Genomic DNA, 72,089 nt, shown 5'->3' with positions numbered 1-72,089 from the left:
ATCTCATGTGGATTTAATTGTCATGTACTGTCATTTCCCCTGATCTGCCAGAGTTCTTCAGCCTTGTCTTTCATGACATTTTTTTAAGCTTTCACTTTAAATTTTCCATGTCACTTTTGAAGGGTCAGTTAGTATGTAGAATGCTTTTCAGCTTGAGGTTGTCTATTGTGTCTCATTAGAATGAGACTGCATATTCATGGGAAGAATACAACAGTCAGTGTGTCCTCAGTGCATCATTGCACAGGGTACATGATGTTGATATGTTTTACTGGTGATGTTATCCTCAGGCACTTGACTGAGCTAATGTCTGACAGGTGTCTGCATTGTAAATTTCCTTTTTTTTTTTTTTTTTAGATTTACATCCAAATTAGTTAGCATATAGTGCAACAATGATTTCAGTAGATTCCTTAGTTCCCCTTACCCATTTAGCCCAGTTTTTACCTTTGCAATCACTAAATATTGGAGGAAACATGCTTTGAGATTTTGCAAATATTATGTTTCTGCTTAAATTTTCACTTACTCGTTTCAGCATTCACCAATGAATCTTGCCCAGGAAATCAGTAAATGATGACTTATTGTTTTGCTTATTATTTATATGCTTATTAATTTGGATTATTTTGCAAGGGAGACTTGCCACAACTCGGCATCCCCTCATTTGCTTAATATTTTCTTTGTATAAGTACAAACTCATGGATATTTGTTATTACTATTTTTTTTTTTAGTATTTCCTTACATGCTGGCATTGTAAGATGCCCCAGACTTGGCTTTATTTCCCTTGCAGAGCCCTGCAATCAGCCTGTTCGCTATGGAGCTATGTTGTGTAAGGAGTGTATTTGCCACTTGTACTAAAGAATGGTATTAGAAAAAAGATGTGCAGGGGTGCTCATTGCTGTATTAATGCTTCTGTATTAGGAGACACACACACACACACACACACACTCACACATACACACACAAATAATGCCTATACAAATTTGCATTTGGTTCTATATCTGAGTGTGTATGAGTGATTTTAATGAGCCTATTGATAACTTTTGACTGTTGTCTAACATCACAGGCATTATTCTGGCTTCCAGACTTTCCTTAATTATAACTTGTTTCTCCAGCATTAAAAAACCATATCTCATTCTTTATAAATTTATTTTATTTTATTTTATTTTATTTTATTTTAATCTATCTACCTACCCTTAGAATGCATATAAAGTAGTTTCAGAATTCATAGCTATAAACCTATGAGAAACAAATGTGCCAATGAGGATACACTGTTGGTGATCAGTTCTTTTTTGCCTTTAGCCTTACATTATCCTTCCTTAATCATATTTCTAACTTAAATGGCACATTCTCTGTGAGGGCTTCTCCCAGGCCCATGACCATTGAAAAGCACCACCAATGACTCTTCTGCTTCTGCTCTCAGGGAGATTAGAGCACAATTTCCTAAGTATCCTGCTCACCCTAAGAATGTTGACATGAAGGAAACAGTCTCTGCTCTCAAGAAGCTTATTGCCTCAAAGCTGCTTAGTACCTGTCTGTTTGCTCACAGTACTGGAGATTGTGGCTACAACATGCTGTCTGGCATGAGAATGATTTTAGCAAATGTTCTTTCAGTAAGTGAATGAATGAATGGATATTCTGTGTAAACAGGAAAGAAAAGTCTGGAAGGGCTTATGGGGGCTAAAAACAAGGAGCTGTTTGATGGTTAACCAGGTTAGCACTGGCTTTAGAGTAGCACATGCCCAGAATTAAATCCTATCTCTGCCTTTTACTCCCAGCTATCTACACTTAGGATGCATGAGAGTATTAGAAATAATTGTAGGCAGAAGATAATTGAGAAGACCATGTACATGCAAGCAAATTACACAGTGGTTTTTGGAAAACCAAGAAAATGTTGGTGCTAGCAAAATATCTAGTCAGTATATGGCAGGTGAAGTTGTTGCCATCATTCAGAGATGGAAACACAATGTTAAAAAAAATCTGAGATACAACATATGGATATTTATTTTAGTTCATTTGAAACTATTAGATTTGAGTATTGAATTTGAGATTTTTTTTCTGTACGAGAATAAATAGACTCTTCTTTAAATCTGCTCTACCACACCAACCAACCTGTAACCTCAGAGTCATTTTAGAGTTGCTGGCTATGACTGATGTGAAAATTACATTTGTGAAGTGGCAAGCAGGGCCACTTTGAAAGCACAAATTAGTGTGTTCCCTTTCAATTTAAATTCCTTTCACTCTCACTATACTTGGGCACAAACTTGCAGTCCCTTCTCTGAGTGGATAAGAGAGCTGCTGGTTCAACGGCAGGTATTTTCAAATTTTAATTACTCATTGAGTAGACATCAATAAAATGTTTCTTAAGGTGTTCTTGTGACCAGTAAGAGGGCTGAAATCACCAGATCCATTTTGAAAATACCATATGCTCCCTTATATTTATAGCGTTTTGTGAGAATGCATTTTGTTGAATAAACATCCAAAGGCTGTGGGTCATTTTCTCAATATAGATCTATTTCCACAGCTCTGTTTTCTCCATCAATCCTCATCATGGTGTCATAAACCTTGAAGTGATAAACACACTCCAGAAAGACCAGAGGACATGGCTTCTTCAGCAGTGTCTATTCCAAAGCATAAATGTGGTAAGGACATATTGGAAGCATATGAATCTTCTAATGCCCTACAAAACCAATCACTCTTCTCACCATGAAGCAAGGGTCAGCCTTGTATCTATTTTATCTAAAGATAACTTTAAGGATTTATAATGAGGTTATAATTTATAATCTCTGATTTTTATCTTTGCATAATACCCTGAACAATTCAAGAATGAATTGCAGAGAGTGTATGTGCAAAGGTGTGGACAAGTTTAAGAGGACCTGTTGGGATAGTGCAGACTCATGGTTAGCAGCAGCAAAGCTGTTATCAAGCTTGTGCCCAGAAGGTTGAGGGCAGTGGTTCTCAAAGCGTGAACCTTGGAACAGCAGAATTAGCATCACCTGGGAACTTCATAGACATGCAAAATTTCAGGCTCCACCCCTGAATCAGAAACTCTGAGGTTGGAGTCCAGCAACCTGTGTTTTAACAGGTGATTCTGATGCATGCCAATATTTGAAAAATAGTGGACTAGAGTAAACAGAGGTACCTGGTGCTCAGAAATGGAGAGAATCATGTCAAAAAACATGCCTTGAGAGGCATAGTGACTTTTAACTGAGGAATTTAACTCAGAGTAAGCTGAACAGAAGTACAGGTTTGCCCGGGCCAGCTGAGGCTTATACAAACTCTTGTACAAGTATACTCTTTGGTAGTGTCTCTTTCACTCTCAAATATGTCCCAATTTGGAAGAAAAATTATGTGGTCTTCCCAATCTAAGTTATGTTGCAACAAGAACCAGGGGAACAAATATCTAAACTTTCTGCATTCTCTCTCTCTCTCTCATGTTTTGGCAGGATCCTCAGTACCCAAACCCTTTTGAAGTCCCAGTGGCAAATGAACTGTGTAGATATAATTCATGCAGGTCAACTAGAATGGACAAAAAGCAAAGTAGCAAAGGATAGAAAATGGAATTGGAATGGCAAGTAGAAGCTATTTATCACATTTGGTGCTTGTTTTCTTTATTGATTTCAGAGAAAACTAAAGAGATGATGTAGTCATTTTATTTTTTTACTTAACTTCTTTCTTTATTCTTTTAGTGAGCCCTCAACAGATGCCACTCCTTTTCCCCAGCAGATTATACACTTCTATAGTTTCTACTGAATTTCTTTTGTCCTTCCACTAATGAAATTGAGAAGCCAAGACAGGAGCTAAATAATAGAATGTTCCCCCAAGTGCACTTCTTTTACATTAAATTTGTCCCGCTTTAACTCTGATATCCTCAAAATCCAGCTGTTAAATTCCTTTCTTATTGTTTAATGAAAGAAGGTATAAGATTGTAACCTCCTTACTATAGATGCCCACATCTTGTCATGGACTTGAGTTAGGAGCTGCAATGTTTTGATTTGGTTAAGTTCTTTTAGATAATTTAGATAACATTTATTCATTCAAATGTAGATTTGATATTAGCTATGGCTTCCTCCTCCCTCTTAAATATGAGAGTGAACTTGGTTTAAATTCCATTTTCTAACCCTATAACAATCCAAAAGTTTGTCCATTGTTTCTATCCATTCCCCAGATTGGCTTTCTTCTCTTTATCTTATCCATCTTTCTTTTGTGTTGTCTCAGTTCAACCGACAATAACCTTAGGTGCAGAATTCTGTTTTCATGCTGTTATTATTGATTTTTATTTTTAAATTGTTTTTAATGTTTATTGATTTATTTTGAGACAGAAAGAGAGCACATGGGGGAGGGGGAGCGGGGGAGAGAGAGAATTCAAAGCAGGCTCTGTGCTGTCAGCACCGAGCACCATGCGGGGTTCCATCTCACAGATCATGAGATCATGACCTGAACCAAAATCAAGAGTTGGAAGCTCAACTGACTGAGCCACCCAGGTGCCCCTACTTTTGATTTTTTGAAGACTCTTACTTAATATTGAGAGGTGAGGGCATCATACATCCCTCCCCCACAATGTATGTAGCCTTATCACAGTAATTCTGTTTTATTCTATAGTGCACAGCACTGTCTAAATTGGTATTGTTCACTCAATTATTTTGTAATATTCACATCACTGTGTTATAAGCTATGAGGACATTCTTCTTCTGTTTTGTTTGTTGCTATTGTCCTGTACCTAGCACATGGTAAATGTGCAACAAATGGTAGCTGCATGAGTAGCCAACTGAGTAAGTGGATAGATGAGTAATTGAATGACAGCACATGCATTTCACCTCTTTACTTTTCCCCACTAATCTTCCTATCACTTCCTATCACTTTAGATTCTTCTTTCTCTTCCTGCACCTCATCTTTGCCCTCTTCCTCTCTCTCCCCTCACCTCTTTCTTCCCCTCTCATAGTCCTCCATCTTTTCCTCCTCCAAAGAAATATCCTCTATCTATATTCAGGAACCTGTAGAATATTCACTTCCACAAATAGACACTTATAAAATTTGTATATTTTTTTCTTTAAAAAGTTAGGCTTCCTCTCAATAGAATTCTTGTGAATACAGTTTTATCCCTTATGCAGAAAATATGCATTGAGCACCCATTCTGTGTCAATACTGTACTAGGTAATGGGAGCACCAAGAGGGGCAGGGCAGACATACTTGTTATTCATGTGGGACCTTAACATGGTGGGGAGGAGAGATATTAATCAAATGATCAATTAGTCATTTGAATCATTATTACAATCTCAAATTAGTGCTATGAAGAAACACGATAAGGAACCATGAAAACATATTATAGGGGAACCAGATATACTCTGGAGATTTAAAAAAGGCTTCCCAAGGCAGTGAATTTGAACTCAGAAAAGAAGTAATAGAAGTTTATGAAGAAAGGGGCCCCTGGGTGGCTCAGTAGTTTAAGTGTCTGACTCTTGGTTTCAGCTCAGGTCATGATCTCACGGTTTGTGAGTTTGAGTCCTGCTGTCAGCCCAGAGCCTGCTTGGGACTGATTCTCTGTCTTCCCTTCTGCCCCTCCCCTGCTCTCTCTCTCCCTCTCTCAATAAATAAATAAATAAGCAAACAAACAAACAAACAAAAAAGCAAACTTCAGAAAGAAGTTTACTACACCAAGAGAGGGTGAAAGTATTCTTAGAGGGAACAGCACTTGCAAAGACTCTCATGTAGGAGGGAATATGGCTGATCCTAAAAATTAAAAGACTGGTGGCAGTAGGAGTACAGTGAGCAATAGAGTTAGAAAAAAACAAGTTCACGCAAAATTTTGAGATCAAATTTCATATTTTAACCTATCTTTACAGCAAAAGAACATTCTATAAGAGTCAAAATATGGGCTCTTACACTCAAGTACTTCTTCGGCTACAGTGCAATGTAAGGAACAGATTTGAAGGGATCATAAATAGGTGCATAGAAACTACTTAAGAAACTTCTGCAGTTGTCAGGTGAAATGTGATGGCTGCAATGATTTACAGAGATAAAGAGAGGTGGACAGATTCCAGCAATATTTCCAAAGGAAAATAAACATGACCAAATGAGGATTTTACCTCTAATGTGGGTTACTTCCTGTAAATTGTGGGATCCAGAGAACATAGAGTTGTTTAGAACAGCCACTCTAAAAGCAGCAGTGACCTTAAGCTGAAGGACATTCCATCTCAAGGGTAACATCACAAGCCCTAGTTTTCCATTAATGGTGCTAGTTTTTACCTATTTTCCCAGGATAATATAATACAGCATTTAAAACATGAAAAGGTATAAAAATAATACAGTTATTGCCTAAAATTATCATTCAGATTAAGACATAAAATGTTGCAAAAATAAAATCATGCTAGAGCATTTCATTACAAGAATAAACAGCAATTTTTTTGATGTTCCTCATGCAAAGATTTTAGGTTTGGAGTGGGGGAGGGTTAGTTTTTTTGTTTTGTTTTGGTTTGGTTTGATTTTTAAACATGTGTATGAAGGTTTTAGGTTTTATACCTTGGAACAGAATTGGTGGTCATAGGGTATATACATATATCTTCAGTGTTACTAGATATTGCCAATTTGTTCCTTAAAAAAATGTATCAACTTTCACTTTAGCAGTATATAAAAGGGCATGTTGCTTTATATATTCCCTTACACTTAGAATAGATACATGTTTTAAACCTGTGAACCCAATTATAATGAAATTATATTCCATTAACACTCATTTTATTTTCATGAATAATTTGATTATTTTGCATTTCCAAAATTACTACTTAAGTTCTAAATCTTGACAAATAATTTTGGCCACATATGTCTTCTATGAATTGCTTGTGTTTTATTGATGTGTGTGTGTGTGTGTGTGTGTGTGTGTGTGATTCTTATTGATTTTTAGATTCTCAATATATTCTGGATTGGTATCTTTCTTATATCTGTGATAAATAATTTCTCCCCATTAAGAGTTATCTTTTCATTTCTTCTGTTATCTTTTGATTAATGTTTTTTTTTCCATTAAAGTTGCAAGTGTTCTTGGCTCTTTTTATTTTCTTGAGAAAGCTTTCCTTGCCTCAAATATATAAAGATATTCTTTTATGATTTGAAGTTCATTTTTACATTTATGATTTAATTCTCTTGGATTTTCTTTTTATTGCATGGTGAGTGTGTCTTAATTTAGTATTTCTTTGTATGGGCCCCAATTATGCTGGGACTGCTAGTTGAACAGTCTTTCTCTAATTCTCTACATTGTCAGCTGATTTACTCATTGTTTCCAGATGTGCAAAATAATGTCTGGACTTTATTTTTTTATACTGATTTGTATCTATCATTTCCCTCTACCATACTATTTTAATTTCTGTCATTCAGTAATAAATCTTGATGTCTGGTAAAATAGGACACACACTCCTTTTTTATTCAAAATCACATTATTAACCTTTGTCATTTGGAACTAGTTTTTCAGTTTCCTTTGGTTGCAATAACAATGAATTATAGAGAATTAGGAAGAATTGACATTTCTAAAAAATTTTTTTAACATTTATTTATTTTTGAAGGAGCCAAGAGAGAGAGAGAGAGCGTGAGCGGTGGGGAAGGGCAGAGAGAGAGGGAGACACAGAATCCAAAGCAGGCTCCAGGCTCTGAGCTGTCAGCACAGAGCCCGATGCAGGGCTTAAACTCCCGAACCTTGAGATCATGACCTGAGCTGAAGTCAGACACTTAACTGACTGAGCCAGTCAGGTGCCCCAAGAATTGACATTTCTAAAATACAAGCATCCTGTTCATGTATGTGGTGTATGTGTCCTTTTATCTCCATCCCCTTTCGTAGTGTTTATTTTCTGCATAAGAGTATTGACATTTGTGTTAGATAATTTTGTGATTAGTTTAATTTTGGTTTTAATAGCATACTTTCAATTATTGAAAAATATAATTTTATTTTTTTATGTTTATTTATTTATTTTGAGAAAGAGAGAGAGAGTGATAAAGAGAGAGAGAGAGAGAGAGAGAGAGAGAGGACAAGCATGAAGGGAGGGACAGGGAGACAGGGAGAGATAGAATCCCAAGCAGGCTCCACACTGTCAGTGCAGAGCCTGATGTGGGGCTCAAATGCATGAACTGTGAGATCAAGAACTAAGCCAAAATCAAGAGTTGGTCACCCAATTGACTGAGCCATCCAGGCACCCAAATTTTATTTTCTAGTTATATCCTCCATAATACTGCTACATTATCTAATGAATGTGTATTTCTAGGGAAGATAATCATTGTGTCTACAGATAATAATGTTGGACTCTCTGTCTTTCCAATCTTCATATATTTTATTTTTCTTGCCTTAGCTCACTAAGGGAATGTCTAGTATAATAGACATAGTATAATTTTCTTTAAAATTTTTTTAATGTTTTTTTTTTATTTTTGAGACAGAGGGAGACAGAGCGTGAGTGGGGGAGGGGCAGAGAGAGAGGGAGACGCAGAATCCGAAGCAGGCTCCAGGCTCCGAGCTGTCGGCACAGAGCCTGATGTGGGGCTCGAACTCATGAACCGTGAGATCATGACCTGAGCCGAAGTCAGATGCTTAACCGACTGAACTACCCAGGTGCCCCTGCATGTCCTATTTTTAAAAACATATTGTGATAAAAGTTAAAAGAAAAACCGTAAGTCTATTTGGGAGTATCGTATTCTAGAATAACTAAAATATGAAGTTTGTCATTCTGGTCCTCAAAACTTCTATTTATCCTTATTTCTTATATCCTTATTTCCTTATATCTTTCGGTCTATTCAATCAGCCTAATTTTCTTTTTGAGAAAACTCTTTCCTGTTGTGATGGTGGATGTGATGATTTTTTTCCTTCAAATTTCTCCTTACAATTACATATATTTTTGCTTTATAGGTTTTGAAGTTACATAATTTGATATGTAACAGTTTAGCAGGCTTGTGTTTTCTTAGTGATTTGGTTTTTTATCATTATGTATTGATCATTTTTATCCTTATTAGATCTTTATTGTCAAAAAGTCTGTTCATCTATTATCACTATATCAACACTAATTTTTTGTTGTTGTTGTTTAACATGCCTGTGGCATTCCTTCTATATTTTTATTTTTGACTTGCCTATACGTTTGAAGTTTAGCTATTTTAAAAAGTATAAAATAAAATGAGAATGCAAAGTCTTGGTATTTTGATTTTAAGCTTAAAAATATTTCTTAGTATATTTACAAAAATAAAAGCAGAATTTGTTAGTTCCCCAGGACATAACTGAAGGGTTTATCTTGGATAAAACTCTCTGCATAGGTAATATAGATTTGAGTCCAAAGTCTATAGTAGAGAAACTTTTAAATTCAAAGTTTTATAAGAGACTCATTTAATTTTCTCCAGTATTTTGTTTTTTGTTTTGTTTTGTTCTGTTTTAGTGAGAGACAGAGAAAGATTTTCCAGTTTGATACAGATTAATTTACTTGTTACCTCCTTCTTCCATCTTTATTGAGGGTATACATCCTTCATGGATTCTTGCTTCATGCCTAAGTCTCATTTCCCACTTTCCAAAACATGCTTTCCTTAAATGCTGACATTGTATAAGTTTTACTTCAATGCACAGAATTCCCACTCCACCCCCAGTGCCCTTCCTGCCTCAGATCTCACTCCTGTTCTTATTTCATCTTCCTCTTCTTTTCTGGTCATTGTGAAGTTCCTTACAACTGCTTTGAGGTACCTCTTTCAGCATATTTCAATATTCGAACTAGAGAACTTTCCAGAATGTCCATTTCAGCACATTCACAAATAAATTATAAGATGCATACTTTTAAAAGTAGCTCTGTCTGTCTGTAATCTATCTAACTATCTATCTAACTTATCTTCTAAGTATCTTATAAATAATGTATAAAATATATAGTGTGCATATATATATAAATATATATATATTAACTTATATAGAACATATATTTACTTATCTTCTAACTATGAGCTATGTTGACAAATATGGGTATTTAAACAATGAAATATATTCTCTATCTTTGAGGACCTTATAATCTATTTGTCTAGGCAGTTCATGCATGTAAGTATATATATAACAATACAAGTATTTCTAGGCTTCTGTATACTAATATACCAAATGAAAGGTCCACCAACTAAGTACTAAGAGAGTTCATTATCAGCCTTTTCTTCAAGCAGACATTAAATTTTTCCAAATTGTCCTGAATCCCTTAGGGTTTAGTGTTTGTAATTTCCCCCTATCCTATACTTAGCACAACTAAGGGCAGCTGGAGTATTGTTTAATTTGAAAAAAAGTAAAAATGAAAACATATTATTAATGTCATCCTGCCAACAGTTGGATCATCTGTTGGAAGTGTACAGAATTTCAATTTTATGGAGGTGTGGGTGTATTAAATTGCAAACAAGTTCAAGACAAAGCATTCACCTAGGTAGAAAAGTAAATTAAAATTTCATCATCTAGAAAAGAGTATTACTTGGCCATAAAAAGAATAAAATCTTCTCATTTGCAACAATGTGGAAGGAACTAGAGTGTATTATGCTAAGTGAAGTAAGTCAGAGAAAGATAAATACCTTATGATTTCACTCATGTAGAATTTAAGAAACAAAATAGATGAACATAGGGGAAGGGAAGGAAAAATAAGATAAAAACAAGAGAGGGAAACACACCTTAAGAGACTCTTAAATACAGAGAACAAACTGAGGGTTGCTGGAGGAGTGTTGGGTAGGGAGATGGGCTACATAGGCATTAAGGAGGGCGCTTGTTGGGATGAGCATTGGGTGTTATATGTAAGTGGTGAATCACTAAAGTCTACTCCTGAAACCATTATTACACTATATGTTAAATAGCTTGGATTTAAATAAAATTTATGGATAGATAGATATATAGATAAATAAATAATAATAAATCTCTTTATACAGACGTATGCACACACACAGACACACACACCACACACAAATAAATCTCTTAAACACACACACGCATCTTATTTGTTCTGTTTTTGTGGAGAACCCTGACTACATATAGATATACAATTTAATATTAAATACATTACTCCCCATCCCATATATATAGGCTAAAAGAGAATTTACTATATAACTGACTTTTTAGGATCTACCAAATCATTCAACTTCCTGTGCAAATTATAGATGTATAGCCATACCTTTGGTAAGTACTTTGTGTTTACTCTGCCATATAATTTTCTTACAAGTTATGAGCACTCTGGCAATTTTCTTTGGCTTTCACTTTCTTATCTTGCTCATTTAAAATTTTCTCTAATATCTTTGCAAAATAGGGCTTTAGCTTAGTTGTAGAAATTTTCTTGTGCTTTTCATCCTGGCATTTATTCATCCTCAGCTGTGGGCTTTACATAGTTAATTCAGTGCATGGAATTTATTTACTTTCTTTTCTCAACTTACCCCTTTCTGTCACTCAGTTCCATACTAGGGGCATCTGATCCCTCCCTCTAGAACCTGAGAGATCATCTTCCTTTCCATTTCAGTGTCCAGTAATATTTCCCACATCCTGAATACTGAGAGGTAGTTTGGGTGTATCTCTTTGTTGCTTCTGATATATTTGACATTGGACCATTCTCTTCTACTCAGTGTTGGATTGCTGAAAGGAAAAGTAAACACCTTGGTCTCCTGCTCTTTAAATAAGAGAAAATATTTTAATTTAAGCCCTAAAGAAGCTATGTTTCTGCTAGTGTGTTAATCCTTACAGGCTACTATAATACAACGGTACAGAGTTGATAGTTCATAAACAGTAGAAACTTTTTGTTGACAGTTCTGGAAGCTGGAAGTCAAGATCAGGGTGCCAGCACTAACTGAAGGCCCTTTTCTGGCTTGAAGACTTCTTCTGGTGTCCTCCCATGGTGGAAGGGGCTGGGGAGCTCTGTGGGGTCTCTTTTAGAAGAGCACTAATTCCATCCATGACCACTCTCATGGTCTAATTCCACCTTCATGACCTAATCACCTCCCAAAGGCCTACTCTACTTGTACCATTACCTTTGGGGGTTAGGACTTCAACATACGAATTTGCAGACAAAATCTCTGACATAAATGTTCAGGCCATGCTTCTAGCTTCAGAAAAAAGCTGTTTCATTTTGTAATCCCTCTTTTCATTGCTCTACGATCAGTGAATTCATAGCCATGTGCTCTTGTTCTGCCCATGAGAGGAAACAGGATGGTCATATGGTGGAAAACATGTGGTTCCCTATCACTGATCTGGCCTTCTTTCTCTGCTCAAAATTTTAAAATACCCGAAGAACAGGAAAGCTCTGACTCAAATTAGCAACTGGCTACTGACCTCAGCACAGGATACAATTGCTGCTTTAAATTCCATAAGTGATAGGAAGGAATTCAGGAAAGAGCATGTCTATGATTTAACTGTTGTCAGAAGTGGACACAGAAACTGAAACAGGTGAGATTCCTCAAAAGCAAAACCAAAAGCAAGAACTAGTTCAGAATGTGTGCTGTTATATAGAAATGGTGAAAAGGATCCCAGCGTTCTGTGTAATAAAAGACGGATGCTGTATTTTTATGCTGAAAAAAGGTTAAATTTTTAAAAATACTTTTATAAAAATTACTGAAACTTTTTTCTGATTTTAGGCTTCCCTCATTAGACTTCCCATTATTGTAGATATCAAAAATGAATGTTTTATTTCCTAAATCTTACTTTTATACCCTGAATAAAATGGTCTACAGGAACATGTGTCTGCATGACACATATACACACACAGACACACACAAATCCAAAAGAGTTTTTGAATCCTTAGCTAATACTTACATTCTTGTTCTTTGTTGTTACTGAATTATTTGCTCAATTAAGTGTCATTTTTCTTAGCAAGGGCCACTTCTCTGGTACAAAACCCATTCTATTACATTAAAGATCATATCCACAAAAATACATTTTACTCAAATATATAATGGCAATGTTAATGTATGTTTTTGTCTGTGCACATGTGTGTGTCTTTACATTTATTATAAGCATTTTAAGGTTTTTTTTAGTGTTTTTATTTATTTTTGAAGGAGAGACAGAGACAGAGCATGAGTGGGGAAGGAGCAGAGAGAGAGGAAGACACAGAATTGAAAGCAGGCTCCAGGCTCTGAGCTGTCAGCACAGAGCCTGACATGGGGCTCCAACTCACAAACTGTGAGATCATAACCTGAGCCAAAGCCGGACACTCAACCGACTGAGCCACCCAGGTGCCCCTATTCTAAGCATTTTAATCATACTTACTATATGAGATTGCAAGGTTGCATATTATTTATATGCATACATTCATACATAATGACCCGTATTATTTATATTTTATACATATATGTATATAATATATGTATCTGTGTATAAATTATATACATATATATCCAAAATATTATATACATATATGTGGATGTATATACATTAAATGCCAATACTTGATCAAAAAAACATAGGCAACTGAGTTCCAAAAATAAAATGTCCAGAGGGTGTATGATTAATTAAATGACATCAAGAAATTGAAAAGAAGATACAGCATAAGCTTGATCACAAAAATCCCAAGATACTGGAATGATTTTTAAAATAGGTCAAATAAATCAAGGATTTTATACAATAAGAAGCAAAATTAGGATGGTTGCTACCCTCTTAAGGTTGAAAAGCCTAGGAGGAAAAATGTTTTTAAAGAAGACTTAGACAAAATTATGGATAGGAAATTTCAATGAGTTTTAATTTGAAAGCACTTTAAGTTTTCAATACAGTTTTCCATATAGCTTCATAAAATATAGGACTTAGTTTATAGTCTTATTTATATCAAAGATTATAATGGTCTTTATTAATTGAATTATTTTCCACAAATTTAGATTATGTGAGCATCAAATAGCTGATAACTGCAAAATTAGTAATTAATTGATTAGATAAATAATTTGGTTCATTGGAAAGTTAGCTTGATAATTGGTAGGCTATTTGGAAGATAGCTCATTTGGTTGGAATGGGAACAAACCATAAATAATGAAAGGTATGCATTGGTCAGAAGATGGGCTTTGGAGTGAGACTGTGCATTGTGTAGCCTGCTAGTACAACTTATTTGCTATGATTGATATTAAATGTGAGAATATTTCTTATCCTCTATGAGTTCAGTTTCCTCATCCATAAAATATGATGATAAGAATATCCCTCATTCATTTATTGCTTAGCACAGTAATTCACAACATTTGTGCACTCAATATTATCATACCCTAGAAACTGGTCTTTTTAAGTGAAAGTATTTACATTCCTCTAGCTTAATTTCTCTGTTGGTTAAGTTTCAAGTCAAAAAGGAAGGAAATCCTGGTTGTGGCCTCTAATTAGATTTTGTTGAATAAATATAATATAATATAATATAATATAATATAATATAATATAATATAAATGTACCCACAAAGTCCTTCCTATGACAGTTGCTTTAACCTTTCTTCACCTACTTTATACACTGAATATATACACAGAACAATAAATAAATTTATTTTGTTGTAAATCACTATGCATATATAATTACTGTAACCAAAAGTTTGGGAAGAAGTGTGACCCAGGGTTGTAACACATAGCTTGGCAGACAGACTATCTTAGTCCTTACATAAGCAATTTCTTTGCTGCCAGAACCTGCTAGGCTCCTAAGAGAGAAACCTGAATTATAGTAAAAGCCAGGCAACACAGTCAACAGAATTAGGTGAATTAGATCTGGGACTGTTGAGCTCTGCCTTGCTCCAGTTATCATTTCCAATATTCTTCTGTCTTTGACTCACTTTGGTTTGCCACTGCTGACATTTTAACTGTGCAGTCGAGTCTCAAATTATGTTACATACCTGATCAATACCTTCACATGGCTTTCCAACTCACTAAGCATAAAGGCCCAAATCCTCATTGTAGCCTGCAAAAAAGGCCCTTTATGATCTCCTCCCACCTACTCTTCCTTTATCTTTCTGACTTTATCTCTTACCACTCCCCTTTTGCTCATTTCACCCACATGGGCCTTCTTGCTGAGCCATGAACATATTCCCAACACAGAGAATGTTTATGTGTTGCTCCTTTCTCTATAATGTCTTTGATCCAAATCAATGCCTAGCTGAATCCCAGCAATAGAGATTATGTTTTTCTTATATCAAGTGTGGAAGACAGAATAATGTCACTCCCCCAAGGCATCCACAATGTAGTCCCCAGAACTTATATATATCTTACCTATAATGACAAAAGAGACTTTGTTAGAATGAGCAAATTAAAGATTTGAGATGAAAAGAGTATTCTGGATTATACATAAAGGCACATTTATAATCATAAGGATCTTTATAAAAGGGAGGCAAGAGGGTCAAATTTGGAGAAAAGGCAATAGGATGAGGAAAACAGAGGAAGAGAATACTATGTGATAGTGAGCCATAAGCAGAGGAATGAGGAGAGCCTATAGAAACTGGAAAAGTCAAGGAAATGAATTCTCCCCCAGAGGCTCAAGAAAAAGTACAGCTACCAACATCCATTTTAGGACTTCTGACATCGAAACTGTAATACAATAAATTTGTGTTGCTTTAAGCCAATAAGTTTGTGGTAATTTGTTACAAGAGTCATAGGAAATGAATATATCAAGTTCTCCCTGATAGCCTTTTTAGTGTAGGATTGAGCCATGTGATTAGTTCTGCCCAGTAGGCTGTGAGCAGGAGATAGGAATGACCCTTGGGCAAAAACATTTAAAAGCTGATGTATGGCTTTCTCACCTGTCTTCCCACAGCAAGGAGACATCTAAGGTTGTGTGCTCCTGTGTAGCCCAAACTAGATGGAGCCACCATCAGCCTCCAGGCCAGTGTGGAACAGAGCACCTTACCCACGCTGGCTGAATGTGCCATGAAAGCAAGGAATAATCTCTGGTTCACTTATCCAATTGAGATGTCATAATGTTTTGTTTGTTTGTTTGTTTTTGTTTTTGTTTTTTAATGAGGCATAAACTATCACTACTCTGAATAAAATACCTCTCCTTCAGTTCTTTAGCCAAGTGTCCCCTTCTAAGAAATTCCCTGACCATATTAAAAAAAAATCACCCATTGCTCTGGCAATACATTCCCCTCTGACCTTGGTTTTTACTTTGTTTCTTTTCATTCAGTTTCTTCTGCAACTAACTTTTTCTTTCTTTCTTTCTTTCTTTCTTTCTTTCTTTCTTTCTTTCTTTCTTCTTTCCCTCTCTTTCTTCTTTTTACTTTACCCTGTGACACTCTACATTCTTTACTTATTTATTTATTTTTGTCATCAATCTCCCCCAGGCCTCTCCACACTATTATTGCCCTTGTATAGCCTAGTGGTTTAAGGGATTAGTAGAAGCTTGTGAATATCAGCTTCAACATGGCAGAGATTTTTATCTGCCTCTCACAGCTGTTTCCTAGCACTTGGAATAACACCTACCATGTTTCACAGACACATGCATAAGCTTTTGCAGGTAACTATCCGCTCTTTGACCCTTTGATTCCTGATCAGACTTTTTTCAGCACATTTCCTGACTTTAATTTCTGCCCCAGGCTTCTCTAACACTTCCAGTACTAACCATTTCTCCAGTTCTTCTTGTCTGTCAAGTCTACTTTGTAAAGTATAGCTAAAACTCTTCTCTTTTTCTCTGAACTTTGATAGGACTAGAAACATGAAATACAAAACAAGGAACAAGAACGTTTGGACCAACAAGTCACATGCTAGAAATTGGGGTATGGAAATAATCTTCAAGGAGCTCATGATCTAGAGGACTGGAATGCAATCAAGTCAAAATTATAATCAGTAAGTAAAGATATTTGGTAATTTTTATGAAAATACTGAGTTTAAAGTACATAGCGTAAAAGGGATGCCTGGGGGGCTCAGTCGGTTAAACGTCCGACTTCAACTCAGGTCATGATCTCACAGTTGGGGTTCGAGCCCCGCGTCGGGCTCTGTGCTGACAGCTCAGCGCCTGGAGCCTGCTTTGGATTCTGTGTCTCCCTCTCTTTCTGCCCCTCCCCCGCTTGTGCTCTGTCTCTCTCTGTCTCTCAAAAATAATAAACATTAAAAAATATTAAAGTAAATAGCATAAGGAAAATTTCCTGGAGTATGTTATGTTTAAACTGAGTAATTTATCATTTATTCAGGAAAAAAAAAAGTAAGTATTGATTACTTACTATACAGCAGTTATTATAATAAGTGCTGGAAATATAAAAGTAAGCTCAACCCACACTGTCACTGCCCTCATCTAGCCTAGTGGTCTAAGGAATTAGTAGAGGCTTGTGAAGAAAGGAAGAGTGACATTTGGTTAAGAGTAAATAGCAAGTCGGGGCGCCTGGGTGGCGCAGTCGGTTAAGCGTCTGACTTCAGCCAGGTCACGATCTAGCGGTCCGTGAGTTTGAGCCCCGCGTCAGGCTCTGGGCTGATGGCTCAGAGCCTGGAGCCTGTTTCTGATTCTGTGTCTCCCTCTCTCTCTGCCCCTCCCCCGTTCATGCTCTGTCTCTCTCTGTCCCAAAAATAAATAAACGTTGAAAAAAAATTAAAAAAAAAAAAAGAGTAAATAGCAAGAGCATTGCATGTTGGCTGTGATGAACAACAGATAATCCGGAATGTCTGGCTTACAGGAGCATGTGAGAAAGGGGCAGGACATAAAGAACATCAATGAAGGCCTTATATTAACATTTCAAAAGGCTTAGAAATGTTTTATGAATAAAATTTTGGGTTATCCGGTCATGTAAAGAAGGACTAACATGATCATGTATGCAATTTAGAAAGATTGCTCTGTAAAGAATATGGTAGATAGATGAGAAGGAACAAGATGTAGGCAGATGTCCTATTAGAATCCTATTATACCAATCCTATAGAGAAATTACCAGATTCTTTGAAATTAGGGATGGTGTGAATTTAGAGATTAATTGAATGACATGGAGAAACTTAAGGTTTTGAGTCTCAAAGGAAAAGATCAGTTCAGAAATAAAGTCAATCAAGACATTGGACACAAACCTTTCATTCTGATATATCCTGATTGAAACTAGGCAGGTGGTAACCTTAATTTAATTGGTGTTTTCTGTGTGCCCTGATAATGATTTTCTTCCTCCTGGATCTCAAACCATATGCTAAGCTTTAAGTGCTCCTTCTTCTTCTTCTTTTTTTTTCTTTTTCTAAGACCTTCTTAGATAATGTCTATTTATTTCCCCAGAAGAGATTCAGTATAAACAAAATCCAAATGTTTTAACCTAATAGGATCTTATAAAAAAAAAAAAAAAGACTCCCCTAAAAAACAACCACAACTGTGAAAATCATAGTTTGTGACAATGATAGATGTCTGCTTTGATTTTTGATTTAGAATGTATTAACTTCCAATGGTGAAGTAACTTGCAAAATTCTTAACCCACTATCATTTAGTTTGCTCAGTGACAACTTTTCATTGTTGATCATGGACAGTTGTAATTATATCTGGACATGTTTCCAAACCCCTGAATTTTTGTTGAAACACATTCAATGACCTCACCCAATCCCAAGAGGGTCCCACGAGAGAACACAAAAGCAACCCTCTGGTAACCATTGTGCTAAGACATTTGGTTTAAAATGACAATTGTGTGACCTAGTGCAAGCTCAGTGTAGTTTAGTAAGCTATATAAAACTTTATGGTTCTTATAAATCTTTCTGAAGCACCAGAAAGAGATTTGCCTGAAAACCAGGATGAGCAATTCTCTGGTCTTTCCATCTATGCTATCACCTGTTCATGGTCCTTCTAGTCTTTTTCTTCTATGGAAAGAATAGACAGTGAAAGAAGAACCTGGGTGAATATCCCACCAGGAGGGAAATAAAAAGACTGTCTCTCATGGGTAAACAAGAGCTCAATTACCCCCAAACCTAGTGACCCTCCAGGTAGGAGAAAGCCTCACCAGTCAGACTACACTGACCATGAGGAGAAACCACCATTCAAAGAAGGTATTTGCAGAAGGAGAGCAAACATTCATAGAGACACCATGACCTGAAAAGTGATGCTTTTAACTCTTAATCTTTGTCATAATAATGGCTTTGAGTTAAGGAGTGCTTACCTGTGCCAGGCCTGCACTCAGCACTTTAATTGCATTGTTATAAGCAGTCTTCACAATAGCCCTAATACATGCATGTGCTTCTGTAAATACAAAGAGGAAAATGAAGTTCACATAACCCCAACCAAAGTCACATTACTCTGTGAGGAAGTAGAGGAGCAGACTTTGAATTCAAATCTTTCTGATTTCTTCAATCATCTTCAGTCTTCAGTGTTGTTATGGCTTACATTGGGTTTTAACCCAATAATGATCCAGGGTATTATTTCTTCTCCTGCTCCTGGGAGAGGCTTTGGGCTTTCCCAAGTAGTTAGAGTGTATCATTACTTGAAGTTACTGGCATAACAAAGGATTAACATGCAAGCGCACACAGCCCAGCTCGTTTGTCAGGTAGGATTCTGAGTAGAGAAAATGCGGAACTAAGTTTGCCGGAAGTGGAAATGAGTCTGAAAGTGGTGGACATAGTGGACATTTTCAGTAGAGGTTGGACAGAAGCAAGGAGGTGCATGTCACTGACAATCAACCCTGTTTTGTTAGGTCATGTCTGCTGTCGCTCGTGTCCCTACCAACTCAGGACAGGAGAGAAACAACCAGAATCACAGACAGGTGTACATGGCGTTGCATCCAAGAAGGATGGACGAGGACAGGTAGGCCCATATTACCTCTGTGGCCTGGGATCATGCCTTCTCTATGACATGGTAAGAAAACCACTGCTAGGGAATAATCATTGAATAGTTATAATCTGGATGACACTGGACTCTGACTGCAGCTGTGCACATGCAAAAAATTAATAATAAATAAAGTGACAGTATATTAATGAACTAATTTGGGGGTGCCAGGCAAGATCTAGCCCACAGTCATAACAAAAGATAAGGCAAATTGAAAAAAAAAAAACCTAGAAAGGAAAACTATCAGAAGGAACAGCAGGAAAAAGGAGGAGGAAAAGTAGGCAGGGAGCTTGAGGCAATCTCAGAGCTTTGTTTTTTCCAATAGAAGATAAAATGTCATCTTGTGCCTTAATTCAAATCAAAACTCTCCTTCGACTACTACCTCATGCCCACATCAGAGCAATATTATCCTGTGCCTAAAAGTCATCACACACTGGGATCCAGATTTGGTGGGGAAAGCATTGGTCCTTTGCTTTATTTGTTTCCTGCAATCTTTTTTTGTTTGTTTGTTAATGTTTATTTTTGAAAGAGGGAGAGAGATAGAGTGCAAGTGGGGGAAGGGCAGAGAGAGAGACAAAGAATCTGAAGCAGGTTCCAGGCTCTGAGCAATCAGCACAGAACCCCATGCAGGGTTTAAACTCACAAACCAGGAGATCATGACCTGAGCCGAAGTCAGACACTTTGCAGACTGAGCCACCCAGGCGCCCCATCCTGCAATCTTTTTATTTATTAGTGTTTCTCTATCTTTGGCTGGATTCTTTGATGTGATTCTCTTCTAAGCTCTATCTCACCATTATGACACTCATACTGAATAGCTGCCCTTGGAAGAGCCCTTACTTTGACCTTCCCCATAATCAAAATTCTTTCTTAGCAACCTCATTTAAAGGACCGCTTCAGATCTACTAAATCATGTGATTATTTGTGACTGCTAAGGTTACCCACCACTGTGTTACTATAGGATGTGAACGCAGTTACTCATTGAATCAAACAATTATAGTAATGTAGATAGTACCAAGAAATAGCCCAATAACACTGGGTCTATTTCATTGTGGCCACAATGAATATTGAGAGACTCCCAGATGGAATTGACATACTCTCTGAAGGGATGCTGAGAAGTCAGATGATACAATAGGGGCTCTCTGTGCATAAACATTAAATGGGTATTTAAGAAAAAAATTATGAAGAATCATGTCAGGAATGTGGAGTGAGTCTCTGGACAAAGTTTTCTGAAACAGGACTTGGGACACAAATCTCTTTCTAGTCTTTAGAATTAGTGTCCTGACAGTGTATGAAAGGCATCCCAGGAGAAAGAAGAGAAGTACTTCAACATTGGACCAGGATAGGAAGAGTTTGAGACAGTGTATGGTACCAATTGAATGTTCTCAACTATGTTGAGATGTGTTGAAAATTTATCCAGCAAGCTTTACTCATAAGTTAGAGACCAAGCTTCATATGTTATGTGTGGAAAAGAGAAAGAGAAAGTCTGTTTTGAATCTTGATTAAAGGATTCAGGAGAGAGAGGATACTCTCACTTCTGTGAGCATTTCTGCAGCTCGTAAAATGGACATCAGCAGAGACATGTGGAGTGATGGCAACAAAGGTAAGCGTGAGGACAAGTTTGAACTTTGGTGAGGTTTGGGCCAGGAGGCAGGAACAATGTTGGCTGTGACTTGATTGGGGAACATTATGGCCGGGAGTGGTGATAATCAGTGAAGCCACATCATTGATGCAGAACCTAGGTAGTGAAAAACATGGCTGGATCCACCACCGAGGAGAAGAGGTGAACAGGGAATAGGAACAGAAAGGAAGGTAAGGGCCCCCCAGTGCCACACTGACAGCCCAGAGACCTAGCACAAGAGTGCATTCACTGTCTATGGCTATTTAACCCAGACCCTGTCTTTGCTGTCTTTCTGACTAGTATGAGCAAGAAACCATGGGTTGGACTAACAACAACAAAGAAGATCAGCAAACCCCAGTATTTATCTTAAGTATTTAATCAGAGCACCCTAGGATGTCTCTGCAAGAGAACCAGAGGGTTTTTGTTGTTGTTGTTGTTGTTGTTGGGGTTTTTTTTGTTTACTTTTTTTGTTTGTTTGTTTGTTTGTTTTGTAGTTGAACTCTGAGTATTATACAAAGTAGAATCTTGGCTATTTAGTTAACTGTGAAACATTGGATAAAAGTACTTAAACATTCTGATATTGCTTTTTCTAAGATGTAAACGCCTGTGATAGTTATACAAAATTTTCAGGGACATTCCAAGGATTGGGGTATATATATATGTGCCAATATTTAACATAATGTTTTATTCATCACAAATACACACACACACACACACACACACACACACACACACACACACACATCATACTTTGTTTTGTTTTGTTTTTGCCTTCCCCTTCCCTACTTGAAAAGAAATGCTGGGTGGTAAGATTTAGATTAACAGTGGACATAGCATTGAAAGAACATTTGACTTATTTATCTGTTTTGCTACTAAATAGGTCAAGTGTAATTGCAGATTATTCTTAGTTTACAATTAAATTTAGCTCTGTTACATAGGAGGCTAATAATAACATAACCTCTCCAGATTTTAATAACTGTCAACTAGATGAGTCAACTGAGGTCTTTGTTGGCACTATCATTGGGACTCTGGCATGGAGTAATTGTACCACAGGACAGACACAGTACTTCTGCCTAGAAACAAGGTCCACTCTGTTGTAAAGTCAGAGAAAAAGAAGAGATAATTTCCCTCACCAAGCTATAATTGACACACACTTTACAGATTCATAGCAAATTTTAAAAAATATATAAAAGCAAATATCCTGCCAGTGGTATAAAATTCACCATCAGGTATTAGCAGTTTCAAGGTTGTATAGAGAAAATTGGTTGGCTGGTTAAATGAGGCTCAATCATTCCCTAGAATAAGAATAGCACATACAATATAGTCAATAGGACAAAAACCACTGTGGAAGAAATACCTGGCCTTATGCTTCAGAGTTTTAAGAGATTGCTGGCTGGGGTAAGAAAAAAAAAAAGCCTCTTTTTACATCTCACAGTGAAATTAGTCCAGAGCATTCTGGGAAGTCACTCATTTCTTTACAACATCTGGAAAGGAGACTGAATATTGATCTCTTTGGACTGCTATGTTTTACCGAGGGTGACGGTTTCTATATTCAAGGGAAAGGTTATTTGTGAATAATGAAGACATTTCACATAGCAAACCCCAACCCACATCCAGATAAAAAGCTAAATCCCTGTCTTCGGGTTGTGCAATTGAATACAAAAGGTAAAAGTAAAAATGTAGCGATCACTGTTGCTCTGCTGCCAACTCATCACAGAAAATACCTCTTCCTGCTGCCGGCTGGTGTCATCGGCAACAGTGTTGTTTGCTGAGGAGATGCACACAAGTCAGAGCTGACAGAAAAACAGGCTGGGCCTCCTTATGTTGATCTTTCCGTGCCATTTCAACTGCATTGTCCTGGGGTCATGTCTTCGTTTTGTTAACACTGAATATTCATCCCTGAGAAAGCGTGGTTATACGGATGGCAAATACAGTCTTAGGCTGCCATTTTCCCATCAATTAATTGGCATTCAGGACATACCCACATGTGACTGCAGAAACTGTCAACACTTATTATCGATCAGTTAGAATTAGTGTGCTATTATTAATCCATTTAAACCTGTACATATCATCTATTATTGAATGACTGATAAAGCCTGAGCCCTCTGTAAACAGGGTTCCCCTCTTTGTATACGGGAATACTCGAGTACTCTTTGTGTGACCGAATACTTGAACATTATCTTCCCCTATAGTTTATCTTCGCCATCAGAGCTACAATTTCAGAAGTATAATTTTCTATGCTGATTATAAATAATAAACCACATGTATTAGTAATATTTAATATTTATCTAAACATACGATTGAGCATATTATTGAAATTAGAGGGTGAATGAAACCATTTGAAAGAAAATACTTACAAATTCTAAAGGTTCAAATGTATGAACCTCTAAAGGTGAGATGTTAATGATAAAGACAAGTTATTTTAGAGAACCTTGCCTTTGTCTTGATTTTAATAGATGCATGACTTGGGAGCCTCAGAATGGAGGGAATAGGGTAACTTCCTTCTCTGTCTTATATAATCTTGGTCTTTATCATGATTCTGTAATGCATACAAAGAATAAATGGAATTATGCCATAATTATAATACATTACACAATATCCCATTCAACTAAGTAGCAATGGCATTTATTCATTCATTCATTTATTAAACAAAGATATATTTAGCACCGCCTATGAGCATGATTCTCCGTATGTGTAGCCTGGTGTCCTATTAGGATGTAAAATTTCTTAAATAATAAGGGCTTGAGATCTGCCTTTAGGATCCCACGTTCACCCTCACAAATGGATAAATGCAGTAAAACTACTCCTAACACCCAACCTTGCTTCACTTGAGTGGTGATGGGGATTACATGGAATGGACACCATCAGTTCTAACCCAGCCATCCACATCACCGTGTAATTAACCTTCAGATTTGTAAAAATAAACTTCTCAAGTGCCCCAGACCTTACTTAGCTACAAGATACCTTAGCTGCTGGGAATATAAATCATTGTGATAAGGTCAGTGAAGGCCACCAAGAAACTGCAGTATCTTAATTCAAATAGAAGAGAATATTGTTTGTAAACATGTATTTCCTCTAGGTCATGCTCCTTCACCCCATCCTGCACCCTTTCCGTGGTTCATATTAAAGTGAAGAGGGATCAGTAATTTTAACTAGGCAGTACGTATTTTCAGGGCATTCCCCCCTTGATCATCCATCACATCTCTTTTATTTCAGTCCTTACTTCAAGCCATAAGTATACCTTCTGGCCCTAAAAGTTGTGTTTTCTCACAAAAATATTAAATTTGAAGATGCCAAAGTTTTCAGATCTTGATGTTCTGGAAATATTTTCTCCCTCTTGTAATTTTCACTTCTCTTTTTGTGACACCTTTCTAGAAAGTAGTTTTACATCCAGTGACCTTAGAAAGGCCACCATGAGGTGGTATCTTTAAGCTAAATAGTATCCTCTGATTCACTCAATGAAAGTAGCCACTTACTCTGCCTATACAGCCCACTCTGGCAGGGATATTAGGGATCTCGGGTTAGGGGTAATCTCCTCTCTTCGGCTCTAATTGTGTATGCATGTGCTTTCACTGAAAAATCAATCAATAAACAAATACATATATGTGAATATATGCATCATATGCTATATATATGCATTACTTTTTTTTTAACGTTTTTTATTTATTTTTGAGACAGAGAGAGACAGAGCATGAACGGGGGAGGGGCAGAGAGAGAGAGGGAGACACAGAATCGGAAGCAGGCTCCAGGCTCTGAGCCATCAGCCCAGAGCCCGACGCGGGGCTCGAACTCACGGACTGCGAGATCGTGACCTGGCTGAAGTCGGACGCTTAACCGACTGCGCCACCCAGGCGCCCCAATATATGCATTACTTTTTAATATGAAACAGAGTTTGAGGATGAACTAATTATATAATTAAATTGTGTGCAACATAGCTTTCATCAAAAACACAGTGGTAAATAGAAGTAATTCTTTGGTGTTTTATATAATAAAATTGAGAGCTTTATTTTTTTTTAAGCCACTTAAAAAGTTACATGGCTCTTTCCATTTTTAAATGGAAATTTCATCACCTTGGTGTCAGGCTTCATGATTCCAAAGCCAGTAAGGAATGGATAAAGAACTGGGGAAATGAAATAAATCTAAGGTAAACATAATTGCTTTAAAGCGGGTGTGAAAATGGAAATCTATTAACATATCCTTTGACCAAAGTGAAGTAAATTAGCTGGATTTTTCTGACTCATAACCTAGAATACCAAGAAAGTACACTGAAGCCAGTCTGTGGGAAGTAATTAAAATACCAGTAAATGTTTACTCTGTGCAGGATCCTATGCTAAACACTTTAAATACATCATGTATTAAATCCATACAATAATCCTGTTAGGCTACTACTTATAAATGTCCATTTTAGAAACAAACAGAAGGGGCGCCTGGGTGGCTCAGTCGGTTGGGCGACCGACTTCGGCTCAGGTCATGATCTCACAGTTCGTGAGTTCGAGCCCCGCATCAGGCTCTGTGCTGACAGCTCGGAGCCTGGAGCCTGTTTCAGATTCTGTGTCTCCCTCTCTCTCTGCCCCTCCCCCGTTCATGCTCTGTCTCTCTATGTCTTAAAAATAAATAAACGTCAAATTAAAAAAAAAAAAAAGAAAAGAAACAAACAGAAGACTGGTGAAGTTAGAAGTCTGCCCCAGTCACATAGCTAGCAAATAGGTGGAATCTAGAACCTAGATCTCTCTACCTAAAACAGTACAAGGCCCAAAGCAAGCTCTCTATGAATGTTATCAGTGCTACTTAAATACTGCATTCTACTGCCTTACATATGGCTGTGAAAGACCATGTACATAGAACTGGCTACCACATAGCTCTTGTAATGTCTCTTGTAATATTGTGGGTTTTGCAGGTTCTGCTGAAGTGAGTAAAATATCCATCACTCAAACTTAATTTTAAACCTCACTTAGATTTTATTCCTTTAACGCCGTTCTTTGATTCACGGAAAAGTTTAAATTAGTCTTGGGAATATAAACCATAAAGCAGAAACTTTATTTGGACTATGTTGAATTAAGTGAGGGAGGAATAATCATAAGCATCTTAAAAAGTAAGATAACTTACTTTGTATGTAAATTCCAGTGCCATCCCCAGCCTCCGCATTCACCACAATATTTCCACAATTATTCCCAATAGTAATGGGAGAAGAGCAGCAGTAATACCCATAAGAGTGATTTTCTGTGTTAAGAATTACCAGAGAAGGCTTCCTGAGAAATACCAGTGTTTTGGGGACCCCATACAACCTTTTTCATCCAAAAATTAAGACATAAAAAAATGGAGTTGGAAGTTGGAAAAAAAAAAAAAACTGAAGAAATTGGGGACAGGAAAGTTGCTTGAGTGGGAAAAGAAGTGATGTTCTCTTTATCTTAGAAATAAGCTTCTACATAGCTGGACAGTTGTCCAGGATTAAATTAGATCCTGAAAAAGGTGGGGCTATGACTTACTTATTCCCCTTTGCCAGATAATAAATTGTTGCAATACAAAGTGGCAATACATGAAAGGTGTAGAAAAAGAGGGATGTCTAAAGGGTATCTGGGGTAGTGGTTTGGAAACTTGGCTGCCCATAGATATCACCTACAGATACAAACTTCATGGCTTCCTGTTTCCACACTTTCCACAAAGGTGATTGTCATTCTGCATCTCAAGTGTAAATGTGACATCTGTATTTGCAGCTGTTGGGAATTTCTTAAGTAAAGAGATTTAGTTGGAGATGAATAAAAGGAACTATACAAGTTCAGGTCTATCAGTCTATCATTTCACATGAGAAATTCTGCTGACCACTGATGTGTTTTATTCTCTTGTATTTTCTCCTATTTTCCGTGAATTTAATTTAAAAATATTATACTCATGAAAATGTAAGTTTTTGAAATGAAAAAAAAGCAAAAATATATGTCTTCCCATCCTAGTATCTTTCCTGAAAATACAGACATTCTGCATTAAATGTACTCTTACAAATGCATGCAGATATGTAAGTATTTTCTATGAAGGCAGGGATATACTATCCATATTGTTCCCTAACCCTTTTCAAATTAAAAAATATATGAAATTGTGGTAAGATACACATAGTGGCTTCTGGGTTATGGTCCAGCATGTAAGAAACTTGGAAGTCTTATCTCAATCCTAACAACAAATAAAAAGCAGAACAAAGTGAAAAATAAACAACTCTTAGATTTGTAAGGGAAGAAAAGTCACATGACAAACTGCTGCCCAAATTGGAGAGACCAATTGGGATGAAAACAGAGAATTGGAGCTTATTGGGGTAGAAACTCATGAGCAAGAAACTCTACAAGAATCAGTACTAGGGTTGATGAAATATTGGCGACTCAGTGCAAACAAGTCTGAGAGAGAAAAACTCCAGGGGTACCCAATCATTGAGGGGATCCCAAACTTTTCAAGTTTTGCCTCCTGGAACTCAACCAGATTCTCACATTGAATATCAAAGAACAATCCTGTCATCTCTTGGCACGTGGAAAGGCAAAAAGGCAAAAGCCATTTTGAAATATACCAGAATATTCTGTTCTTCTTCTGTTCAGAAGAAACAGTTTAACCAGAGCCTAATTGACTTGGGTAAAGGAATACCCAATTCAGAAGAAACAGTTTAACCAGAGCCTAATCTGCTGGGGAAAGAAACAGTTTAACCAGAGCCTAATTGACCTGGGTAAAGGAATACCCAATTCCAGCTGACTCTAGCCATTTTGTGCCACCTAATGAGTGCAGAGGGACTCTTCATTTTGGCTCAGGTCATATCACAGTAATGAGATTGAGCCCCATATAGTGAAGCTCCACCCAGGGTGGAGCCTTCTTAAGATCTCTCCCTCTCTCTCTCTCTCTCTCTAAAAAAAAAAAAAAAAAAAAAAAAAAAAAAAAAAAAGAAAGAAAGAAAAGAAAAGAAAGAAAAGAAAAAGGAAAGAAAAAGAAAAAATAAATTAAAAAAATTAAAGGTTGAGATATAATCACAGAACTATAAAACACTTCTCCTCCCTCCACATTTTACCACCGCATAACTACTTATTTACAGTAGTTTCTTTTACCCAATACATAATGTCTGATTATCAAAAAAAAAAAAAAAAAAAAAAAGATAAGGCATACTAAAAGGCAACACAGTTTGAAGACACAGAGAAAGCATCAGAACCAGATGCAGATATGGTAGGGATGTTGGAGTTACTAGACTTGAAATTTAAAACAACTATGATTAATATGCTAAGAGCTATATTGAATAATGGAGACAGTCTGCAAGAGCAGATGGGCAGTGTAAGCCAAGAGGTATAAATTCTAAGAAGGAACCAAAAAGAAATGCTAGACATTAAAAACATTGTAACAGAAATGAAGAATACCTTCGAAGGACTTATAGGTAGACTGGACACTCTGAACTTGAGGATATCTCAATAGAATCTTCCAAAACTGAAAAGCAATGAAAAAAATACTGAAACAAACATAGCAAAATATTTGATAACTATGGAAGAACTATAAAAGGTGTAACATATGTGTGATGGGAAAACAAAGAGAAGAAAGAGAAGGAATAAGAAGAAATATTTGAAAAAATAATGACCAAGATTATTATGGGAAATAATGATTTTTCCCAAATTAATGGCAGACAGGGAACGAGGAATCTATAGACTCAAGAAGCTCAAAGAACACTAAGCAAGAAAAATTCCAATGAAAATCTACACCTGGCATATCATTCTCAAACTACAGAAAATCAAAGAAAAAAAATTCTGAAAGAAGCCATAAGAGAAAAATACCTTACCTATGGAGGAGTAAAGAATTTTATCTAACTTCTTTTCAGTACCATGCAAACAAGAAGACAGTGGAATGAAATATTTAAAATATGGAGAGAAAAAAAAACCCACCAATCTAGAATTGTATACCCCCATGAAATCCTTTAAAGTGAAGAAAAGTAGACTTTCACGATGAACAAAAATTGGAATCTGTTGCCAATAGACCTGCTTTTAAATAAATGTTAAGAGAAGTTCATCAAAGAGAAGGAAAATGAGGGGGACCTGGGTGGCTCACTTGGTTGAGCGTCCGACTTCGGCTCAGGTCATGATCTCGCGGTTTGTGACTTTGAGACCCATGTCGGGCTCTGTGCTGGCAGCTCAGAGCCTGGAGCCTGCTTCAGATTCTGTGTCTCCCTCTCTCTCCGCCCCTTCCCCACTCATGCTTTGTCTCTCTCTGTCTCAGAAATAAATAACCATTAAAAATTTTTTAACAAAGAGAAGGAAAATGATATAGGTGAGAAATTCAGATCTACATAATGAAAGAGGGAACATTAAAGAAGGAATAAACATATTTTAAAAAATCCAATTAAAGGTGGGAAGAGGACCTGAATAAACTTTTTTCCTAACAAAGACACACACATGGCCAACAGATGCATGAAAAGATACTCAACATCACTAATAATCAGGGAAATGCAAATCAAACCACAATGAGATATCACTTACACCTGTCAGAATGGCTAGAGTCAAAAAGGAAATAACGAATGTTAGTGAGGATGTGGAGAAAAGGGAAGTCTTGTGCACTTTTGTTGGGAATATAAATTAGTGCAATTACTGTGGAAAACAACATGGAGGTTTCTGAAAAAATTGAAAATAGAAATACCGTATGATCCAATAATTCTACTAGTATTTACCCAAAGAAAACATACTAATTTGAAAAGATACATGCACCCTTATGTTTATAGCAGCATCATTTATAATAACCAAGATATGGAAGCAACCCATGTGTCCATCAATAGATGAATGGATTAAGATATTCATATATATATGAAATGGAATTTTACTCAGCTATAAAAAAGAATGAAATCTTTCCATTCGTGACAACATGGATGGACCTAGAGGATTTATGCTAAGTGAAATAAGTCAGGCAATTACAAATACCATATTATTTCACTTATATGTGGATTCTAAAAAACAAAACAGATGAACAAACAAACAGACCCATAAGTACAGAGAACAAACTGGTGGTTGCCAGAGGGAGGGGGGAGAGAAAGGGCAAAAAAGGAGCAAAGGGGAGTAAGGTACAGGTTTCCAGTTATGGGCGAGTTTTGGGGGTCCAGAGGCAAGGTGTCCCAGAGACTTGTAAGTGAGCCTCCTGATGCAATCTGTGACACAGTTAAGATCAGTGTCCCTTCGATATCTTCCAAGCCCTACCTGCCATTCTTCCAACTGCTTTTCCCCTATCTGCCCCTCCCAGTTTTACAGCTCATGACTCAGTACTCTAGATAGGGGGTATCCCGCAAGGCTGAGGAAGCCAAATGATCACTTACATGCTCTCCCTTTTCCCCACAAGGGAAATTGTGTGTGGAGATAAACTCTCTTGGTGCTGACATGAACCACCTTGAAGGAGGACTCATCCAGGTAAAGTCAAACTGTTCCTCCTACCCTCTCCAGTGTGTCCAATCTTCCAATTTCTTTTTTTTCTCCATCCACATACTGAAACTTTTCTACTGGACTCCTTGACTTCCACAAAGGCTCTCTTGTTCTTAGGTATTGTCAGATCAGTGTTTTCTAGGGGCTCATAAACATGCCCAGCCAAGAGGGCTTGGATCCAGTTCACAGGCCACTGCAGAGTCCACAGTTGAGACTAAGGTCTATATGCCTATTACCTGAGTACCTTGGCCTATGGTGCTATATTTCACAGCTCCTACAAAGGTACTTTTGTCAGTGGATGGATGCCAAATTGTTATTTTTGAGGGGTATATAGGAAGAGGGCTCTTATTTGGCCATCTTGGTGATATCACTGTTCCTCAAAATGTTCTTTGATTTTGCTTGACCCAAGATTTTATATCAAAATGAAGGACTGGGAAAATGCTCAGGATGGCCTGACCACTGCCAGTGAATGTAAGGAAAATCTTTTTGAAGGGATAAATGCTCAACTAAGAAACTTCATAATGGTTATAGTTAAAGCCTTAGCGAAGATGAACTCAAACAGAGGAAAATTCACCATATTAAAGAATAGGCCAAAACAAAGGAAAGAAACATGAACATAATTTAATAAAATTATTAGATATAGACTATACGTATCTATGTGGCCCAAATTTGATAATATAAAATATAAAATGAAAAACAAGAAGTAAATAATAAAATAAGTTGGTTTCATTTAAAAATAAGCTTCTACTACTTCACCCCTGCTAGGGTGGTTATAATTTTTAAAAAAGGAAAACAAGTGTGTTAGTAAGCATATAGGGAAGTTGAATTCCTTATACATTCCTATTGGAAATCTAAAATGGCATAGCTACTGTGGTAAACATTTTAATGGTTTCTGAAAATGTTACACACAGAATTATGCATTTGTGGGTCTGGGAAGTTGAAAACTGACACAGCAGGCCAGCAGGCTGGAAATTTAGACAAGAGTTGATGTTCCAGTTTTGAGCCCAAATTCTGCATGGCAGCATGTGGGGAACTCAGTCAGGATTTCTATGTTGTAATCTGGAGGCAGAATTTCCTCTCCTTCAGGAAACTTCACTATTGATCAAACGACTGGACACCATAGCCTCACCACTTTGACATGTAAAATTGACCTTCACAACCACTTTATAGTAGGCACTTGCAATGCCAGAACACATCGATCAAACCCCTTCCCTTTGTTGAAGGTGATGGCAGAAGCACATTTTGAGACAGAGCTTTTGTCCGTCCAAAATCCTGACCAACCCATTCTGAGCATGCAGCATTAGTTAGAAACAGATATCATTGGTGATTGGTTAGTTAGACATGTTTGTTTCTGCACTATAATCAAGCCTATTCTAGGTGAAACAATGTGTGTGTGTGTGTGTGTGTGTGTGTGTGTGTGTGTGTGTGTGTGACATCTGTAGTCAAAGTAAGAAAATATGTCATAAAATGTAGGCATATTAGGAAATGTGAAAAAAAGACCTGGATCTACTATATTGTAGCAAATCTGTTATACTAATGGCATCTAGTTTGTAGTGCTAGTGAGTCTTAAGTTATCCAACATTGCCAGTATCCTAAAACTCATCATATTTTCATAAATTTAGTTGAGGGAGATCTGAAAAAAAAATTATTAGTTCCAACTATCAGTTTTACTGGTAGGAATGTATGTGTCTAGAAACTATCATTATTATGTAATGTTAAAAGCTTATTGTTGATTTTAAATATTTGGAGATTGTTAACCTACAAAATGAACAAACAGTGTAAGTTGGATATTTAGAGAAGGACTTAATTATTCAGCATTATTACTAGGAAGAAATGTATGTGGAAGGTAAATTGCATGCTCCTTTCCTTCATGAACTCAAAAATTACTACTCAATCAAAACAGTAATGTTAACATCTGTTTCTTTTCTCAAAGCATAATTACTGATTAAAGATATATCATAAAAATGGACTTCTATTTGGGCACTTCTATGTAGCATAATAAAAAGATGTCTATGCCAGGAATAATATGGAGTATATTCCTACTTACATTATTTTGAGAACTTTCTTATCTAGTATCCTACTTACAATATACTTAGAAGTAATGATGAAAATATCTGCACAGTGGCTGAACAAAGCAGGAGATATATTTGGTAGTAAGTCAGTTCAAAATGGCTCAAATACATCTTGTAGGCAGCATCAATAAAGCCAGCCAGGGCTGCGATGTCATTTATTTTATGCCTTGGAACAGGTTCACTACATACTCAGTAATGTGCTTATACTAGCTTTCTTCCTAATATGGGGATATAATTTGTGACAAATTGTAGGTAATACATAAGTTATGTCCTCATTCCAGTATATTTTGACTCCTAAGACTTTGTCTGTGGTATAGCAGAAATAAAAATGTTCAATTAATATTAAAAAAATCAACCTCAACAGCAATAGAACTCAAAAATAATGGATGTATAAATGACTTACTTTTTATATTGGTCAAGATTTTAAAAGTTATAATTGATGGTAAATCTCATACACTGCTGGTAGTGTTGAAAATTGGTAAAATACTTGCTTCCAGACTATTTAATAGAAGTTGATTTAAGAAATATGCTCAAGTGCTGAGTCCCAATTTCCACACATAATAAATTGTCCTTAGGACAACATTATGGAAAATAATGCATACACAGAGATGTATATTACTGTATTGTGTGAAGTTGTGAAAAATTAGGCAAATCTAAATAGCTATTATAGATATTAAAATGTGGTGTAGCATTTTCATAGCTATAGTTGCAGACATAATTGTGATCATATATATGGGAAGTATGTGTATCACCCCATTTTATAAGGCACTCATTTAAATGTATTTATAAACATATATATATGTGGGGAAATAGGTTCTCCTTACATAAATGGGTTAGAAAAAAGCTTAGAGTGGAAGGCTGCCACCACAGGGTGAAAATGAACGAGGTTAGCTCGCAAGATATTGTAATGGGATCACAAGTACTTTCCATCTGACACCAATATACTATTGTACTTTGATCACAAACTCTACTTGCCCCCCGACAAAGCCTTTGCTTCTTACACATACAAGTTAATGATTGTGGTCTGATTGTTTTCTCCACGTCCATGTGTGTAAGGTCTTGTTTTCTTCATTTTCACCATGTGGGTAATACCTTGTGAGCTCAATAAACACGGAGACAAAACCCCTGTTCAGGGCTCTTGTCTTCTCCTGGACATTAGACTTTCTCATATTCAGTTCTGCATCTGCTCTCTTGCTGGACAAGAGAGAACTCCAGACTCATAGTATGTGACATTATATAATATTATACATCATGTCACATTTAATATCTATTAAAATATTAGCATTATATGCAGGCAATGTGATTATATGGTTATATATAACTAAAATGCTTTTCAGTTCATTTGAATTTTTTCGTGAGCATACACTATTTTCATAATAAAATAATGTTCTTGGATTTATTAACTGGGTCTACAGGTGGTCTTTAAGTCAGGCTACTGACTATTTAAACCTAAGCAGCCTATTTTTTATTGCTTTCTTCTGGTAAAAAGATGACTTTATTCAAGAGTGTTAGCTGGCAAGCATAGTGAAACCTAGTTCAGATAATTATGTTATACAAAGGCATATCATTTTACTTAGTACTAAATATGTTTTCATCTCATCCGTGTGTCTCACACAGTATTATTATTCCCATTTATTCCACTGAGGCTGAGTGTGGTGAGGATGGAAGACATGTCAGAAGCAGTGGAAGGGTCATGGTAGCTGCATGACTTTTCATTATTATAGGTAGTTTCTTGATATATAATTCTATGGGTTAAAATAGATGAAAACGCTGAAGTGCACTGTATTCTACAGTGGAATCTCTTTCCAAGTGTGTGGGAAAAAGTGCTAAATACAAGGATGACAGAAGACACGAAAAAATTATTAAATCGAATCTTTTTACCAAGAATTGCTCTGCAATTGAGATAAATGGACTTGGTGAACTAATGGTTTTGTATTGCACTTCTTAATCTTCTTAATTCCACCAGGAAAAATGGCCATGTAGTGCTTTGGGGCTTAAGTATTCCGAGCATAGAAAAATGACTGATAATTAATTTAGCAACTACAGTGATTAATGTATAATCCTTTTATTACATAGTCCCTCATTCTCAGTAATTTTGGGTGTTTCTATGTAATGACAGCTGCTGAAAGATTGGTTAGTATGTTGATGATGGAGGTAGTACAAGTTGTAACCTTAGGACATATTTGGAAAGGTATGATTTTGCCATGCTTAAAATGGATTTCAAGGCCCATTTGAAGGCCTTTCAAGGACATTTCAAGGCCAAGAGAAAGCTAAGAAAATAGATCTCTGGGCCCAGCCTCTACTTCAGTGACAAAAGATCCAATTTTTAACTGCTACTGGTGAGGGGGGGTGGGGAGCAAAAAACAAACCTTTAAAACCACTAGGACTCTAACCTTAACCTTTGTTGGGTAGAGGCTCATGGATTTTTATGTAGTTGTCAATAGAAAAAATATACAGGGACAGATTATCTAAAGAATATCATTAACCATGACAATAAATTTCATCTCAAATTAACACTTTTTTCCTTAACCTACGATTCATTCATAAGTAAATATCATCAATATCTTGTAAGACTTTGTCAAGTTCTACAAGATTGTGATTAGATCATTTTTATGTCTATGAGAGCCTAATTCTAACCTCATATCCTCAAGGCAGTAGGTTTCTAAAATAACTCTCTTCTGAGCTGGATAATACTTATATTTATTTGTGTAAAATCCTATTACTTGTAGCACCATTTATTGTGCACTGGTGTTGGAATAGGAAGAGGAACACTGGCCTTGGAATGAGAATATTAAAGTTTAAAGCTCAGTTGTGTTAATATCTATATAACTTTAAGCAAATTTGCCTAATTTCAATTTCTCAAGGTAAAATATGAATAAAAATATCTATGTCAGTTATATAAAAATTTACTGAGATGGTTTACTAACAAATTCAGTCATCCAATACTATGAACCTAGCATATGGCAAAGCATTAGTTGGCACCAGGGATACAGAGGTGAACCAGTCAGAACAAGGTTAGAGTTATGTAGGGGAGAAATATTAAAGTAAGTCAACAATATGTCATAAAAATAATGGTAAGCATTACTAAGGGTCCCAAAAAGGAATCTTGAGAAGGAATTACATGGGATACTATGGTTAGGGTGAAGACAGTCTTCCATAAAGAAATGACATTTAAGCTTAGACCTACAAATTATTAAGAGACTTGCAGGCAAAAAGTGGGAGGTAAAGCATCTGAGGCAGGTTGATGAAAACTAAGGTGAGAAAAAACTTTAAAGTCAGAAATAAATGGAAGCAATTAGAATGTCCTTCAATAAGTGAATGTATAAGCTGACTATAGTACATCTATACAATGAAAAGTAATGTAGTGATAGAAATGATCTATCAGACCACAAACAGTCATGGACATATCTTAAATACATGTAGCTTAGCTACATAAGTCAGTCTCAAAGGCTACATACAATATAGTTTCAATTATATGACATTCTGGAAAAGATAAAACCATAAGAGCCAATAAAAACCATCAGTGTTTGCCAGAGGTTTGCAGATAGGGAAAGTAAGATTGGCTCAATAAAGCACAGGGAATTGTTTAGGGTGGGGAAAATATCCTATATGATATTATAATTGTGATATATTACATTATATATTTGTACAAAGGCTCTGTGCTTTACATCAAAAAGAGTGAATTTTCATCTATGCAAATTTTAAATATTTAGGAGTTTGGTAGAAAATCCAAGATGGAATGCAGAATGTGAAAAAAATAATCTAATTGTATTTAAATGTATGAAACACGAATTAAATGGGGTGGATACAAAGCTGCTGACCTAAGTAACTTTGGAAAGAGGAGTCTGGAAAACTAAAAAACAAAAGATACTATACATAAGCACTATACTCCAGTTGATAAAGTTGTATCTCATGGCAACATGGGTTAACAATTATGATGTTTTTATATATGAATAATGGAAATGAAAAATTAAGTAAATGAATAACAATGTTGGTAGGCAAGTTTTTGTCTGTTGTAGCATGAGGTTACAGAAAAATAAGGGGACAATGTTGTAAAGATCTAAATGGTAATGGGTTTGAATTGGAGACATCAGAACAAGATCATTTTAGCTTAATATAGATACAGATGGATACTATAGAAATATGTATAACATGTGCATACATGTGTTAGTATATACACATTAGTTAGTATATTTCCATGCTCTGTCAGCTAAGCCTAGAAATAGTGACATCCCATTAGGAATGAACACACCTAGCACTAGGTTTTGATTTCTAATAAGATTTCTATAATAAAAGGAACCAAGCCTCCTTGGAGAAATTGCTGATTCTAGGATGAGGTAGTAATATACAAGATGAACCTGGAGCATCCTGTAGTGCACAGGAAAACAAAAACAAAAACCCACAATAATGGGAATATATCAAAGGAAAACAGGAGCCAACTAAAAGAGCTACCAGGGTCTCCTGGGTGGCTCAGTTGGTTAAGCATACAAATTTATCTCAGGTCATGATCTCATGGTTCCTGAGTTTGAGCCCTGCATCAGGCTCTCTGCTGTTAGCATGGAGCCCACTTTGGATCCTCTATCCCCTGGAATCTCTGCCCCATTCCCCTGTCATGCTCTCTCTCTTTCAAAAATAAATAAACATTTAAAAAAAGAGCTACCAATAGCCCAAACTGGAGGATATTGACCACCAAAATAAAGTAGAACTGGATTAGAACCCAAACAATAAAATACATATTTATGAGTTCCTATTGATATAAATACATGATTAAGTAAATTAAGGAGCACCTAGATGACTCAGTTGGATAAGCATCTGATTCTTGATTTCAGCTCTAGTCATGATCTCACAGTTATGGGTTCAAGCCCTGCATTGGGCTCTGCTCTGACATTGTGGAGCCTACTTGGGTTTCTCTCTCTGTCTCTGCCCCTCCCCCACTCGCATTCTCTTTCACTCTCTCTGTCTCTGTCTCTCTCTCTCAAAATAAATAAATTTTAAAAAAATAAATTAATAAATGGGGAAGAAGAGACAAATCTCCCAGTCAGAAAAATTCCAACTAGGTTTTGTAAATACTCTGCCCTAAAGGAGGAGGAATATAACTTCTCATCTCTTAAGTATGGACTGTGCATAGTGATTTACTTCCAAGGAGAAAAGTAAGACAAGTGAGTAAAAGAAAGTAAATTAATAGTGGTGAACTCTGACAAACACTACCTTAGCCAGGTTATAAAGGTCGACATCAACAGTGATGAGTCATGTTGAAAGTAAATACCCTTGATATAATGTGATAAAAAGAACTTTTTATCTTTGTAGTCTTTCTCCCCAAAACTCTAATCTCAAGTGTAATCATAGGGGAAAAAATCAGACAAATCCCAGTAAAGGGACATTTTAAAAAATACCCAACCAGTAATCCTTAAGATTTTTAAGGTCATCATAAACAGGTAAGTCTTAGGAAGTGTCACAGCCATGAGGAGCCTAAGGCAACATGATTGAATTTAATGTATCTTGGGGGGTATACTGGAGCAAAAACAAGGCATTTGATAAAAACTAAGAAAAATGTTAGCAATGTAGGGATTTGGGTTATTAATACTGTATCAATAGTAGTTCATTAATTATAACAAATATACCATATTAAAGTAAATTTAATAATAAGAGAATGTTACTGACAGGTTTTCTCATATGCTTATCAGTTTTTATATAAATGAAAAGCTGTTCCAAAAAATAAAGTTTATTTTAAACACTTGAAGGAAATCACCTGGAACAGAGTAACAAGTAAAGGAGAAGGGTGATACTTGATGCAGCTAGAAAGCTAGGTAGGAGTGAAGTCACACAGAACTTTGTAGTCCGTGGAAAGGTATTAGAAATTTCTTCTCAGTATAGTGGGAAACAATTGAATAATTTAAATGTGGCATATAATCGGGTCCCATTTGTGACTTAAAATGGTAGTAATAAAACTCTAGCTCTTGTGTAGAAGAATGGATAGGAATTGGGTGTGGGACAAAGGAATATTAAAATGGCACCACAAGGAAGTTCTTATCATAGTCCAAGAAAGAGATGATGTTAGCTACAAAGATTTTGATAGAAAATCTTTAATGAATTTTAAGTATATTTTGGATCTAAAATGGAAAAACTTGGTTATAGATTGAATGTTGGATTGAGGTTGAGTGAATTGTCCACAATAATATATATTTCCAGCCCTCTGGTAGGATAAAATTTACAGAGATGCATAGAAATACCAGGAGAATGCTTGGATAAAAAAATATGGAATTTTGTTTTCTACACATTGAATTTGGGAAGCTTTGAGTTTGGTGCAGACTTAAAGATAATCAAGCAGTCAATTGAGTATGCTCAGAAGAGAGGTCAAAATAAGAAAAGAAATTGGATAGTTAAGACATTGTGGTTGATATTCACAGACATGGAAATGAATGAGGTCATCTAGGAAGAGAGAATGCAAAGCAAAAAGGATGGAACTAGGAAGAATTGAAGCATTTGGACAGAATAGTAAGACGTAATGGGGAAATAAACAGAGCTTGACATGTAAGAACATGGAAATGTGTTTCGAAGGAAGTGTTCAAGTCTATTATATGCTGCTGTGAGTTCTAAACAGATGAGAAGATAAAATGTTTTATTGGATGCAGGAATATAGTGGCCATTCTTATGTCTTAAGAGCAGTTATTATATACTGGTATGCACAGGAATCATGCACTAAGGAATGAATGGTAAGTGACGAAGTCAATTTAGTAGATGTTGAAATATTTCAGGAAGTTTGAGTGTGATGTGGAGCAAGAAATAGGACAGTAGCTAGGAGGATATATGAAATAAATGTGGGATATTTTTAGAGAGATTTGCTCCTAGATATTTGAGGAGAATACTAAGATCATTGAGAAGACAAGAAGTGATTGGATCTGGAACACATGTGAAGGTATTGACATTTCATACAAAGGGGAACACTTCCTTCATGGTAATGAGGTAGAAACAAGGAAGTAGCTAGAAAGAGAAGACAATGATTCGTATGGAGAATAATACTTACAAAAATTGGTGGTGGAAGAATGAGAAATTGTTTTAATTGCTTCTATTTTCTCAATAAAGCAGGAGGTGCATTAATTAGCTGAAAATTAAAGCAGAAGGGAGACACATGTGGCTTTTTTTTTTTTAGCATTATCTTTCGGGTATACAATAAGTGTTTTTTAGAGTGAACATACTAAATAAATGTAATCAAACATCTTACAGTGTCAAGTACTCTTTTAAGGAGGTGATCATGATATTATAGAGATAAGAATATTCAGGTGGTTGGATGTAAGAACAGAGAATGCAGTTGGTTTATTGTATCTCAGGTTTAGGTTTTTGATAGAAGGAGAAGGTACAAGTAGAGATGGGTGAGTTAACAAAATGCTGAATATAAGTTTGGGTCATAAAGTATCAGCTGAATGAAAATGGAAATAGAGGCAGAGTGTTTTAAATACTATATACAAGGTAATGGAGTCAATGGATTTTAAGTAACAGCAGATTGTATTAGTAGGGATAATTAATGCTACCACCAGAACAAACAAACCCTCAGTTTCTCACTAACCAGCACTAAAAAGGTAATCTCCTCAGGCAAGAAAATTTTGAAATGTATTAGTGAGGATCTAATTCCATTTAGTGACTGGTTGGTTTAGATTGCCTCTGTTTTGTGATGGTATCACCTCAATGCATGGCCTTCAAAGTCATTTAGGCAGAAGCAGGGAATGTAAGATTCCACATTCTCTCTTTACAGCCTATACTTTAACCAGAATTAACCACATGACCTGAATTTGCTCCAAGGAAATATGTTTTGTGGAGGATATTTGATAAACACTTTCTCTGCCACAGAGGCCAAAGGTTGCTTTCAGTGTCAACCTAAATTAGATGAGCTGGAAAAATAGAAAACTGTAGACTCTTTGAATTCAGTAAATAGGCAAATTTGCAGTATTCATTAATAACAAAGTCTCTGGCATGACCCTAGAATTGTGTGGCTGTGGTAGAAAGGATGAAAAGGACTTTGGAAATGAAGCTGTAGGTAACTGAGCACAGGCAAAAGTTTCAATGAAGAAAACCCATAGATTTTAGCAACCACGTAGGGAAAAGAAGGTTATAGGTGGTTATAGGTGTCTGGCATAAACTTTAAATTTTATAATTTTATAATTTCAATAAAATAAATTTAATAAATTTTAATAAAAATGGCAGCAGGGGAGGGGTAATTTATGACCTAGAGGAGATACTGAAGAATGAAGACATTCCCAGCTCCCCACCATGAGATGCTTTGAGTATGAGAGGATGTGAAATCTCTTCTGGAAGAGGGGATTTGATGACATGTCAAATGAAAGTCATATTTTAGTTAAGGCAAGATGATGGGGAAAATGTTCCAGGAAAAGTTTGGAAATAGGGAGCCTATGTATGCACAAACCAGGAGAGGGTTTGGGAGGAAAATTTGTGGTGGGATCAGCTGAAGAGATACGTATGTATAAGTCATTATGTGGGTGGGATTTCAGGGAATAATGAATAATCAAAAAGGTCAGAACTCTGTAACTGAAATTGCAGTCTTAAATACTAAAACACATGTGAAAGAAAACTACATTAAAATAAAATGTGTATTTGAGGCTCCTGGATGGCTCAGTCTGTTTAGTGTCGGACTTTGACTCAGGTCATGATCTTGCCATTCATGAGTTTGAATCTCCTTCAGATTCTGTGTCTCCCTGTCTCTCTGCCCCTCTCCCACTAATTCTCTGCCTCTCTTTCTCTCAAAAATAAATAAACATGAAAAAAATTTTTAGGAAAATAAAATGGGTAGCAAATAAAATATAAATTTATTCTGTGATTAGTTTTTTTTTTCTATTTCAACTTTATTCCTTTTTGCCTCTCTATCTAGTCTGCAAATTTTCCCAAATAAATGATCAGTTACTAATGTCCCTATATTATTCTTAGCAATTATTAAATATTTCTGGGCACATTATCTATGTCTTTTTAGCTATCTAATATTAACTTGCCAAAGTAGTCATATCTTTTTTTTTTTAACCAGGCCACTCTTGAATTAATAGGCCTTTTCAATGCCTAAAGCAACAACGTAGAGGAAAAGTCAATGTGCTTATTTGAAATCTATTATTTTCGTGAATAACTAAAGCTGTTTCTTCTGTGATATCTGTTTCAGGAGCACCTCCATCTCCCTTTGTCTCTGTCTGCCTGTCTATCTTCCTCACACACACACAAGTTTTCTATACACATTCTTAGAGAAATAAAACTTAAGAATTTGGTGTGTTTGGTACAGTCCAGGGGGTATGGATAAACTTGATTGAGATATGTTCCCCTCAAAATTATATTAACTTTGATTACTCAAATAAGATTTTCATACTCTTTCAAGTACTTGATTCATTTTTCTGCATTACATCTCTCTTCCTCAAAAAGCAGGGCTGGTGGTGGGAATTAAAAAACTGTTAAAAATTTGGCAGAACCCAGATATGTTCCAGAAGGCTGTTTGATACATGAGCTATATTAAATTGAACCCTAATTGTGGGACACTGAAGAGCCTAAATATTTCTGAAAGTGAAAAAAAAATCCTCTTAAGATGAACACTAACAGCCAAGAAGTTTATGAGCAATATCTTCTATCTGAGATTAACAGGCCCCCTGTCCCACACTTATACCCACTCCCTAATGCAATATTGCCAAGGATATCATTATTACTGTTACTCTTTTGCTTGGGAAATAGAAGGAAGCAAGTTGCAATGAAATTGAGGAATATAACTAAAGCTATCCAATAGTGGGATGGACTGCTTTTGTTTGTTTCTTTGTTTGTTTAATAGGGAGCTCCCAATCCTAGAAATGGTGAAGTCCAGGAGTGCCTGGGTGGCTCAACTGGTTAAGTGTCTGCCTCTTAGCTCAGGTTGATCTCAGGGTTGTGAGTTCAAGTGCTGTTTTGGGTTCCAAACTGGGCATGAAGCCTACTTTAAAAAGAAAAAAAAAAATGGTGAAGTCCATATGACCATCTATCAATTAGAAAGTAGAGGTGATACTTTAACAAGTTGATAGACCTATCTGTTTCCCACTACCTCTTTACTCCAAGGACTTTACATCAATAATTTAAATACAAAAGCACAACATTTCTGCTGGTTTTACTAGCCTGGAGTATCACTTTAAGTGAATAATGGGTAATTGACACTTTCTTTGATTTAGCATTGGCAAAACATATGCCCAAATCTCCCTCCCCTCTCTCTGCCTGAACTTAGATGACTACAAGTTGAAGGTTTGCTTTGAGCTTGGTCCTCTGGAATTCACACAGTTTCAAATCAATGTCTATCTACTTATAACCAGACCCAGGAATGCCACTGATGGCTAAAGAGAAGCAAAAGGCTCCACAAAGAATTTCCCATGTACCCCTGCCCCAGCAGCCCATCTGATGTTTCTATGGAAACCTTCACCAGGCAGCAGCATGCCTTACTGTGCAAAGGAATGAGGAGGTGTGTTCCTTTCATTACCATGGCTCCTAGAGAGCAACCACCTCTTAAAATGAAAGAACATGGTGAATACCATTCTTTATTCTGACAGATAAGTTGTTCAGCAGAATGGTGAGTTATTTTCAGAAATTGTACAGTGCTACTCTTCTCTCTCTCTCTCTCTCTCTTTCCCTCTTTCCCTCTCTCTCACAGTTAAGCATTTCCTTCAGAATGATTTACATAAGATTGGGGGAATGACGAAGGAAAATAACTCACCTTTATAAAGTGCCTACTATGCACTAGACATTTTGAATGTGTTTCTTTTTAACATTTTCCCAGGCGGAAAATGGTTTACATGGTTTGCTTAAAGTGGAACCTCACTCAAATTGGAAAGCCAAGACTAAAATCACTCAAGGTCTGGTTGCAAAGCCCAATGTGTTCATTGAACCCTTAGTAAAACTGAAGGCCTCTTGGAGGTAGGCAGGCAGACAGTGTGGAAAGGGCATGGATCCAAGACCCAAAAAGCTGAATCAGTGAAAGAGGGTCAAAACTAGGGCAGAGGATTAGTGGAGTAGATTGGGAATGGTTTTGGAAGCATAATAATATCAGAAATCTAGGCATGGATTCATTCCAGAGGGTACTAGTATGAAACCTCAAAAGTAGTGAGCAGCTATGAATAAGATGGTTAGGTGATAGGAATCATAGAGAGATTATCTTATGATAGATCAAGAATGTTTGTCTTTTGCTGCCAATCATCATTCACTCTGATGAATAATAGAAAAATACCAATTAAAATGTACCATTTTATTAGTAGTAAGTACTGTTCACCTTAGGAAAAAAAGCTTTAGATAAAGGCTGATTTACTAAATGGCCTCAGCATGAGGCCTAGGTAAGGCCTTCTGTATTATACCAAATGTATATAGTGCTATCAACATATTCACATTTTCTTTTTTTTTTTATTTTTTAAAAATGTTTATTTATTTTTGAGAGAGACAGAATACAAGCAGGGGAGGAGCAGAGAAAGAGAGGGAGACATAGAATCCAAAGCAGGCTCCAGGCTCTGAGCTGTCAGCACAGAGCCTGACATGGGGCTTGAACCCATGAATCATGAGATCATGACCTGAACCGAAGTCAGATGCTTAACTAACTGAGCCATCCAGGTGCCCCAATATACTCACATTTTCTGACAGAAAAGAGTGGTGACTGGGTAAGTCAAAACAGCCATTCCTTTTATGAGCTGCCTCTTTGAGAGATGTGCAAAGGTGATGTATCATACTCCATTCCTGCCATTGCTGAGGTCCTTCTAGGTAGTCAGTCTGTCATCTGGAGTCCATAGCCTTGGTAGTCCCATCCTGTTGTCCTAGATTTCTTATGCCCATTGGAAGAAAGCTTCATAGCATCTGCTCTGAGGGAGGCCTCAGCACACTGGAACAATGATTAGTTTATGATTCTGACTACCACGTCAAGTTTCTATGCCTAACAAAGCAGGAAACCTTCTTCCAATATCTGTATGTCTTCTCCTCTGTGTGGGGGTTTGTTCTCACACTTCACCTCTGTCCTCTCTTCTCAGTAAGTTTCTGAACTCCTCTTCCCACTTATCATATATTAACATTAACCATTTATTTGTCTTTTCAGCCAGATTGTAAATTCCTTGGGCCAAGCACTCTGTCTCATTCACATTTGTATTCCCAATATCTATCAAAGTGCATGATATGCTACAGATGATTTTTAATTGTGAATTTTTTTCCAGCATCTGTGTTGTCAGGTCCTACACTGCCGGATCCACACAAACACTTCTAATCCTTTTCTATGTGACAACTTTTGATATATGTAAGACACTTATAATGTCCCCCATTGTGAGTCTTTTGTTTTTTGTTTCTTGAATCTCCGGTTGTTTCACCTACTTTTTATGGAGTAATTTTGAGTTTGTTCGTCAGGTTGATAATGTTGTTTTCAGTGTTTCTTTGAAAGGAAATCTCGGCAGGATATGCCACCCCTCAAATTCTCTTTCCCGTGAACGTGTTTGACTGTAGTCCAGTTTACGAATGGCTGTTTCTCACAGGCAAGCAGAAAAGTTGAAAATCTTGAAGAGAAGAAGTGTCCTATTTCTTTAGCTTTATTTCTATTGAACCATTTTCTTATGGATTTCAAATTTTGTCTCCCTTTAGATATCTTTACCTTTCTGAAACTGTGTCCTCCTTTTATGTGAATTTCCAGTTTCTGAGGTACCAATGCGAGCCTTTCATTTTCAAATGGTGATACACATGCATTTTATCAAGTCTGTATAATGTCTATTATCTCTTTATCCCTCTTCTCCTGGTCAGATTACACATGGCAAGCAAGAAGGAAAGCAATCTTCATTTGAGAAGTATAGCTCCAACTAGTCAGTTTTGCATTTAATGTCATCATCTTCCTTTAACGTATTTTTCTAGCCTACATTCAAACATCTCACCCCACCACGTGCCCGACACTGTAGCCAAAAGTACTTTCCTTGTTTTTCCAAGCACATATACTTCAATTCATTGATAGGCTTATAATCATTCTGTAGAACAAATGTGAATATGCTTGATACAAAACTACTTTTCAGGGTATTTTCTTCTTTTTGTCCATTATTGATTTTTGGTGCTTCCAAAATGCACCAAATTTATATATATAAAGTTTATTATATATAAATATTTTATATTTATGTTATATGTTATTTATGACACACAGTATAGTTTTATCATAGCTTGAACTCTGGTTATCAGTGCTCTCAGGAATGTTCCTATCTATGCTGAGAATATCTGGATGGAAAAATCTTATCCTTTTTTTCTATTCCTGCAAGTCAGTGTTAGTTATATAATATTGTATAACAAAACACTCCAAATGTAGCAGTTTAAATAAAAAACATTTATTAGCTGCAGTTTCTGTTGGTCAGGATTCTGTGTATAATAGCTTAGTTGCATCCTTTGTTTAGAGTTTCTCACAAGTCTCCAAAGTGTCTATGTTTGTCTATGTTTCAGGGTGAGTCATCTCAAAGTTCAGATAGGTAAATATCTGCTCCAAGAGCACATGGTTGTTAGCAGAATTTAGCTCATCAAGAGCTGCTGAACTAGAGGCTGCCCTCACTTCTACATGGGCAATGGGGCCTCTTCAAAAGGCAGCTTTCTAATCAAAAAGTGTAAGCCAAGAAGACAGCAGAGAAGGAATGCTAGCAAGAGTCACTATCTTTTATAACCTAATCATGGCAGTGGTGATCCATCACCTTTGCCACATTTTGTTGGTTTAAAGTGAGTCATTGGTCCAGGCCACATACAAAGGGGTAAGGTTAAATACCAGGTGATGGTTATCTCTAAGGGACATCTTAGAAATCAGCCTACCACAAAGGCCTTGGGTAGGATTTTGTACCAGGCTAACTTAGTAGTGTTAATATTATGCTTGTTGAATTGAATTCATGTAGTTTTTTAGACAAATATATTAGTGGATGATGACTTAAAGTATGAAACTTTCAAGGTCATTTTCATTTTATGAAAAAGATGCTTAGAGATAACAAAGACTTAAACTATAAAGGTGGAAGGTTACATGTTTGTTTCATATTAATCCTATCTCCTATTTGTTTCCATCAATCTCTTTCTAATAATAGTTGAATTTCTATAACTTTTTACCCTTCCTGAGTCCCAATAATTTCTATTACTGCTCTAAATCAAGGGCATAGAAACAGTGTCTGTGGTATATCCTGTCTTAACCTATATTTGTTGTTGTTATCAATTCTGATTACTCCTTAACAGGTTCAATTTCTACTTCTTTATTTGCCTTAATGAATACTGGTAAAATGGTATTAAAAATCAAATTAAATTGGAATTCAGTGATAGTAACAATACAGTATAGCACTTTCTCATTAAGGTTCTCATACTGATATGAACTCCTGAGAATATTTCAGTTTATATACAACTGCTTCCTAAGCTAGCCTAAAATAGAATTTGGTATAGGAATTACAAAATGTTTGGTTATTCCATATCTGAGTATCTTGAAAAGTCATAAAATAATGCCCAAGTTGTAATGACCTACTTGGACTTTGTGTGCCCAATTACTCACATTCACATTACTAAGCCACTTAACCTCTAATGGAAAGTTTATTTCTGTTCTGTCCCAAATTCTTATGCCAACATTCATATTCAAGAAGGATTCTAAGGAATTGTGTGGTGTAATGTTAAGAGTTTAGTATTAAATCTTCTAACCTAATGTCTCAGTCTGCACTGACTGGGTTCTGTTATAATTCCCAAGTTTTATAGTGCATTTGCTCCGTAGACCTCCCTCACAGAGAGACTTCCTGCCTTAGATATAGTCATTTGAGCTTCTACCCAATGAATTCCTACCTTGGACTCAGTTATTTTAGCTTCTACCCTGTGAACTAAACTCTATAGCTGAATTTCTTCAACTGAATCCCAGTTTCCCTGTGACTAAGATTCCAACATCAATTTCCTTCTAACTTTTAAATTTCCATTTAACTGGATAAGTACCAAATTTTCTTGGCTAGACTGAAACTCCAAATATAGCAATACATTTATATCTTTGATGATTTATTGGTTTATAACTTGGGAAGTTCATATTTCACTTCAATTATTTTAGCATATATTCCTTTCCCTGCAAGCACTGAAATCTTTTTGCTTTCAATTTCAGGTGTCTGATTTTAGGATATGCCTAAATTCAAAGTTCTATATATTTTTTTCAGCCTCTGCCTGTTCAGGCTTCAGTTAGCAGCCAACAATAAAAGCCTGATCTCGAAGGCTGAGCCCCATTGTCCTGAAACAATGAGAACCCAGCCTAGCATTATATTGAGAAATTTCCTCCCAGTAATCAGTGAATTCAGATATTATACTGCAGACTTAAGCCTACTTATAGACTGTCTGGAGTTGACCAAACCCTGGGTAGTATATTTACTACTCAGAGATTGTGTTCTGCTTCATATCATGGATGAATCAAATAGTAGCGATTGATTAGGATTTGTTTTATTTTTGTATTGTTGTGAGCCCACACAAAAGTGACCACTGACGTTGGTTCGGTAACTTGAGAGAAACATGGCTGAAGTCTGAAAGAGTTTTTGAATTTTTTGTCATTGTATCAAAATGGCTGTTCTGTTGTTGTCATCACAGGAAGAAGAAAGAGCTAGATTGCAGAAGTGTTAATCCAATATCCACTCCTCTATTTCTTCTTTAGTAAAAGAATTCTGATTTTGTTGTAGAAATGGGCCCAATGTAAAAATAAACCAGCAAGCAAAGAATCAAGGAATTAAGGACAAACAAAATACCCAGTCCTGAATTTCCTAGACTCTCTTGCAGCTTGATTTTGTGCTAGAACAAAATTTGAGGTATGAGATATGCAGAAGTCAAAGAATAGCTATTTTTGGAAAATTTTTTTTAGAATGAATGCTGCTTCAGTTAACATACACCCTTTTGTTGTTTTCTCCTCTTCTTCCCTTCTGCCAGAAGTACTATTATAAAATTTGAGTTCAGCCAGAGCTGATAATCAGCTGCTATATCCTACGTCAGCTGTACTGGACGTTTATGCCCAGAAACCATGTCAATTGGCTAGGTATCTATTCTGATTAGTTCCATGTCTGTGCTATACTGGTAGTTGTGAATATTGAATACTACTGCTGGTTTCTGCCACATCTCCTGAATAATGACCAAAAGAGTTTCCGTGAGAATTACAGTCATCTCAGCTCTTATACACTTGAGGCATTACATCAGTCCTATATTATCTACTTCCCAAATATTTTGTTATCTGAGTATAAGATGAACCTCTCATCTTAAGTCTATGGTGTTTGCAGTTTCTGTTATGTGAAGCTGTACACAAATGCTGACCAACAGATATAGTTACTTGAACATTGACTTATAACCTCTTTAGAGAACTCTCTTTGGGTATAAACAACCTGACTGATATACTTACTACTTGGAATGCTTATATTCAAAATATCCTCTAGGACTAGAGTCTGGCCCCAAATCTTAGCCTAGCCAGCTGTGTGACCCTAATACCACTATCAAATTCTTGAGAAACATTCCCATTGATCTCGACATTTGACCTAAATCCCCCACAGTGACAATCAAGTTCTTTTAGCAATCTAAATATTTGACTTCGCTGTTTTTTCTGATGTCAAAATTTTTCCTATGCGGATCTCCCTCCAGTACATTAACCCTCCTGGTTTAGGTACTTTGGACACCAAATGTAAATTATATCTTAGTCAGTGGTTTGCTAATGGGACATCTGACTTAATGTAATTTTCAGGTTTGACCTATAGTTAGCATGGCTAGTACCAGAAAAATCATGTCTTCATATTCATGAATCATGTCCTTTGGGATATTTTGTTTATGTCCTCATATTATCACAATTATTCTGCTGCATAGCTCTGATACAGCTTGGACAGTTTTTATTATATCTTTTGTTTAAAGGAGGAAATAGAAAGATGGATGACTTGTCAAAGACTCGTCAAGGATAGCATTATTAACCAATGGCAGAGCTAGATTAAAATCATGGCAGCCATTCAGTAGACTAACATACGCTCAAATTGAGGTATTTTGCAAAATACAAAGAATGATAATGTTAAGCCTGTAAGTAACTGGATATATTTATTTAATAGAAACTGTAAGTTATGTATGATACCACTCAATTTTAATTTCCTATTATTCTAAAATAAGTGGATGAAATAAGGCATACTGTTTTTTTGTCCTGACTCAAAAAAGATATATTTTCAATTTGTGGGGCAGATATTTGACAAATTATGAATGAGAATCCCTTATGCATAAAAAATAATTCTCATATATTTGAACAAATAATTAATATTATTTGTTTTTTGCCAGAAGCCCATTTTAAAATGTAGTATAACTATGATGCCAACTTTGGAGTATATGATCTCCAAAATTGAAGATTTTTACTATTAACATCCACTGAGATTTTATACCAAAACCTGGGAGTTATTTTTCATTTCTTTTTTCCCCCTCCAACACTCCTATTAAGGGCAGGCACTAACTCCAGGGATTTTCATCAAATATTGCTCTAAAGAGCTTTGTCACTGTGTTCCAATTGTTTCCACCTTTATCCTGATCCTTATCACATGAACCGCAAGAAACTATCCCCTAAATATTTTTTTGGTCTCAAATCTCTTCTTTCAGGCTGCTGTACCCTGAACTTCATGAGTTATTTTACTTAAACACAAATCAAATGCTTTTCTTTGTAGTTTAGAATACTTCAATGGGACATTATTTTCACTACTGAACATAGTCTGTGCATACTTTCCATTATCTAAATAAATCCGGTCCTTCCCTCACCCCTCCATCTGGTTCTCCAGTGCTTCTTCTCACCTTTGAATTTCAACCTTGAGCCATGGCCAAATATGTGTAAATTTCCTGAGCTAACATGCTGCTTTTGCTTTCTTATTTCCCCTCCTTTTGCTCTCATTCCTCTTCCTCCTTTTAGCTGTGTGCTTTTTGAATGTAGCTTCATCCACTTGTAAGAACATTGCATATCTTTTTGTTGTTATTGTTAGAAAATGTCTTTCTCCAAAACTCTGCTCAAGTATTGCTTTATTTTTCCCCAAGATTTCTCTGACTTAGGAAAAATAATATTGTGATCAATGTGTCTTATGCATACTTGATGATATATGTCACTATGGATTGTATGTTGATGTTGCTTTTTAATCTAGTCCCCTCAGCCATCCTGCCGTTTGATCCACCTCTACCACACCAACACTTAATTAAATGCCTGGCACAAGGCTGGTATTCTTCCAACTGTTATTGAATGAATCTATGTAACAGTATTAAGGAGAAAGGCAAGACTGAGGTGGAGAAAAAGTTAGCAAACTCTCTTTTATCTGTGGATTGTTCAGACAGGGCAGCTTAGCAAACCTACAAACCAAACCTATGTAAGTAGAGCAACAGTTAAACTTTTTTCTTTTTTTTTTAATTTTTTTTTCAACGTTTATTTATTTTTGGGACAGAGAGAGACAGAGCATGAACAGGGGAGGGGCAGAGAGAGAGGGAGACACAGAATTGGAAACAGGCTCCAGGCTCTGAGCCATCAGCCCAGAGCCTGACGCGGGGCTCAAACTCACGGACCGCGAGATCGTGACCTGGCTGAAGTCGGACGCTTAACCGACTGCGCCACCCAGGCGCCCCTTAAACTTTTTTCTATCCAAGATACTATTCTAATTATCACAAACTTACTTATTATGGATGGTTAATATACTTGAAAATTTAAAAAGACTCCAGAATCTTTTTAAAACACTTCTGGACAACATAGAAGCATTCTAAAATTTTCTCATTTTGTGATCAAAGATATTTTGTTAAGAAAACAAACAAACAAACAAACAAAAAACAAGGTGCAGAATAGGAAGTATAGTGTGCTATTATTTGTATAAAGAGAAATGGAATATATGTCTGTGTGTAAGTGTACATGCATTAGTTTGTATGTGCATAGAATAGTTCTAAACAGTTACCTCTGATGGACGGGAAGACTATGTGGCCCAGAGTTGGACTGGGAGGGAGATTTAATTTTTATAATTTTGTAGTATACTTTTCCCCCCTAATTTGTTAGTTTTATTCTGTATAAATATGTATATAATTAAACATTTACTATGGAAATGTTTGTGATAGCCAAATTATGTTTAAAATAGAAAAAAAAAGAAAGCATTAAATGAATGGTTAAATTCTTAGATTTAGAATCAATCACACAGTGGTTTGCATCAATTACCAAGAATCTTAGACTCATTCAAGTTTAGTTGTAACAAGATCACTGGACCTCCTAAAAAGAGTAAATAGATGTGTTTTGCTACATTGCAAATTAACTACATTCACTCATTTGGCAAGTTGTTCTATCATCATATACACGTAGCTCAAGCTTTCATCTTTAGAGATAGTAAAGCAGAGCTGCTGCTTCATTTAATCTCTACAGACAGCTTTCATGGAGAAATCATACAAACCTAAATGATGATTTTTTTTCTCCAATACATTCATTACCTGAGCTGTTGCTTTTCTCAAATCCTTTGTCCATATGGTGAAATCAGACCAAGCAAGATAGCGGGAAATGTCAAAAAGAAGCAAGATTATCCTTACTGAAGATGAGAAAAATGCTTTGTGTTAACTCTTCTATCAATGGCAGATTGTTCCTGGCAGAGATATATTTCAGCAGGAACTCAAAAGTTAACTTTTGAGATGATTTATAAAGCAGAGGTAGGTCATAGCGATCCAAAGTAAACCTATTGAGAAATATTGACAAAGCAACCATTTCCTACCCTTTCTTCATATCCTGGTGCTTAAATGGGAAACTATTCTTCTCAGGAGGACACTATCAGACTGAACTGCTGGTCCTTTGAATGGAGTTATAGTTTTGCTGGTGTGAACTCATTCTCGACAATGGATTTCTATCAGCTATGAATCTCCATTCACTTCAGGCAAGCTGTAGTTCTTGAAACATTAGACTCTGCACCTGAATGGATTGCTATTGACAACAAATCTTTAGCAATAGGAGTAAAAGAAAGAAAGAAAACTCCCTTAGTCATAATAATCGCAGCTTAGAGTAAGTATGACATTGGAATCAGTATAGGAGGCTGAGTTGTTGGGCTCCTTACAACTGCCTTCCTGAAAGGGTAAAGTCACTGATAATTCTTGGGTGAAACTTACCTGTGTTCCTCACACTTTTCCTTGGATGTAGGCTTTCATCATAAAGCTAGCTATAAACTCATTTCTTATCATGTCTTAGAACAGCTCCATATCTAAATACTACATGATATCTAATGCTTAGCAAAGACTAAAGACACTATATGTATACTGTAAAACATACACAAAAATACATACATACATAACATATACACACATATTCATTTAAAATATGGTGTTTATAAGAGTAATTGGATGGTATTTCAACATGTATTGTACAATATAAATAAAACAGGTAAAATCAGTCATTGACTATAAGCACAGAGAATTAATTAGTAAACTATTCTGGCAACCTTTCTGCATACTACTGATTATTTCCAAGGCGGTATCAAAATTGGTTTATTAAATGAGTAAAATGATTGAATATTTTTTTAAAAATTACAGGTAAGTCAGAAAATTCTCAAAAATCTTGGGGAGCATAAAATCATCAAACATAATAATATACATATACACACATACCCACTATATTAATTATATAATTATAATGAATTAATTGTGTAGTATATATTTATATAATTAATTATATATAAAATATATAATTAATTATATGAATTACATTATGGTTACTTCCATAATTATTTGTGGCTCAGTTTGCTCTCTTTATAAAAGTTAAAATATGTGTTTATTTTCTCCAATGGTGAAATGCAAATAATGATATCCTCTTTTCACAACAATAACTCAAAAAAAAAAAAAAAAGAGAACTACACGGCAGGAGAACTAGGTACACCTGAAGCTCAGATGATTGTAAATAAATAACAGAAGCCTTTGTGACAGAAGGGACTTCAGAAACATATCTCGAACTACATGTGCCAGTACTGTGCCAAAACCAATGTGTATGAGAACCAACAGTGTATGTAACAGAAATCATAGTATAGGAGGTATGAACACTGCTCTCATAGATTTACAATCTATTTGAAAATATAAGACTAACTCAGTAAATAAATAAGCAGCACTCCATTGTATTCAGTATTTTCTGAGTGCTCGTTGTAATACTTCTAAAAATTTTTCACCAAATTACCAGAGAAGCCATAACGTATAACCTCAGTGTGGGATATGTGTGTGTGTGTGTGTGTGTGTGTGTGCTTGCGTGTGTGTGTGTGTGTGTGTGTGTGTGTGTGTGTGTATTAGAGGTAGAAAGATAGAAAGAGAAGAGAGAGAATGGGAACAGAAAGATTAAAGTTTATTTTTAAGCAACATTGTTAAGAGTATCAGGAGATACATATTGAAAAGAATGGACATTAACTTTTATATCCTCCTCACATTTCCTTTTTTATTATTCCTAAATTCTCTCCTCCACCCACCACCAGTAATTAGATATAAATCCATTAAACAAGAATGGTGTGCTTGCTGATCTTTAAAGATTAGCAAAGAAATGGGGGAAAGCACTGAGAAAAGTTGAGGTGCAAAGACAAGGTTTTCATTTTGCAGCCATACTTAGGGTAGGAGGAAGCCCCTCCATAGATCGATGGTAGGTGTTAAAGAATTGTATAAAATATATTAAAATTCTTTGCCCTGGAAACTTGGGTGGAGAAGCACTTTAAGGGCAGCTTGTTAGGAATTATTAATCACAAAAATCACTACAGCTGAACTGCTAAATCTGTAGGTTAAGAGAGAATGAATGAAGAAAGAAAACAAAGGGGAAGAATGAAGATTAGTGGAGCCTCTTTGATAGAGCTAACAGGTTCTAGAGGTGTTGATCCTTTGTAACACCTGATGCATACTCAACTCTACTATGTTCACACTGTTTTTTCCTGAATCAAACGCAGATCTTGAAGCAATTCCCCCAATTCTTCATAATGTAGGCCAGTAGTGGTAAAATTCATTTTGGTTTAGAGTTATTGGAGAGTTTTAAAAAACACAGACATCTGGGCTCAAACACAGAGATTAGGCCACTAGTTGTGGGATGGGACTAGATAATTTGCATTGCTACCAGTGCTGATGCTGCTGGTTTGAGAACCTCACTTGGAGGACAACTGCTACATCGATCTTTGTTACTATAAAATAGACATATATTAGTCATAGGTTTAACTGTAAGTTACGTTTCTAAAACGACTGAGTATGTCCAGTTCCACAGACCAGTCTACATTTTTGAAAATAAAATCACAACATGCAAATATCTCAGCTGGAACACTTTAAAGGTAAAATGTATTTAATCCTGGACCATTGTCTTCACAAATAAGAAGTAAATTGATTCCAGTAATCATTGCAATTACCTGTCTTTGTTCACGCCCCATGTCTTTATGACAAAAAACAAAGAAACAAAAAAAACATGCTATATTGCCTATTGGTAACTCCGCATTATTCTATATAACTTTTGCCATCTTCTCTGTATTACAGAGGCTGGAGGCCAGGAAAACACATATCCCAGACTCTGTTCCCCTGCAGGGCTCTGATTTATCTTGTACCAATGAGAGGCTTTTGCACAAGATTTGGGACAAGATAAGTCATTACTGCTCATATTGTGACAGCCAGGTTTCTGGCCTGAACACTGTCAAGTGGGGTTTGGTGGAGGGCAGGTGTGTGTGGTGGAGGGAAAGTGCAATGTTTTACCAATGATTTTCTATTTTCACTCAATTTGATACTTCCGGTAGATAAGATCACTGCTGGGTATTCTATACAAGTCCAGCATTTCGTTAATTCCTGTAGAAGAGGAGAGCCTTCCTGACATCCTCATGGTTATTAGTGACCATTTTTTAATTTTCCAGATTTTATTTTGTTATATATTTGATGGTACTGTCTGCTGGAAATAAGATATTGAGGAAGTGTACTGTATCTTATACCAGTGAAAGCCAACTGTATACAGGTAAAATGATACCAAATAATTTTGACTTTAGTGATGTTTAAACCTCATTGTAATCCTGGTGACATGAATAAAGAATTATTAGCATTCATATTTTTCCTTTGGGAAGTTTTCAAGATAGTGGTGACAGATAATTATACTTGACTTAGGCTCTAATTTGCAACCATGTTACCAATTTCAAACTTTTCTCTCCAGCTTTAATGACTGGTACACAATTGTAGATGGATAAACCAGGGATTTAACAGACACATTTACTGTCACAAAATCCTGAGTCACACTCATTGTTGATGTTTCTTTGCTTACCAACACTAACAGGTCTGGCCTTTTCTACTTTACAGTCATTATTTGACTCCTGAGAGAGCATGGTGGTTAGTTCTTTGTTATGGATCTCACAGTTTCAGAATGTATAACGCTAAAAACATTTCTCTTCAAAACACATGTAATAACTGTCTAAACACTTTCAAAAAATGGTGTTCAGTATCAGCATGGGGAAATATTTGAGATTTATAATCCTGATTGGTTTTTGTTATTGCTCAAAACTACATCCTTCTTAGACCTTGAGATACTTTCTAAATCTAATATCATGGAGATAGTACAGTAGTATATATTCTGAGATTACAAGTCATCGATTGCTTAAATCTCAGACTTGAGGATTGAATCATCAGCGTTGTTGTCTTATGGTCACAATTTCTTTGGTTACATGCCTAGACTAAAAAAGTGGCTTAGCAGTGACATTTCCTGAAACTAGTCAGTCATTACTATTTGTACAAATAATACCAAATTTCACAGCCTGGTTCACCTGTGCACTTTAGGTGGCAGAGGCTGCATGGGCACCGAATGCTCTGGACAAGAGGTATTGAAATAGAATTTTAGTCTCCAGTTTGTCAGTAATGAGCTATAGTTCCTGGGCAATGGGATCAGCTGCAGCTTCATCCAGTCTCAACGTCCTGTTCTGCAAAACAAAACAGCTCTTTAATAGTAGATGAGAAGGTCCATCACAACTATACAATTTTACAAGACTTACAATAATTTCATTGTGTGTACTTGGTGTGACTTCATTTACTTTTAGAATAAGCTTTTAAGAAAAGTCTTGAATGTAATTCTGTTTCATTGGAACAGATCTGTGCTTTTATATACTTATTCTATTATATAATTGCAGTAAGACTGATATTCAATCAAGGATCTATTGTAACAAGCAAAAACCATACTCCTACATGTCAATTAGTTCACAGAGCTCTCCCTCCATAATGATAACCTAGGCCAGTGATAAATTGCTTAAAAGAAAAAAAAAAGATTAAAAAAAAGACTATTTGGAGTATATATAACTAACTGGCTTTCACAAAGAGCTGTGCACTTCAAAATACTGACTTACATTTACCATGACAGTTGGATTTGGATTAATTGTCACATTTCACCAGATTTGTGTTGGAAATAGCTGCAAAAGTTCCTGAAACATTCTTGTACATCTAGGACCATTGCAGACAGTGAGCTATCATTCAGGCAGTCTACAATTAGTGCTTGACACCCAGGATTAGACAACAGAGAAACACTGTCATTCAACCCAGGACTGACTTTTTTCTTTGGAATAACCTTTTCCCTTAAGACAAGTGCCTTGATGGTTCCTGACATTTGGGACAAAAATTTTAAATAAAATAAAATAAAATCTAAAAAGGTCATAAGTTTTCTAAAATCATGTTGTGTAAAATATTTGGATCTTGCTAAGTGACAGCTAAAAGAACTCTAGGTACTATTAAATGCAAACATCCTTTTTCCCTTGCATTAATGCAACATTAAGATGGTTCCAGTTTGAAATAAAAGTGAAGAATGCAAGAGATATCATTTCCCTAGCAGCAACCATTTTTTTTTCATTCTCTGTAGATAGTTTGCAAGATTAGGAACCTGCCAGCTAAAAATAAATTCCAGTATCCATAACATTGTGGAAGGAGAGCCGATATTGTTAGGAAAATCTAAGCCTCAAGCACCTATGTGACGTAAGGAATAATTTTAGTTCAATTAAACTGAAGAAGAATTTCTATTTGTGCATCTGTTATTCAATATTTGTCAATCCAAGTCCAACATGAGAAGGTACTTTTCTCCTGAGTTTGTAGTGGGGATCCCTCTCCATAAGACTGATACAATTTGTATCTTCAGTGCAAAATCACTAAAAAGGGATTGATTTATTCATCAACTAGTCTATAAAGTGAACAACAAGTTTGATTTATATTCTCTCCTCATCCAGGCAGCCAATTCATTCAACAAAATCAAATAGATTTTCTAGCAGACACTGCATTCATTTGTTCATTCATTTGCTGGAAGCTTAAAGGATGAATTGAGAGATGAAAGGATGAATGTCCCAAAGGAAACGATAAGAAGAGCAGAGATTATGCATCATAAAAATTTCAAGTGGCCTCTGGCCATCCCCCATAATACCCTTGACAAAGCACAATGTGTGCCTTCATCTTGCTTAGGCCAAGTGGCCCCTGCCCTGGTCCACAAGGCCAGAGCATTGTGGACGTAAGGAAAGCATCTAAATCTGCAGGTGTGTGATCCTAGAGAAGCATAGAATGCCAGTAATGGAATGAAACTTAGGGGTTACAAATGAGTAAACTGAGGCTCAGAAATGTGATCTAGCTGATGGAAAGGCACAATTGGCTATAGAAATCACATATTTTGAATGTTAGACCATAAGATGAGAAATAAGTAGTGTAAAAGGCAGTGGAAGTTAGATTTGGGTGATGGGCAAAAATATTAAGCTGGATTGGAGGGTAAGTGTGGCTGCTGATTATTAATCTGTTTCTTTCCAAAGCTTTTTTTTTTTCAAGAAAGTGACTGACACGTAGTGTAATAAGAGTGAGAAGGTGACGAGAAAAATAAAATGAGAGAATCATCTATTAGGAAATAAAGGATGAGAAAGGAAATGCCAACAACTTTAAGTGAGATCTAAAAAAGGTTATGGTTCAGGATATAAAATATTTCACTAAAAGTTATGTGAGTTAATACACTAAGGTTTTTTGTTGTTATTGTTTAGTTTACCATCCTGTTTCTTGTTCACTTCTGAGTTAAAATAAATGGAATGCAGACAAAATCATCCAGGAGAGGTGCAGAGAAGAAAAGACTTTTTAAATTGTGATTCTTGATCCCATTTCTGGGGCTAATTTAATTATTTATTCATCAGAGCTCTTAGTAATATGGCTTTTTATTATCCATTCCCTATATGCATTCATTCATGTATGTTTAAAAATCAGGAAGGATTTCCAAGCTTCTTTAGGTAAGGTTAGAAAGGTTCAAAATAAATAACTCTCTATGGGAGTAATTTGGGGTATTGCAAGACCAGTTTCTTAGAATCACCTGCTGAGATTTTTTTTTAACTTATATAGTATCTCTTCTCTGTCAAATCCTGATAGCTTCCCCCCAATTAGTCCCTCCCCTTGTCAGTGGCTCTCAGTTTCCTAATGATCTACTCTTACCTACAGAAGTAGATATAGCCTTTAGGTACATGGAAGAAGAAAAAAATACTTAAAACCTGGCTGATTTACACAATTGAACGTAGAAACTTGGCTTATTTTTGTCCTGAATTAAACATAAAACAAACAAAAATAACAAAATAACAAAACTTCCAAAAAAAGTGGCTGGATTTTTCTTTAAACTAAATATTTTTCACCATCAATGTATTTGGAAGATTAGCTTAAAGAGCTTTGAAAAGGGATGAAATGGAGATTTCTTTTGCTAAATAATTTTTCTTTGGACTAAACCGTCTCATTCTGGCTAGTGTGAAGGCAAAGAATAACACAATAACAATCTGTCATAACAATAGCAGTTTGTTATTCTTGACCATTTGTTCTAAGAATAACACAAATGAGTCAAGTTGGACAAATTGAGGAGATGATCGAAAACGGAAAGAAGTAGGCCGAATTATAAATGCATACCCTTTTTAATGGAAACAAGTTTCTCAGTTCTAGCTACTTTTCCTTGAGTCCCCTTCGGACTCTGTGCTAATAGCTCAGAGTCTGAAGCCTGCTTCAGATTCTGTGCCTCCCTCTCTCTACCCCTCCCCCACTCATGTGCGCACACTCTCTCTCTCTCAAAAATAAACAAACGGTAAAAAAATTTAAAAAAAAAGTTGGCAGTTAAATCCCGCCTTTAAAACAACTATGCTATCACACAAAGTACATCTGCAGGAACTTAGGGGCTACCAGTTTTTTTGTTTGTTTTGTTTTTTAATTTAATTTATTATTATTTTTTAATTTACATCTAAGTTAGCATACAGTGCAACAATGATCTCAGGAGTAGATTCCTTAATTCCCTTACCCATTTAGCCCATCCCCCCACTTCCCCTCCAGTAACCCCTGTTTGTTCTCCATATTTAAGAGTCTCTTATGTTTTCCCCCCTCACTGTTTTTATATTATTTTGCTTCCCTTCCCTTATGTTCATCTGTTTTGTATCTTAAAGTCCTCATACCACATCTTCTTAATCCATTCATCCATCGATGGACATTTGGGCTCTTTCCATACTTTGGCTATTGTTGATAGTGCTGCCATAAACATTGGGGTGCATGTGCCCCTTATAAACAGCATACCTGTATCCCTTGGATAAATACCTAGTACTGCAATTTCTGAGTCACAGGGTAGTTCTATTTTTAATTTTTTGAGGAACCTCCATACTGTTTTCCAGAGTGGCTGCACCAGTTTGTGTTCCCACCAGCAGTGCAAAAGAGATCCTCTTTCTCGGCATCCTCACCAACATCTGTTGTTGCCTGAGTTGTTAAAGTTAGCCATTCTGACAGGTGTAAGGTCATATCTCGTTGTGGTTTTGATTTGTATTACCTTAAGGATGAGTGATGTTGAGCATTTTTTTTCATGTGTCGGTTGGCCATTTGGATATCTTTGGAGAAGTGTCTATTCATATCTTTTGCCCATTTCTTCACTGGATTATTTGTTTTTTGGGTGTTGAGTTTGATAAGTTCTTTATAGATTTTGGGTACTAACCCTTTATCTGATATGTCGTTTGCAAATATCTTCTCCCATTCTGTCAGTTGCCTTTTAGTTTTGCTGGTTGTTTTCTTTGCTGTGCAGAAGCTTTTTATTTTTATGAGGTCCCAATAGTTCATTTTTGCTTTTGTTTCCCTTGCCTCCGGAGACGTGTTGAGTAAGAAGTTGCTGCAGCCAAGGTCAAAGAGGTTTATGCCTGCTTTCTCCTGGAGGGTTTTTATGGCTTCCTGTCTTACATTTAGGTCTTTCATCCATTTTGAGTTTATTTTTGTGTGTGGTGTAAGAAGGTGGTCCAGGTTCATTCTGCATGTCGCTATCCAGTTTTCCCAGCACCACTTGCTGAAGAGACTGTCTTTATTCCATTGGATATTCTTTCCTGCTTTGTCAAGATTAGTTGGCCATGTGTTTGTGGGCCCATTTCTGGGTTCTCTATTCTGTTCCATTGATCTGAGTGTCTATTTTTGTGCCATTACCATACTGTCTTGATGATTAGAGGCCACCAGTTTAAATCTCAGTGTTAAGAAAGTAAGTTTTGTTTGTTTTTCTCATCTTGGCTCTTACAAGTGACTATCTAATTTGAGTTTCGTTACATGACAGTCAGGCCTATATGGATCCCAGTCAAAGTTGAATGAATGAAAAAAAATATATAGCTGCTCTGGTCTAAAGCAGTGAGTCCCAACTTTTTAGGGTTTTTTACCAAGCCAGAAAAATTCAAAATAAATGTTGAGGACTTGCCAATGTTAAGAACATTAAAACAAAACAAAAAATCATTAAGATGCTAGATACAATGACCATAATTAAATACAAGAGTTTAACATGTTTTATTAAAAAGCAAGCAGTCCTTGGGTGCCTGGGTGGCTCAGTTGGTTAAGCGTTGGACTTAGGCTCGAGTCATGATCTCATGGCTTGTGAGTTCCAGCCTTGTGTCAGGCTCTGTGCTGACAGCTCAGACCACTGACTACTGATGCTGTAGACACCATCGCTGTGTAGAAAACTTTGCTCTAAAACGTCCAAAGATCTAACTCTAGATTGGTAATTCTAAACAATGTGATTTTGCACCCCCCCCCACCTTCAGATGGAATTTGACAAGGGAGGAAGGGAGTGGTTGCTACTGACACTTAGTTGGTAGAGGCCAGATATTCTGATAAATATCTTACATTCACAAAACAGTCTCTTTAATGAATCATCTAGCTCAAAATGACAACAGTGCTGAGGTTGAAAAACTCTGCTTACTCGATTGGTCCTTCACTGACAGGCAGGAATAATTGGCTGTTGGCATTTCCTCCCTTAAACCCTGGGCACTCCACTACATCACCTTCCTTATCTGTATACCATCCTGGTACTTTTAATGGGCTTATGACAGGATTATTCCACTGACATCTAAAAGCACACCTAAACCAAGAAAACATTGCAATTCTAAGTTTGGAAATAAACTAATGCAAGTATTTTTCAAATATCGAATGTGCTTACAAATTATCTTTTACAATTATGAATCCAAAATTAATAAATATATTTGTATAGTACATAATTGTTGGGAATATTTTTCATTGTTGAGGTGAAGTTCATATAACATAAGATTAGCAACTTAAAAAGTGAGGAATTCAGGGGTGCTGGGTGGCTCAGTCAGTTAAGCATTTAACTTTAGCTCAGGTCATGATCTAAAGGTCCCTGAATTTGAGCCCCGTGTGGGGCTCTGTGCTGATGACTCAGAGCATGGAGTCTGCTTTGGATTCTCTCTCCCTTTCTCTCTGCCCCTCCCCAACTCTCTCTCTCTCTCTCTCTCAAAAAAATGAACATTTAGAAAAATTTGTTAAAAAATTAAAAAGAGAAAAATTCAGTAACATACAGTACATTCATAGTTTTGTGCAACCATTACTCTTTCTTCTAAAACATTTATCACTCTGAAGAGACCCTGTACCTACCAAGCAGTTGCTCCCCATTTCTTTTTCACCCCAGCCCCAGGAACCCATCAATGTTTCCTATTTCTATTCTAGATATTTCATGTAAATTGAATCATACAATATGTGACCTTCTGTATATGACTTGTTTCAGTTAGCATATTTTCAATGTGTATTTGCATTGTCACATATATTAGTGTATCTTTCTGTTTTATGGCTAAATAATATGACTTCTTATGTATGGATCTACCTCACTTTGGCTTTCCACTCATCCAATGATAGACATGTGGGCTGTTTGTACCTTTTGGTCATGTGAATCATGCCGCTATGAATGTGTGTGTACAGGTATTTGTATGAATACTTGTTTTCAGTTTTTTTTAGTGACTTACTTAGGAGTGGAATTGCTCAGCTGTAAGGTAATTTTATATTTAACTTGTGAGGAACTGCCAAACTGTTTTCCACAGAGACAAAACTATTTTACATCCCCACCAGCAATTGATGAGTGTTCCAATTTTTTTACATCCTCACTAACAGTTTTTATTTTCTGTTGTTTTGACTATACCTATCCTGGTGGGTATACCTCATTGTTTTGTTTTGCATTTCTCTAATTACTAATGATTTTGACTTCTTTTCATGCATTTATTGACCATTTAAATATTTCCTTTGGAGAAATGGCTGTTTAAGTTCTTTGTTTACTTTTTAGTTGAGTTGTTTTTTTTTTTTCTTTTTATTCTTGAGTTGTAAGTGTTCTTTATATATTCTGGATACTATACCCTTATCAGATATATTCTTTTCAAATATATTTTATCCTATGTAGGTTGTCTGTTCACTTTTTTGATAATGCCCTTTGATAAACAATTGTTTTATGAAGTACAGTTTATTCTTCCTTTTGTTGCTCATGCTTTTGGTAACATATCTAAGAATCCATCACCAAATTAAAACTAAAAGTGCCAATGGCTAAATTCCAGGATTTCCCAGTCCTACTACAGGCCTGACTTCTAAAAGTTTAAAATTTTATTGGAAATTCCAGCTAAATAAGGCTTACATAGTCCTAAGAAAAACAAAATGTGAATACAGCACAAATAAGTTCCAAGAAATCCCTGTTGACCATAATTAATTCAGAGAATCAATCAGAGCTAATGTTGTCTATTATACATAACTCACTCCTCAATAATAGGTTACAATCAATATGTCCACCAGGACCAGAATTTCATTGTTTAATATGTCTGCAGGATCTATGTAACTTTAAGTGTTTTTATTTTTTGTATTTTCCTTTGATGGATGTTTTTCTGAATCTAAATTTAAGATCTATAGCCTAACTGTAAGAACAATGCTTGTTCTGAAAATGATTTGAAATCAAAGTTCCTGGAAAACTCAGGCGTGGTCTTCATTTTACATAGGTTAGGGTTCATTTTACAAGGCCATTCATTTTACGAGGCCAGACAAGTTAAGCCTGTAGACATGGATAGCATTGAATATCTCTTCCTTACTCTTCCCTAAACATGAATTTTTTTTCTTTCTTAAAAAAAAAAATCCATTACTAAACCTACAGTCATAAAGATTAACCTTTACGTTTCCTTCTAAGATTTTTATGGTTTCAGGTATTATATTTAAGTCATTTATCCATTTTCAGTTAATTTTTGCATTTGCAGTTAATTTTTGCATTTATCCATTTTCAGTTAATTTCACATAATTTTTGCATTTGTGTGAGGTAGGGGTCTTTTTATCCTTTTGTATATGTGTATATAGTTTTCAACAATCGAAGAGACTGTTATTTCCTAATTGGATGGACTTGATACCATTGTCAAAATTCAACTGGCCAGCCATATATGGGTTTATTTCTGTATTCTCAATTCTATCACATCAATTCATATGTTTGTCCTTATGTCAGTGCCATATTGAATTATTGTAGATTTACAGTGAATTTTGAAATCATGAAGTGTGAAGTATTTTTTATACATAGCATTGTGCAAAGTACTAGGTAAAAGTTGAAAGAAGTTAAAACATGGTATCTGCCTTCTTTGGGAAATAATTTATATTCAAATGAACAGAAAATATTAATGTAAGACAGCATATGACTAAATACCAAAATGTGTTGTTCACATAATGAGAATCATAGAGTCAGAGAGTAGGAAGACAAAATAAGCCAAAATGGTTGAAAGTATTCTTAAAGCTCATGTGGGAACTGATATCTGCTTTCAAGGGAAGGTTAGAAATTCTGAGTGAAAGAGAGGAGCATGGATTAAAATACTTTTTACATGCTTACATTTCACTTTTCTCTATGACTTTTTTTTTTTTTAGTTTATTTATTTTCAGAGGGAGAGAGAGTGAGAGAGAGAGAGAGAGAGAGCACGTGTGCACACAAGCAGGGGAGGGGAAGAGAAAGAGGGAGAGAGAAAATCCCAAGGCATAAAGCCTGACTCGGGGCTCTGTCCCATGAACCATAAGATTGTGATCTGAGCCGAGATTAAGAATTGGGTGCTTAACCGACTGAGCCACCCAGGTGCCCCATCTCTATGTATGTACATAGATAACCTATGTAGCTTATCATAACCTGACATTACTCTGGCTTTTATGCATGAGTAATTTGGTAAATTAGTAATGAAGATCAGGGAAACTAGCTTCTTTTGAACTGTGCAAGTGATTGAGTAGTAATGAGTTCTAGAAGCTAAGGATCAATGAATAGAGCCAGTTTTGGTCATACAATCAAGAGCACCTTTCAAGTAGGCCCTAATTCACTCTTGAAGACTCACATTCTGCTCTGGATTTACTGAAAAGCTCTGTGTTTTCCCAATCTTCTCCTGTACTGAGAGTAACCTATATTACTCTTCTTGCTTGCTTTTCATCACATTTGTGCATGTTTTCCGATTCTATCATCATAGTAAGAAAGCAAGTGTCTATATATCAAAAATGGTCAGTAAATTTGTTAAAATGAAGCAAGCACAAATTCACCCTCTTTTACCAGTAAACTTATGGCTAGTTTTTTCTGTCATCTTTGACTATAATTTCTTTTCCTTCCTTCCTTCCCTCCCTCCCTCCTTTTCATTTTTGGAATTCATCTGCCTACCAATGCAACTCCCTGCTTCTACCACAACTCTTGACCCTTGTCATTATTCACTCAAGCAAGGTAGTTAAAGCTCAGATTTCAAATAATTCTTCTCTGTGTTTTTTGAACATGTTTTTAGGGAAAGTGAGTTTCTGTGAGAATTATGGCACATTATACTCAACCAGTCACTTTGTGTCAATTGTTGGAGACTCAGCAGAATAGTTTTCAGTCTAATCTACATCAAAGTCCCCATCTTCTCTTTTAAAAAACAGTGGAGGAAAAGTGTCTATTCATGTCTTTTGCCCTTTTCTTAACTGGATTTTTTTTTCTTTTTTGGCTGTTGGGTTTGATAATTTCTTTATAGATTTTGGATACTAACCCTTCATCAGATATGTCATTTGCAAATATCTTCTCCATTCTTTAGGCTGCCTTCTAGTTTTGTTGATTGCTTCCCTTCACTGCGCAGAAACTTTTTAAAACATTTTTTAATGTTATTTATTTTTGAGAGAGAGAGACAAAGCATGAGTGGGGAAGGGGCAGAGAGAGTGAGACACAGAATCCAAAGCAGGCTCTAGACTCTGAGCTGTCAGCACAGAGCCCATCGTGGAGCTTGAACCCATGAACCTTGAAATCATGACCTGAGCTGAAGTCAGATGCTTAACTGACTGAGCCACCCAGGCGCCCCCCAGAAACTTTTTATCTTGATGAAGTCCCAATAGTTTATGCTAGCTTTTGTTTCCCTTGCCTCCAGAGACATGTCTAGTAAGAAGTTGCTATGGCCAAGGTCAAAGAAGTTACTGCCTGTGTTGTCCTCTAAGATTTTGATGGTTTCCTATCTCACATTTAGGTCTTTCATCCATTTCAAATTTATTTTTGTGTATGGTATAACAAAGTGGTCTAGTTTAATCCTTCTCATGTTGCTTCTCATATTGTTCGGTTTTTCCATTGTATTATTTCTTTTTTTAGGTTTATTTATTTAGATAGAGAGAGAGAGAGAGTGGAGGAGGAGCAGAGAGAGAGGGAGAGAGAGAAGACCCCAGCAGGCTTTGCATTGTCAGCAAGGAGCCAGATGCAGAACTTGAACCTATGAACTATGAGACCATGACCTGAGCTGAAATCAACAGTATGTTGCTTAACCAACTGAGCCACCCAGGCGCCCCATTCTATTTTCTATCTTAAGGGAAAAATGTGTGTGTGTGTGTGTGTGTGTGTGTGCGTGCGTGTGTGTGTGTGTGTGTGTGTGTAGGCATTGTGTGTGTGGTATATATATTAAATGAAATGTCTCTTAGGTGAGCTTTTTCCAAAAAAATCACTAGAGTCCAGGGTGCCTGACTAGCTCAGTCAGTTAAGTGTCAAACTTTGGCTCAGGTCATGATCTCATGGCTTGGTTTATGAGTGCAAGCTCCCAGTTGAGGTCTCTGCTGTCAACGCAGAGCCCACTTCAGATCCTCTGTCCCCCTCTCTCTCCACCCCTTCTCTGCTAGTTTGCTCACTCTCTCTCTCAAAAATAAATAATAAAAAAAATCACTAGAGTCTAAGTTAATAAAAATTGTAAGTTTCAAAAGAAATGGTTTTGCCTAAGATTCATGTAATTGAAGAAAAAGTGTTCCCAAGGAGTGTATTTTAAAAACTCCATTCTGGCATTTACTTGCATTTCTATAATAATAATTACCAAACAAAATTGGTCTTCCTGTACTTGACGGATAGCCTTATGAATATACAAAGACATTCTCATAACCATGAGCTGTGTAAAAGCATGTACATTTGGAATGGAATATCAACATCTTGGGTTGCCTCATTCCTTAGAGGCTGTGGAGGTCAGATGGAACAGAGGAGCACTGATTTATTGCAATGCTAAGGACTATACCAGGGATGTCTGTGATCCAACTCTGGAAATACAGAGCTCATCTAAAGCAGAGACTCCCAAGAATTGTATTCTGGCTGCAAGCATAGACAAAATTTTTGATGCCACCTTGTTTTCCATAGTTCCTGCACCCACACATGATTGAATATCATGTTGCGGTTGTAGAGGCACAAATGCAGCCCCTCCATGCTGCCCGTAACAGCAGGTGACGTAAGTACTTTGGAAACGTGAAGGCTCATTTTAGGAAACTCATCTGTGCCTAACTCCTCCTTGGAGCAGTGTGCCTAACTCTGGGTTAGTTTCTCTCCATTGCAATTTACTTCCTCTTATTTGAGCTCTCTGTGTGGGTTTGATAAAGCTGCTAAACCACTCTGAATCTGAAGTTACCTAACTGTAAAGTGAGAAACTTCGACACGGTGCTATTAAAAGTCTAAATACATGTAAAATCCTGTGTAACTATTCTATGATAAGGGAAATTATCTAGCATTTGTGTTTTGAATGATTTAATTATAATTTAGTTCAAAACCTACTTTTGAGAATTAACAGGAAGGTCCTTTGGGATAATTTTTGTGGGTAATCGAGCTGACTGCCTCTAAAAAGGCAGCTTATTGCTGTCCTATAGAACTTTTTGTAATGATGTGTAGATATTTTGTATCTGTGTTGTCCAATACAAGTGTGTCACTAGCCGCATGTGGCTATAGTGTGAGTGAAGAACTATTTTTTATGTTAACTAACTAAATTTAAATTCAAATAGCCACACGTGGTCAGTGGCTACTGGATCAGCACAAACTCTAGGCTCTATCAAAATATCTTGATACCGTATGCATTTCTGAAACAACTGCTTGCATAGTATCTTCTTTTTTTAAATCACAGTTTGAAAAACAACAACAAGAAATAAAGATCAGTTCATCCAGTGTATCTTCTTACTATTGTTAAGACAATTGTATTCTTTGTGCTATGGACTGTGATAATGACTCGATGTCATGTTATTTAGGACGTGTCCATGGACCTTAAATAGTGCACTGGCTACTAAAATGACAGGTATAGGGTGCCTGGGTGGCACAGTCAGTTGAAAGTCTGATTCTTGGCTTTGGCTCAGGTCATGATCTCACAGTTCCTGAGTTCAAGCCCCACATTGGGCTCTGCACTGATGGCACAGAGCCTGCTTGGGATTCTGTCTCTCCTTCTCTCTGTCCCTCCCCCGCTTGTGCTCTCTCTCTCTCTCAAAAATAAATAGATAAACTAAAATGACAAGTATGTATATTAAATATCATATGACAGCCATGTATGTCGTGATACAGATAAGCACAGAGTGCTGCTAGAATCCAGGGAAAGTCGTTTACATCTGACTAAAGGGAAATGCATTCACAAAGAGGTGACATTTGAATTGAATTTGAAAACTAAAAAGAAGTAATGGGACTTAGATAATAGAAAAACTTCTAGCCATAAGCAGAATTTCTAGATAAAATAAAACAAGATAGTTTTAATATGCTTACAAGAAAAAAAAGGAATTTTCTATCTTTTTAAAAAGGAAAGAAAATTGACAACTAAATTGGTAAACACACAAACTAACACTGCAGCTGCCACTAGACTATATTGGCCCTGGAGGTTATTGCTCTTTGTAGTCTAGAGGTTTGGGGTTTGCAGTCTCCCCAGGATACTAGACAAGGTCATGGGAGTGTAAACAGAGACCTCCGTAAAACCAGCATCCTGCATCAAAAGGCTGCACCCTTGGTGAAAGGTTGGACTAGCCACCAGAGAAGACAGTCAACCACACAGTATCTCTAAGGTAGTGATTCTCAAACTTGGCTGCATATTAGCATCACCTGGGGAGCTGACAAACAAACAAATGCACATCAAAGGAACAAAAAGCAAGGATGCCAAGGCCATGTCTGCCAGACTAATTAAATCAGAATCTCTGTGGGCATCCATCTTTATTTAAAGCTCCACAGGCAATTCCAAAGTGCAGCCAAGTTTAAGAACCGCTGTTGGAGGTGATCTTCTCTGAGAATTTAGAACTCTAAATATCATGCAAAAATGGGATTTAAATTTATTCTAAAGCCTTGAGCAGAAAATTGTAATCAGAAATACTAGCAAGAATAGCCCCCCCTAAATTACTGATACTCCTGGGCTCCTGGCAAAAGCACCCTATAGGAATATTTCCACAGCTTGGGATGCAAAACGAACTTTTCCAAAGTTGAACTAAAAGAAAAAACAAAAAACAAAACCAAACCTGAATTCAAAACTCCACAACAAATAACACTCAGCAATAAAGGGCAAAATTAGAAGTTCAGAAGGAATATATGAGTTATCTTTTATAATGATTTCTTAAAAGGAAAGAAGAAAAGGTAAAAAGAAGGAACTGTAAGACCAGACAATCATTATTGAAGGTTTATTTTGTGCCAGGCCATGCCAGGCACATTCTATGGGTTTGGTGTTACTGGTAGCTTTGAAAAATGAAAACAAAATGAAACCTAGAGGAGAATGCGTGTATGAGGGAACTTAGGTTTTTGGGTTTTTTTTTTTTTTTTCATTATTGTTGACTTTTTAATTTTAGGTATTTAGGTAAAACATTTGCTAGGAAAATTTTGCTAATGCACATTTAAGAGGACTATGTAGAACATACAGCCAATCATTGTCATTCACAGAGGGAAGCAATGAGCCCCTGAAATTAGCCGAATGGTCCACAGCCTCTAGTGCTCACCTGCACCTCCTATTAGCATTTACCTCTGAAAAGTGACTTCTGAATCCCCTGACACCTGTAAATCTCCTTTCTCAATGAGGGCTGCAACGCTAACAAACTTAGTTTTAAATAGAGGCTGAATATATTCATATGCAGAAAGAAAATAGCCAAAAGAAAAGAATAGTTGAACTTTTAGATAGATAGGGGATTACTAAGTCAATTAAGTACTTTAGGTAGACATGTTTTTTACTGACTAATATCCCAATCTTTTTCTCTGTCTTTGATAACAAAGGTGTGGTGGATAATTTTATGTGTCAACTTGGCTTGGCCACGTACCCAGATAGTTGGGCAAACACCCATCTTGAGATCCCAGTGAAGGTGTTTTTAGATAAGGTTAACATTTAAATCAGTAGACTTTGAGTAAAGCAGATTAACCTACATAATATGGGTGGGTCTCATCCATTCAGTTATAGGTCTTAAGAGAAAAAAACGATCTCCCAAGGAAGGAAGAATTCTGCCTCCAGACAGTGCTAAGAATTGAGCCGCAAAATAAACTTCCCTCAGTCTCCAGCCTGTCAGCCTGCCCTGCAGATTTTGAACTTGCCAGTCTCTACAGTCTTGTGAGCCAATTCCTTAAAATAAATCTCAGTCGTTCTCTCTCTCCCCTCCTGTTCCTCCCTCTCCTCTCGAGTGTGTGTGTGTGTGTGTGTGTGTGTGTGTGTGTGTGTACACATGGGTTTTGGTTCTTTTTCTCTGGAGAAGCCTGACTAATATATACAGCAAATTGCATATTGGCTCCATTTCTTTGCTGCTTCCTCTATGTACAGCAATTTACATTTGACTTTGCAGTCTCTCCTATTGAAAATGGAATGTATTTTCCACTTCATAAATTTGAGCTTGATCTTGTGACTTGCTTTGACCCTTGGGCTCTTAACAAACGTTGTAGAAGGAGAAGCTTTACAATGTGCTTGCTTGATTTTGCTGCTTTCCTGCACCTCTACGATCTCCATCAGAAGACTATGTTCTGACTAGCCCAATGGCAGTTGGAGACAAGGGCACAGACTTGACCCAGATCACTTAGGCCATAATATGGGTGGCTGAAGCAAAGTATAGCTGAAGAAAAGTTATGAAATAAGGGTCAGGGCCAGTTGTGTAAGTCATCCACATGAATATTAAAGTCCTACTTATTTTGTCTAGGAATTAGAGAAATTATCAGCCTCTCCTTGAAAGAGATACAGGACTTAGAGATAAGACAAAAGTGAAAAACATACTGTGTAGAGGGTTAGGGAATACATTTTTGCTTGAATATTTTTTAAAATTAAGATTGAAAATACTATTTTCAATTAAAAAGTATACAGTCCATAAAATAATTTAAGTAATCCCTTATATAGTTAGTTATGCAGGCAATAGAGCAAATTTAATGAAAATAAACTTGAACCTTTATCTTTGAGAATATTTAATGCTGGAAATTCAGAGAACTTGACTATTGAAGATTTTTGATCAGATTCGTTTTTCTTGTCAATCACATCTGGTTAATAGTTACCTCTGCGCATGGCACCACTTTCCCATAAGCCCAAACAAATGTGTTTTCCTTGTGATCTCACCAAATATTTATTGTCTCGGCACATTGACTTGATTTATTAATTTGAATTTAAGCTTTCCTTTAGGTGTCATTAGAATCAGAGGTAAGCTTAGGAGGCAGTTTTAACACATTATATGTCTCCTTCACATGTGCTTTTTTTTCCTCAAGGATATGAAGGAAAATGATATTTAATGATTATTATTAAATTAATATTAAATGCAAAATATTTATTTTCAAAATTTATGTGTAATCAAGCAAGATCACGTGCTGCGAGTATTCCTGTCCTCAGAAATACTAAATATACCACAATGAAAATAAATAATAGATACATGGTTTGTCATATTG

Source organism: Leopardus geoffroyi, chromosome A3, assembly GCF_018350155.1.
Source record: "Leopardus geoffroyi isolate Oge1 chromosome A3, O.geoffroyi_Oge1_pat1.0, whole genome shotgun sequence".
NCBI lineage: Eukaryota > Metazoa > Chordata > Mammalia > Carnivora > Felidae > Leopardus > Leopardus geoffroyi.
The sequence above is the reverse complement of the archived record's forward strand: the minus strand, read 5'-3'. Positions refer to the sequence as shown.